At 41.5% G+C, this 71,552-nt stretch overlaps 4 protein-coding genes across 6 annotated transcripts; 1 reads left to right on the top strand and 3 right to left on the bottom strand.

Annotated features, from left to right (window-relative positions):
• Positions 1-14,196: 14,196 nt before the first annotated feature.
• Positions 14,197-20,478, bottom strand: mrpl46 (mitochondrial ribosomal protein L46). 2 transcript variants are annotated; one of them, XM_069173396.1, is made up of 4 exons: positions 20,213-20,478; positions 18,224-18,422; positions 17,799-17,969; positions 14,197-15,226 (listed from the first exon to the last, which is right to left on the bottom strand). In XM_069173396.1, exons 1-4 carry the CDS (start codon positions 20,471-20,473, stop codon positions 14,982-14,984), a joined length of 876 nt encoding a protein of 291 aa, XP_069029497.1. In that variant the 5' UTR covers positions 20,474-20,478; the 3' UTR covers positions 14,197-14,981. The 2 variants fall into 2 exon arrangements, with proteins under 2 accessions (XP_069029497.1, XP_069029496.1); XM_069173395.1 differs by having other exon boundaries at positions 14,197-15,229; positions 20,213-20,477.
• Positions 20,479-20,976: 498 nt separating this feature from the next.
• mrps11 (mitochondrial ribosomal protein S11) lies at positions 20,977-24,563 on the top strand. Its single transcript, XM_069173397.1, has 6 exons — positions 20,977-21,163; positions 21,340-21,426; positions 22,139-22,237; positions 22,744-22,873; positions 23,731-23,796; positions 24,388-24,563. Exons 1-6 carry the CDS (start codon positions 21,075-21,077, stop codon positions 24,493-24,495), a joined length of 579 nt encoding a protein of 192 aa, XP_069029498.1. The 5' UTR covers positions 20,977-21,074; the 3' UTR covers positions 24,496-24,563.
• A 2,192-nt stretch (positions 24,564-26,755) lies between these two features.
• Positions 26,756-40,780, bottom strand: pdpr (pyruvate dehydrogenase phosphatase regulatory subunit). The gene is made up of 18 exons (XM_069173394.1): positions 40,674-40,780; positions 39,827-40,097; positions 37,754-37,887; positions 36,953-37,034; positions 36,605-36,768; positions 36,376-36,497; positions 36,032-36,149; positions 35,490-35,639; positions 33,482-33,674; positions 33,187-33,311; positions 32,711-32,866; positions 32,051-32,184; positions 31,688-31,836; positions 31,495-31,607; positions 30,409-30,503; positions 30,226-30,315; positions 28,915-29,097; positions 26,756-28,283 (listed from the first exon to the last, which is right to left on the bottom strand). Exons 2-18 carry the CDS (start codon positions 40,084-40,086, stop codon positions 27,876-27,878), a joined length of 2,676 nt encoding a protein of 891 aa, XP_069029495.1. The 5' UTR covers positions 40,087-40,097; positions 40,674-40,780; the 3' UTR covers positions 26,756-27,875.
• A 2,488-nt stretch (positions 40,781-43,268) lies between these two features.
• On the bottom strand, positions 43,269-60,283 carry pnoca (prepronociceptin a). Of its 2 annotated transcripts, none has more exons than XM_069174347.1 (3): positions 60,184-60,283; positions 46,901-47,034; positions 43,269-44,943 (listed from the first exon to the last, which is right to left on the bottom strand). In XM_069174347.1, the coding sequence occupies exons 2-3, from the start codon at positions 47,018-47,020 to the stop codon at positions 44,326-44,328; spliced, it is 738 nt and encodes a 245-aa protein (XP_069030448.1). In that variant the 5' UTR covers positions 47,021-47,034; positions 60,184-60,283; the 3' UTR covers positions 43,269-44,325. The 2 variants fall into 2 exon arrangements, with proteins under 2 accessions (XP_069030448.1, XP_069030447.1); XM_069174346.1 differs by having other exon boundaries at positions 46,901-47,031.
• Between the last annotated feature and the right edge of the window lie 11,269 nt (positions 60,284-71,552).

Raw genomic sequence — 71,552 nt, 5'->3', positions numbered from 1 at the left:
TTCTCCTCATCGAACAGACTTCATTAACGGTTTAGTTAACCAAACCAGGTGGAGATCAAATGAACTCCCTGAGAAACAAACTAAAATCCGAAGAAGGAAAAAGGCAGGGATCTGTTGCAGGTGACATGAGGAAAACAGGCACAGCAGACAAACAGGACTCACGGCAGACAAACTAACACGACAAACTGACAAAGAGGGGATGAAAACTAGGGCAATATATACTGACGGGTGATTGGGAAGTGAGAACAGCTGGGGCCGATTGGGGAACTGAAAGCAGGTGAGGTCAGAGTACAGAGGACCTCAGGTGAACGTGAAAAGAAACAGGGCAGACAAAGACCTTCAAAATAAAACAGAAAATAAGCCCAAATGTACCAAAAGCAACTTCCAAACTAAAACAGGACTCAAACTGAGATAAAGAGATCAAATCACACAAGATCATGACAGGTGCCTCTTGTCAACTGCTTAACTCATTCAAAAGGGGCGACCAAGGCCTGGAACAGAGAAATTCTTATCAATAGATGTATTGGACATGATTACATCAACAGGTTTCGGCTCTTGCTGAAATATTATGTTTGAGCCAGTATATTGTTTTTTTCCCTGTCAGTCAGAGTCAATTCATCTGTTGGGTCATTGGTGAATAAATTTGATTCACTGATACATGTTGCAACACATGCTTTAAAAAGTAAAATCTAGAACCTTATTGGACCCACGGCTTCTCTACATGGGGGTTGTCGTGGAAATAATCAAATAGTAGAGAGCTCAGTGAATCGGATACTGTATTGTATATTTAATTGAGTGTCACAATCAAGGTGGGAGGTTGAAATGGTTCAGGGAGAGACTTGATTAGAATATTGTATCTGAATGCCGGTGAGACAATTGAGGTTTCCTCGGTCAACACCAGGCAAACTACTTATTTGTCACTGTGTTGCAGCATTTTGGCCAAACTGAAATCCAATTATAGGTTGTTCATGGAACTTGTTGTTGTACTTTTTCTAATAATTAATGGAGCAGCCCATGTCCCAGACTGCAACAGGACATTTAGGGGAAGCACAGAAATAAATAAATAACTTAAAAGACAAAAACAAATCCAGTGTACAGATGGGTCACTGTCTATGTTAATTATATCAAAACTTATTCTACCAATCGGCTTGTTGCTCCCTCGCTGCGAGCTAAACACTCTACAAAATCACGACTGTTTGCTGTCCTGGCTCCTAAATGGTGAATGAGTTCCCCACCGACATCAGGACAGCAGAAACTCTGTACATCTTCCGCCGCAAACTAAAAACACACCTCTTCAGACTTTACCTTGAATAGTAGAACTTTAGTAGCACTTAAAATGGCACTTACTGATAGAACTTTGTAGTTTGGCTTTCTTGAAGAAATTGTATTTTCTTGATCCTTGTTGTTCTGGGTTTTGTACCCTCATGGTTAAAATGCACTTTTTGTAAGTCGCTTTGGATGAAAGCGTCAGCTAAATGAAATGTAATGTAATGTGTTAAGATATCTAACCTTGAAAATGCTGCCCTTCACCTGGTAAATCATTGCCATAATATAATCAGAGCCTACACTATGATTATATAGTGCACATGTGATCACAGATCTTTCCCCTGACTAGTTCTGCTGGGCACGTGTGAATAAATAGGCGTCAGGTCTCTTGTCTAGATGACGCACCGCACACACGAGGCATGACTCGTCCAAAATGCTCGTAACTCCGGTGCTGATTTTGATAAAACGACGTAACTTGGAATACTGACACGCGAACGTTAAAGCCTCCACCTGCTCCAAACAATCACTGTGCTGCGCTTCGTTTGCACGCAACAGGAGCAGTCTGACCTTTTTAATTCACACTCATAGAAAACCACTGTTAAGTGATGATTGGGTTAGTTTCAGAGAGAGATACTGTTTTACAATGCAGCGTCATTATGGTTAATAGCAGATTAATATATATTTTCTAAACACAGCTTAATTAGTTATTACATATTTGATGTTTTCTGTGATACAATTTAAATACACACCTGCCAGGAAGTCAGAAAATAACTTTTCTCATTTTTGCAGAGATTCCTTTTTTTAACTCTATGTTGTGTTTATCGGCTCGTCCTATTTTGGTACAGAATCGTCTTGCTCTATTTTTTATATCACCCTGTGTCTGTATTCTCTTGGACGATCTTTTACACCACGTCCTCTTCTTCTAGTAACACCCTCCTCTTCCTCTCAGCAGATACAGGTTGAAAGATGAAGGCTGCGTGACAGACTGCAACTTTCCCTCCCTTTCAATTATTCTTGTACCTGTTGACCTTGTTGAGATCTTTAAAACAACCCAAAACTTCCACAAACCTCAGTTTGGTCAGCCACAACCAGCGACCCAAGACATGAAAGCTGCCGGTCAGCCAAATTGATTCGTCCCTCCTCCTCCTCCTCCTCATCCTCATCCTCACCACCACCAGTGCTGAGCTGTGGACTTGTGACCTGTAAAGAGGTTTGGGTGCAAACAAACAGCCCATTTAGTAGCATCTCTCTTCCATTTAGGCCGTCATTATGGCCCTCAAGGCCCTGGCTCAGCACTGAATTATGAATTAAGTTGTCAGTAGAGCCTCTGCTTATGAGCTGAGGGGGTCATTTAAATTTAATTTGAAAAGGGATTCTGTTAGGAATGTATGCTCAGCAACCTCCAGTGGAACTTCTCCATCAGAGTGAAGAGGGGGGAGCTCTGACACGGGTAAATGAAATTAGACTGTCTGGAAGAGCTTCGACTGGTTATAATAATACACGGGCCGTGATGGGGTGAAAGCGACAAAGACACCGACGTCACCACAAACGGGATCTGAAATCATTATCAAAGAGCAGACTAAATGCCTGGAGTGGATTGTTTTTTTTGGTTGGTTTCTTTTGCCATTTATTTGCTGGCAGACGTCTTGCATGAGGTTTTGCTTTACCTCGGAGCAGTAAAAGTTCTGCTGATCTGAAATTAACTTTGCAGTCCCTCCAGGATCTCAAATAGGTGTTTTTGTGATTATGTGGCTGTTAAAATATTGTATCTATAATGGTATATCCCGACTGCAGTTGGTGCAGAACGCTCCAGCGAGGCTTCTGACTGGCGCACGTCAGCGTGAGCATGTTTTATCTTGGAGACATTGGCTACCTGTACAGAATAGGATTCATTTTACAATTTTATTGTTTGCCTAAGTGCTTAAATGGAGCAGCCCTTGCATATCTATATCCCATGTCACTGAGGTATTTTGCCCAGCAGCTCAGTTGTTCTATACTGACTGCATCCTCCTCCACATCAACCTCTATACCCGTGTTCAAGACGCATTTAGTTTTTATTGCTTATTTCTTCATATGATTAATTTTAATTATTTTTGATTGTGTGCAGCACCTTGGTCAACCTCTGTTGTATTTAAATGTACTATATACATAAATCTGACTTGACATGACATGTATATAAATATAAAAAGATATAGATATAAAGATACTTAAGATTCAGTCAGTTCAGATACAAAGCTGGAGGTAAAGAAGAAACTAAATGTTTTCCACTACAGTTTAAAGATTGATTGATTTTGTCTTTATTTATTTTATTTATTGGGTTTTCAAAGGCTTCTGATTTAAACTATTTTCATGGTATTCACTAGCCTGGCTCCGCCCTCCTACTGCTCACTGCTTAAGTTTTCTCTGTGATAATAGTCTGGAAATCCTGTTTGCATTTTGGTTTGCTGCGCCACTCTGACGAGCGGACCAATCGGTGACCAGTGGGAGTGTGTCCAGACCTGCATATTCATGCAAGGAATCTGGGTCAGGTACCAGGCTCACTTAAATTCATGCAAAAAACAAATTAAACACTGACACCAAGTCTAAGAGGGTTCAATGCACTACATCTTTAGATGTAGGGGTTTTTTTAAATGAAGAAAACTTCTTTTGCCGCTATGACAGAATATAAGATTAACCAAATTTAGCCACATGACAAAACCAAACATGATAATTACAGAAAATTATTAATTAATTTCCTTTGGTCTTGGACAGTGATGTTATGCCCGTCTTGAAACGCGACTGTTCCTCGAAACATCTCGCCCTGCTCACTGCTTCATTGCTGTTGACTTTCTGAAGCATTCCAACAGACTCTGCGCATATTTCCTGAGTTTGACACAAATGTGTGCGCTCTCTGCTCAGGTCCATCGTGAAATCACAAAGTACAGCACCAGTAGTCACACAAACATGTGTAACACAGGTGTTGATATTAATGAAGCAATGTAACTTGAAATACTAACTCACAAAAGGAGCTTCCCCCTTCTTTACGCACATCACAGTGCTGCAATCTGTTTGTTCGTGCGTTTGGTTTCTCTCTACAAACATACATTTGATTTGGAAAATTACAGTAATTTGGAGAAACAGCGAGATCCTGGCAAACATCACAGGGACACATTGAATTAGCGTTCATGCTAATCAAAAATCCTCCAGAGACTGACTCACAAGCAGCGACAGCATCTCTCTCAACTATCAAGTGTATAATAAAAGTCCTCTTTCATCGCCATCGCACATCTCATTCACAGCAAATCACACCTCTCTTCTCGTGACTCTGATGACTGTTCTGTGACCTTTTCGCCTCAGATGGCATCTCAAAGACGCAGACAGCTCGTGAAGGTTAAAAGACGTGAATGCAAACAAAATGTTCTTCCTGATTGCTCTTGGGAAAGAGGCTGAGCTGCAGCAGCTGAAGTGCAGCAGACAAAGCAGTTAAAAAATGGGTCTTGTACATCGGCAGCCACTATGCATGCACTATGCAACACAGTCTAACATAGTCCCCGAGGCCTTCCTATCAAAACTGCTGTGTCTTTCATCATCGCAGAGATGTTCAGCAGCACTTTGAAGGAAAGATACAGATGAGTCCTCCGTCTGGGGAGCAGTGTGCCGTGCTGTTTGCAGTCTCTGTTAACAATAACAGCTCCATCTTACATGATCCTGTGTGCCACCGTCTCTCCTAACAACCTTCCGGACAAGACTTTGACTTTCCTACCTTTACTCCGCCAGATGTTTGGTCCTGCCGCAACAGCTGCTGTCCCTCCGATCCCGGAGGACCCGGGGACGGGAGCTGCTGCCAAAGCTGAGCTGTTGAGAAATCCCTCAGGGACCATTGATCGTCATCAGAAAGGTCTTTGGAAGGGGACTCGCCCCTCCACAGGCCGCTGCCAACTAAATATCCACACTAATCAATGGGCACAGTCCATGTCAGAGTATATGTGAGAGGTTTCATTTTTTATATTCAAACTTTCTAAAGACCACTTATGTGATTGGACTTCATTTGATTGTGCTGTTGTACAGTTGTCGAGTCGCTCAAACACCTCCATCTCCTCTCAATGCGCTATTATACAGCTCTGAACCAGTAAACTTGTTCCAGCCCTCCTTCCATATGCTACCAGTGACCTGGAGGTGTGATGACGCTCACGTCCAGCTGGTGTTTGGTGGTGAACTGCTAACCCCAGCAGCCAATCATACGGCCCCGCAGCCTGGGAGAAGAGGGGAAGGAGGGGTGCTGTTGGGGTTTGGGGGGGTTAGGGAGGTGATGGTGATGGAGGAAGTCGGTGTCAGCGCAGGGGTCGTCCGCCCCGCCACGATGCCATCTTAACGCACAGCGGGATGTGACCTTAAACCCCCTGCTGTCCATTCACACTCACTTTTTTTTCTGACAAACACCCTGTTTGTCATCCGTCCATCCTCCGCCTCCACCCCAAAAACACACCAGACCCACTCAACAGTCTGTTTTGGATTGACAGCTCCCAGGGAAAGGAGGTGGCAGATCCAGAGAGTCGGAGGAGGAGGAGAGGAGGGCTCGCCCCGCAGGCCGGAGGTCTGCCTGCCAGACACAGTATGATCGGATGAGGAAGACAGGGAGGAGGAGGGGGAGGAGGAAGAAGAAATAACAGAAGGAAGAAAAAGACGAGAACATTTTACGCAAATGCAGCTATCCTATGTAGCAGTTGTTCAAATGTATAAAGGAACAAACATACACCAAAAGATAAATGACATGACATATGCAGGGTTTATCAAAATCAGAGCAGAAGAAATAACATTTGCTGATGACTGACGGAGACACAGCTTTGGATAGAGAGATGGGAAGGAGGAGGGCGAGAAGGGAGGAGAGACGGAGGTGTGGAGGAGTAAAGCTTCCTCCTGCAGAGACGAGACCGGGAAGGAGGGGGTCTGCCATCTCCAACTGTTCCTTCCCAACAGCGTCGCACACGATCTCTCGCTCCCTGCTAATACATGCAAAACTCACTCGAGTTGGACTCGCACAAAGCAGGAACAGCCTGAAGTGAAATGTGAAATGTTTGATTTGATGAATTAATGCATTTCTTCAGCTAAAGACACGGTGTCACAGTGAACCCACTCATATCAACCATCTCTTATGCTTAGACATTTGAACAGAATGTGCACCTTATAGGTTGACAAATATGTTCAGGAAAATACCCCATTCATGAATGATCTGATTGACGTGAAGTCAATGTAGAAGATCTGTACATTTGCACCATGGTTTAATTCCAACTCTGTGAATGAATCCTCCTGTGTTATCTTGCGGTCTCTTCCTCTTTCCCACGCTGTCAAATCATTCATTCTTGGTCTTGTCGTGACCATATTTGGCCAATGACTTCTCTGCCCACGCTTTTGAGCCAATCAGTTTCTCATCCTGTTCTTCAATTATCATCATAATTCTGTTGCTCTGCCTTTCAGACCTCCTGATGCTCATCTCTCCTCCTCCTCCCCATCACCACCTGGTAAATCTGGTTTTCCTGGGAATTGCCACCGGAGTTCCAATCAGTCATGTCTGATCTCCGCTCTCCCGAACCGGTCGAGGCAGAGGACTGCTCACCTCTGAGGTTTCTTTCTGTTAAAAGGACGTTTTTTCCTTCCAGCTGTGTTTGGGTTCCTGTCTAAATTGCCCTGAGATGTCTTCTGTTGTTATTTATCGTCGCAGTCTAACAAAAACAAAATGTATAAGTCAAACTGTCCTTACTTCAATAAATTGTTTTCCACTGTAAATAAACTCTCATTATTGAAATGTCAAGTTACATAGCATCTAGCCAGGTTTGATAACATTAGCCAACATAGAGTATTTGGACTAATTCAAATAAACTTTTCTCTCCTGTTTGTGAGCCAGAATTTGATTTTAAAATATGTTATACACTGCATCCTCTTCATAGCAAGATACAGTAATCCACTATCTAACAATGGTACTAGTTATGTCTGAAAATGCTATTCTAAAGTATATTAAATGAGATATAATTTACAAAGAATAACAAAGCAGACAGGGCTTCAGGGCTTTATTTAAATACTCGTGACCAGCCTCAAACATTTCCCGCCAATCGACGCCACACATTTTCCACCCAGAAAAATTAACTCTGCTTTGACCGTCTGCGTACGACTGGAGATGAAGATGTTTTCCCAGCCAGCGGACGGAGAGAAATCACACCTCTGTGACAGGATAGACCCAGGCGAGAGCAATGGGTCGCTTATTGCAAAATACATGTTTTTGTTTATGTCTGTTTGCCTGGCCCTGTTGGTGTCTGCGGCGTGATGGATGGTAGACTAAAGGTTCAGATGGCGCACACAAAACCTCCCACTCACTCACAGATCCCAGCCATCACACCATGCAACAGCTCTTCTTCCACCTCCTCCTCCTCATCCAGTCTGCCGCCCCGGCTCTTGGAGAACCCTCAGCGATGCAGCAGGTACTGCATTTGTTGCATTTTACTCCATGCAGAGCCGCAGTTGCAATTCATGAAAGTCTGTGTCATTTTGGTGAAACGCCTTTCTTCAGATATTCCTGCTTTTTATCAAGGTTGTCAAAGACTTGTCTCTAGTCCTGATTACAGGCCACATTCATACATAGTTTTAAATAAGCTTATTATAAGTAATGATATGACAAAACTAGAACAGCTTTTGATTTTTCCTACTGGCCGTGAGACTGAGCATAAGGTGGTGTCATCATGTATTTCTCTGTGCCAATCAGTATTCAATAATCGCTGTCAATCAAGTGATCAAGCCACACCCACACAGCCCCCCCAAAAAACATTTAATCTCATATTGCTAAAGAAATTAATTTGTTTCAATTTGGATTGGAATATTTTATGTGATCAATAAACTCATATAATGTAATATGAAGTTTTTAAAGGGTTTTGATTCCTAAAAGATTTATTTTCCAGCACATTTCTGTGGACTTTCTGAAATTGTATTGCTTACATTTATGTTTTATTGCAAGGTTTAAGGTCACATTGTTTTGCGGTGGCCACAGTTTTATGCTGTCTTCAAGAAATGTGATCAGGTCATTTTTCTTGCCGCCTGGTAGATTTTTATTCCGATTTCTGTAGATAAATGCCGTGCTTGTTTGTGGTAAAAAAAAAAAAAAAACATTGTTCACAGTGTGGTGTCTGCTGGCTGCACTGGAGTAGTTTCCTGTAGATCTGTACGTTTAATTATATTTATGTCACTGTACACATTGTTTGCACTAACCGGCTGTGGTGTGTGTGAATGTGCTTTAATAGTGGTTGACAAAAAGGAAAAAAAAGTAAGCAGACATCTGCTTCAGAGTGTATAGCTGCAGAAACGCAAAGCAGGATGGGGCTGAAAGTGTGCGTGCTTAGCTGACTGTCACTGAATGATTAAGGGGTAAGAAATACAGTGCAGTGCTGGTAGAAGTGCATGCTGGGAGAGGGGAACTAAGGAGGGCGGTGGTTAAGGCGCTTAAGGTGGTCCGGCTCAGTCGGGATCCGGAGTCGCACTCCTTTACCTTCATGTTTCTGTGCCTTTCTTGTGAGTTACATAGTGAGTCTTAATACGCTTCTTTATCAAATGTTTTGGTAAGCTGCTGTGAATGAGTGGCCTGCTTACATCCCACTCACTCAGAAGAGATTTGCATAAAGTAAAAAAAAAAAAAAAAAAAAAAAAAGCTGCAGTGTAAATACAGTCGGGGGTTTTCTGTGTGAGATTTGGAGCTTTCCTTTATTCTCACTAAGTCAGGTTGACTCCAGAGCTGCCCCCTTTTTTCCCTACAGATGGTTGCTGTCTTCCACAGCCAGGCGTTGTTTATAACTTCAGATGACACTGACAAGTCGGAGTGGAGAAGTTTGACTGTGTGCTCTTTTGCTCCGAGCCCATTTTTGCTGCCCTGCCAAACTGCTGCCATATAACATTTTATCTGCGCACAAGTTTTTTCACGAGACCTGTGAAAGAACATAAGAACTGTTGTGCAATATTTAAGCAGAGTTGCCTCCGATTCACCACGGGTGTCACTGAAGAGGAGATACAGCATATTATTAGCTGTAGGCTTTTATCTCCGATAGTGCTTGACAGTGCCACAACTGAGTGCACTATTATTAGAACGGGTCACCCCGATGGAGCTGAGCCCCTCAGCCCAGCACCGCCTCGGTCTGTGCATTGAACTTCAAAGGTCCACAAGAATAAGGTTAAAAAATTCAGTGGCTGCTTCAAAATCAGTTTGAAATCCCCAGCGAGAATGAGGCCAGTGTGAAAGTGACAGAGAAGCGGCAGCAGCGACATCCTAAGCTCTGAGTGGAAGTGTTTCCAACGCTGCGGTGGGGGGTTAAAAAACAGCCACATCCAAGAGGCGCTCCTCATCCTCGGCATTTGTCGTGTCTCTTTTACCCTTTTCCACTGGCCAAAAAACTGCAAGACCTTTCCTTTGATATTTTTTATTTCGGTGCCATCCTGCCATCTAATTGGATGAAGAGGTAGACTGTGGGCCAGCCTCTGGCAGGAAGACGTCTTTACCGGAGTGAAGCCGTGATCTGCTACCTCTGCCTGCTTCTACCTGTCCAGATGTTTTGGCATCTGTCTACACTTACGTGTCATCATATAAAGTGGAAACCAAAGACCAATTTCAAAAGAAACAGCTGTATAATGTCCTCTGTGGCTCTGGAGGGGGTTTTCAAGTAACCTCTGATGATATCATCTGGGTTATTAGGTTGGGCTCCGTGGATCCAAATTACAAAAAAAAAATGGAAGACATATGCAGTAGTTTGAAATCTGCGGCATGCCCCTTTCATGGACTCTAAAGGTGGGGCGCTCACAAGAGACAGATGTGAAAAGGAATGATCAAAATCGAAGGAGCAGAGAGCAGGAAATATCCTGACTTATAGTCTTACACTTCCTGTAATGCAACTGGAGGACACCTTTCATGGGTAGTTTTCAGAGATTTGATAATGCTCACTCAAAGCCACTGAAGTAATGACACAACTGTTTCCAGAAGCTTTGTAGCACCTCCACGTGGATGGCACATTACATTAAGTGTGATGGATAAAATTGGTGGCGTGGCCCTTTAATCTTGATCTAGTTTGGATTCAGAGAGTTCAATCCCGCCATTAGCGGCCCACTAACTCGTCTTCTGTTGTTGGACAGTTGGAGGTTCAGCACTTCACTCAAGGGCACCTTGACATTGGTTTTTCCACGGAGGGTAAAGACTCATTCGGTCACTCACGGCTCCATCAGGCTGACAACCTTTGGAGCTACAGCCGGTTTCTCTAAAGTCCACATCCCGTTCACTACAAACGGGCTAAAGATGCTTTCATCAGACTCCCTCTGGAGATGAAAGCAGCAACTGTGACTCTTTTTGTACCTGTGATTACCTTGATTTGACATCAGGTATCACAACTCCGCGGAGAGCAGCAGTTGGCTATTGTCAGCGAGTCAGAACAGTATGGTCTGTTTCTGTGTACAAACCAAATTGTCCGAACCGTTAGAAATTGCTGTTGTTAGCTCGCCCTAACCTTCGCATCTCACATCTCCACTGACAGAGACCGGCTGTATTGCACTCAACCAATCTCACAAACAGCTCGGGCCGCTGGCTTTCAACAAACCCCGAAAGTAAAGATGGAAAAATGTTATGTCAATGTCTCCAACATTAATAATTCCCTGTTATTGCGCACACAAATAGAAAGAACAGGTTGATTCCAGGCAGAGAACGGGTCGCGGACATCAGAAGGCTCTTACCTAAGACAAATTATTGTTCCTGTTCCACGGGAACATTAGCCTGATTTGATGGATATTTTCTGTATGTGTAAGAGGAAGCCAAGCCGATCAGAAAAACTCTCTGCAGTCCCCCTCTGAGGTCACTACACAGGCCTCGTCACACTGCTTCTCACAGAGCCTGTCTGTGGATGGTGTGCAAACACTGCCATCTACTGTTGGACAGTGAGGACCAGGCTGCTGGTGAGGATCAACAGCTCCAGCACAAAAGCCTGCAGGCCGAGACAGCTCGGCTTCCAATGCTATCAGGATGTTATCAATGTTTAAGATAATGATGGAAACATCCAATGTCAATGATAGCTGATCATGACCAAGAAAAAGATCTTAAACTCAACTCGAGCAACTTTTAGCAGAATCTAAATGTGACTATGTGCAGACTGTTGGACTGCAATATATAAAAACATCCTCAATCAAGCACGGATGCTGCCTTTTATTCAGCCCGAGAGGTCGAACATATCTGGCCTCCTTCTGCCCACGTCTTTCATCAACCCAAATTTATTGAGAAGCAGATTCTCTGACATCACTCGATACTGCAGCATTGCGGAGGCTTTACTAGAAATGGTCATATCTGAAATATGTATGGCATTTTGTGTTTGGCGTATCACTTATTTATCATCTTCCGTTACGTTGATGCATCAAATCAGCCTCTGCTGACGTTGCAAAAATTCATAGGCTCCCGGTCGATTGCTAACATCCGGGGTCGTGTCCTGTCGAGTGCTTTGTGCTCAGAATTTGGGATGTTTACTCCTCGGAGTTGAATCAAACGCAGCACGAGTCAGCCTGCAGCAGGCCTCTTGGGGCGTCACGTCACGGCTGCGTCACATCTTCGTGCACATCTCGTCATGATTAAGGCTACCCATCATATGCATTGTATCCCGAGGTCTCCCAATGCAGTTAGGAATCAGCAGCAGCACACTTCCATATTTTGTATCTAAAATCTAAGTTAATTCAATTAAACAGGATCAAAAAGATAAACTATCTGACTTCTTTTGGAATGAAACTGCAAAAATGCAACCCAGGCTCTCTTGTTGTTTGGCCCTAAAATGCAGGTACACATTACTACATGTCACTACGGCTGATAAAAAGCTGAGGAGAACATAAAAAGTGAAGGGAAACTCGGAGAGGACAGACCTCCACCAAGGCCAATAGTCCAGTCTTCTATGATATACAAGCGTGTAACGGAAACCACCATATACTATATATCAGGATATATTTACAACTGTGGTGATGTTTCAATTATAGCAGTTCTCCCTTTTCAAACCACTGTCTCCCGGTCCTGCTTCATTGGGTCGGTGGTCTGTCACAAAATCTATTCTGTTTTTACAGGCCCTGTCTGTCTCTTTACTGGCGGTCTCTGTGTGCCTGTCATTCAAGGTGTGCATGACGCCACGGCCAAAATCCAAACTTGGGGCTTCATAAGGGCCGTTCACAAACCAACGACTTCACTGTTGGTTGCCGCTTGGTTCTTCCTTGGCCCGTGTTACACCCTTCCACCAAGTTTCATGAAGATCGGGCCGGTAGTTTTTCTGTAATCCTGCTGACAAACAGACAAACAAACTGCACTGAAAACATGACCTCCTTGGTGGAAGTACATTTACAGACTCAGGGCCTGATTTACTAAGATCTCAAATAAAGGGTACTAAATTGTGTGTTTTTTCCAAAAGTTTGCCTTGGATCTGACATATTTTACACCCGTTTTGCAGGTGAGCTACTAAGAGTAATTGCGTCATTGAAATCAGGTGCATATGGCTGTATTTAAATGAGGTGTTTGGTGTGTTAAAGTGATTCCAGCAATGGAAAACAGGAGTTCTGACCCCATTGAAATTAAGAAATATAAAAATAACAAGAACAAAACGCTTTTTAGGAGATTATCCACAAGGAAGTCAAAGCCGTGGGAAAAACAAAAAGGTGAAAAAAAAACCCGATTTGATAATAAAACGTCGGCAAATAAAAGAGGAGGGATGGTGGATGAGATCCTCTGACAAACACCGATCAGCAGGTCCAGATCTTTCTGTTGAGCAGATGACTTTTCATTCAGTGTCTCGCGACTGCTCGGGGACATTATGTACCCGTGAATTCTGCGGGACACATTGAGGACCTGGCAGCACACCTAGATAACGGGACTGGGTAGAATATATGAGTCGTAATAAGTTTTATAATTTCTGGTATTACATGGCTCCTCCTTGTTGTTGGCTGTCAATCAGCATTCAGTTCATTCAATAACTCAGAAATGTCATCGCTGGACAAACCATATGTCTAAATATTATAACGGCCTGGGTGACATGTTAGGTTATCGTGTTCATTCTTGTTGTTGCTGTATTTAGGTAAGTTGTGAGACCTGTCAGTCATCCCTGTACCTATGACGGTGAACAGGGTGGGACAGCCAGCCGCCTGTGATTGGCCAAGAGCCAATTATTTATTTTTTTTCAGTCGTACTAAAATACACAACAATTATTTCTCCTATTTCTCCTTTCAGGTTTAGTAAATATCATTGCGGGAGCTAGATGTATGTATTTGCATGTTCCCTCCCAGTATTTTACACGTTGGAGTAGAAAAGCCCAATAGTACATATGCATGCAGGCAAACGCGCAATATGGACAACGTGTGTTAAATTGCACATTTGAAAGACGCAGTCCTCACTGCACCTCGTTAGTACATCTGCTTGGACATTTTTTTGGCGGGTGATCTCACACACACAAATCAGTTCTTCAGAGAGCGAACCTGTCCGACGGCAGCCTGGAGTCTCACTGTGAGCTACGAGGAGATCAGACAGACTTCACTCGGCGCCGCGAATATTTTGAAATAGAGACCAACGTCGAGCTTCAGGCGTGTTTGAATCCACACTGATGGGAATGACCGTATGTCATGACCACGATAAGCATTATCAAGTTTCACGGCCACCGCTCCAGCCTGCGTAAATACCATCCTTTAAATAAACTCGCCGAGCTTAAATGGCAGGAGTCCGAAGGTTGAACGCGCTCTGTCGCAGCAGGAGGGAGATATGCGGTCTCCGGTGTCCTGGCCACCAGCCCCGCGGCAGGCTGTTTTGGACATGTAATACTTAAAGAGTGGGTATCTACGTGTTGCAGAAAGCTGGTGAACATTTCAAATGTTCACAACGTCAGGACAAACAACATCACTTTTGTTATTCATGCGAGTTGGGCCTTCGGTTTCACACATCCACAATTTTATTTTTTGAACTTTATTCTGTAACTTTGTTGTACAAAACTCCCTTTTAACATAATCACAAGTCAGTTGTTACTAGTCTTAATTATCTTTGTCAAATATCCAAAATGAAAAAAGGATCCCAAAAATATGTAACGTAGTTTTAAATATTAAGAAAATACACAGGCAGAAATGTCCTTTCGGATATCTGCTGAAAGGTACATCTGGTGCCAATTTAACAGAAAGGCTCCATTGATTGTATTTAGGATATAAACTTTACAGTATTTCTGAGTCAACATGAAAGATATCCAAATTATATTTGAAAATATCTGCAACTTTTTTTTTTTGCAGTCAAAATAATGTTTTTATTATTTATTTTCTATCTCTCATATGTGTGTATTTGTAGATATCTGAAATGCCAATTTTACTTGGCCCAATATATTTTTTACGTTCAAAATGTTTTACATTTTGGATATGTGACATTAAGAGTTTCTAACTAGCAACAAATCATATTTTTTTAGGAAGTTTTTTTGTTGTTGTTGTTCATACGTTAATCATTCTTAACACCATTAATTGTGTTTTACGCTCACTGATGTTCATTCCTTTGTCATGTTAGATACAGGTCAGATCGGAGGTTTGGGTTTAAGACACGTGGAAAAACTGTATTTATATAATGAAACATACATTTTACTGAAAGACAGGACATTTTATGGTAGAAGACGACAGAGGTAACTTCTTGGGCCTCATAAAGACTCTTCTGTAAGTCCGCGTCCCCGGTCTGAGTTTCACAGGCCGATGATGAAGCGCTCCACCTTCATCATGTACGCTGGTTTCAGGTACTTTTGCAGTTCGCTTTTTTTCAGCCACAGATGGGAGGCGTCCGGGGCTGCGGGGGCGGCGCCGTGCGACACAACGGCTTTGAAGAAGAACACCTTGGTTCCCACTGAGCTGTCGGTCCGAGCGGCTTTGGGCAGTTTGTACTTGTAGACTCCGCAGGGGGCGTTGCCAAGGAAAGTCGCCTTGAAAGCAGCTGCTGCAAGTAAGAGAACAAGCTGTGAGTTCACACAGGTGGAGACGAAAGGCGAGACAAAGTTCAGATGTTCTGAACTTGAATGCAGCATCCATCACTTCCTGATGCTGCAGCTGCCTTGTGGTGCATTCCTCTGGATCATCAGCATCTGACTGCTCTAATTAAACTGTTGTGTCACCCTCGAGGTCTGTTTCTCGTTCTCTGCTGCGACAACAACAAACTTTTTAATCTCATCTCATGTCATGTAAATCCCAGTTGGCGCGACATGCAGAGTGAGTCACCGACGCGGCCGTGTTGGAGATTCAACTCCCTCCGAGTCTTGGTACATCAAAGATGGATCAACTCCTGCTTCTGTCGCACACTGTGAATAAAACCCTCCACGTTAACGTCAAGTGGAAAAGTCTTAATGGGAAGCGATTGATGGAGTTATTAGTTCATGAGCAACGTCGTGAAATGCTCTAACAAAGTCAGTCGTTTGTGTTTTATTTAAGCTGCATTCAAAGAGTCTGACAGCTTTACAGTGAATATCTGGAATGTGGCTCGCTGGAAAAATGTGCAGCTTTGACCTCTGACCCGTAACTCTCGTCCAATCATCTGCTCATTATCTCCAGTCAGTAAGATGGAGCCTAATCCTCAGCGTCTCCTTTCTCAGTGGAGGTCTGAGTGGAGACGACAGCTCGGAGGCTGGAACATGACTGCAGTGTGTGGCAGGACGTTGTGTTGGTGGTTGAAGAGTGTGCGTCACCCTCTTGTTGTGGATAATACAGACGACTACCTTAAGCACCGCACTGTTATTTTGGATAAAATCCCACCAAACTTGAATGATCCTTGACCACACTGGGCCTTAATAAAAAACAGAGATGAGGACATAGATACAGTGAGATGAAGCATGTTGACAATAATACAACCTGAAACAAGTTGATACTTAGAATATGAATAATACCTCAAAACCTGTCCTGACTGGTGGGTTTAAGATTTATTCAAATGTGTTCTACTCAGTTAAATCTCCTTTAACAACATTTTCTTATCGAGCTGCCAAAATCCTTCATACGAGAAGTCCAGAGTCGATAAAAATGATTTACAAACAGCAGCAATTGTTTTTTTTTCCCCTCTCCGGCTGCATAAGCCCGTCTCAAAACCCACACTTGTAGTCTTGAGCGCTTGCATGTACGTTCATGCGCGGCAGGAAGTAGACATGTCCCACACCCGTCCAGCTGTTATAGTCTCTTATCTGCTTTTGTGGTCGACAATAATCAACAGACATGCAGATTTTATGGCGTGTTTGATTCAGAATCAATATGATTTATGTCCAAACACTGTAACGTCATGCCAGACTGCCACGTCTACCATCTCCAGCTGCCACAGCTGTTTCCTGTGTAGCGAGGGACTGATGGTCACATGTACGTTGGACGCTCTGCCCTCTGAATGTCTCGGTCTCTCTCATGCTCTGCTTTTAACCGTTTCATTAATGGCACAAAGAGTACTATGAATATCAAAAGATGCTGCTCTGCACTGAACCTGTAACCAGCGGCAGCGCCGCCATGTTACTATGACAACACACCTAATAACCACACCTCTGTTTCACTGTGTCAGGGTTCACTGTAACAGTAAAACATCACTACTGCCGCCACCAGGCAAAACTGCAAATCGCAGCACTGCACTGTATAACTTTACTGTTATACCGTAAAGACAGATGTTAGAATTTAACACAAACTGAATTTAAAGGCAGTAAAGATGAAAATAAAGTGTTATCCATCGTGAAGCATCAAATATCCGAGCAACTGTGAATTTCTGTTTACAAGAATCGATCACATGTAACACATCCAACTTCATAACTGCAAAGTCTCTCTGCCTGAACACGGAGTTGAAGTCCTGACTCTTAGAGGTGATTCTCTGATCAGTGTTTACACTCTAGAGATAATGTAAGAATAAGTGGTAGCGTATGTGGATGTTGATAGAAGCTCTCTGTTTAGTTAAATACACTTAATATTAGGGTTTGCGTTGGCTACTGTCTTTATGATACAGCTATCTTTAACATTCATAAACTGCATTTAGAAAAATCGGTTTCTTTACACATCAATGTGATGCTTTTGTTAAAGCCTCGACTGTGAATACTGAACAGGAGCAATTTGAAATTTATAAATATAACTATGACATTCAAAACATAATAGATTAATGAACAGACAGAAAAGTGACTGGAATCTATTTCAGTTTTTTTTTAGTCGTTCTTTAACTACAACTGACATCATCGGCTGTGTCCAACTTCCTAAATGTGGAAATATGATGTTTTTCTTCACTATAATTATAGTAAACTGAATTCAAACCATTTGCACACATCATCTCAGGAAAGGTTTTGCCATATTACTGGCATCTCACAGACAAAACAATCAGTTGAATGAGAAAATAACTGGCAGATAAATCAACAAACGCATCAGTGGTGAGTTGTGAAGGAGACGACAACGCTGGCGGCACGGCAGAGAGAGTTTATGTCTCTCGGCCTTAAAATACTATTAAAATACTAAATTAGTTTAATGAACTGCAGCTCTGTAGGAGAGTCATGAAGTCGTGTTACCTGGGAGGGAGGCGAGCGCTCTCTCGGCCGTCTGTCGCAGCGTCTCTCCCTCCTGCCACCGAGTCTGAGGCAGCAGCCACAACTTCCCTCCGCACACCTGCTGCTCGGACAAAAGCACCAGCGAGTCGGCCAGGCAGCGCTCCGACGACGTCAAGGTCTGATCGACGTCGGCTGTACGGGAGACAAGAGACAGGAGACGGGAGGCGGGAGACAGGAGACGAAAGACAAGAGATGAGGGATGAGACCGTCAGCTGCTTCTGTGTCTGTCAGATTTACACTAAACTTTTGACATATTGCAGAACGTAAAGTGCAAATTTAGAGTTCTGGAGAAAACGTCCTTCACTGATCATTTCATTTAAATCCAGACTAACGCTCGAGTACATTTTCATATCGTGTATATTTCGGTTCGCTCCTTCTCAGCTGACCTCTGACCCTCGCCGCCGGCTGGAAGCGCTTCAGCTTCAGCTCCCAGGTGTCCTCCATGTCCTGCGCCAACATGATCTCCTGCTCGCCGGCGTCCTCTTCGTCCGAGTCGTAGTCGTGTGCCTGCTTGCGGCTCATCCTCTCCGCGTCCTCCAGCAGACGCAGCTCGTGGTCCGACAGCAGGCTTTTCTCCAGCTCCATCTGAAACGAGTCCAGAGCGGCTCTCAGACTCCAGGACAGCTTTCAATCTGGAAATTGCTGCATGTGGGTTTTGTGATTATAATAAGAGTAACGTGGCCGACAGCAACTCCTTATTCTCTTTTCTCCCCGAAACCAGGACGAACATTTGGCTAGAACTGATGTCACAAGTACAGAAAGCATTTCAACAATACTTGATTTCATCGGACAATAGAACTGTTTTGACAGGAGCAGCAATCATCATCACATTGTTTTGATTCATTTCTTACTTATTGCGAATAATAAATAAATAATTGATTTCTGATTGTGTTTTAATGAATGTATTTCCGTTTTATGAAAAATAAATCTTTTCATAATGAGACTTACCGATTAAATAAAGTTTAAATGCTTCAATATTAATATAGTTTAAATCTTGAGAGATGAATCAAGGAGACCTTATACATCTCAGACCACCAGTCTAATAAACCACTGATGACTCTAAATGTTCAAAACCTTCAGATATTTATCATCATCGATGAACCTGACACGAGATCTTTGAACAAACTCTTGAAGCTCACACATTTCTGTGGATCACCAAAATGAGTTACATTTTTCCTCTAAATATAATAAGGCGTATCTTTATATATCTTTACATATATTTACATATCTTTATCTATGTTTATATATATTTATATATCTTTACATATATTTACATATCTTTATATATGTTTATATATATTTATATATGTTTATATATCTTTACATATCTTTATATATGTTTATATATGTTTATATATCTTTACATATCTTTACATATATTTATATATGTTTATATATCTTTACATATGTTTATATAAGTTTATTTATGTTTACATATATTTACATATCTTTATATATGTAAATATATCTTTACATAGATTTCCATATCTTTATGTATATTTACATATGTTTATATACGTTTATATATGTTTACATATATTTACATGTTTATATATCTTTACATGTTTATATATATATATATATATATATATTTACATATCTTTATATATGTTTACATATATTTACATATCTTTATATATGTTTATATATATTTATATATGTTTATATATCTTTACATATCTTTATATATGTTTATATATGTTTATATATATAAATATATCTTTACATATATTTATATGTTTATATATCTTTACATATGTTTATATAAGTTTATTTATGTTTACATATATTTACATATCTTTATATATGTTTATATATCTTTACATAGATTTACATATCTTTATATATCTTTACATATTTACATATCTTTATGTATATTTACATATGTTTATATACGTTTACATATATTTACATGTTTATATATCTTTACATGTTTTTATATATATATATTTACATATCTTTATATATGTTTAGATATATTTACATATATGTTTATAGATCATTACATATATTTACATATGTTTATATATATTTACATATATGTTTACATATATTTACATATATTTATATATCATTACATATATTTACATATTTATATGTTTATATATATTTATATGTTTGTATATCTTTATATATGTTTATATATATTTATATGTTTATATATCTTTATATATATATCTTTATATATGTTTATATATATGTTTATATATATTTACATATGTTTATATATATCTTTATATATCTTTATATATATATCTATGTTTATATATCTTTATATATGTTTATATATATGTTTATATATCTTTATATATATATATGTTTATATATCTTTATATATGTTTATATATATGTTTCGCCCCCCCCCCCCCACTCACCTGGTGCATCATCTGCTCGACCCGCTGCTCCACCGGGCTGCAGTCCGCCGAGATCACCGGCAGCCTCTGCAGACACACCGCCGCCATCAGCGTCCACGGAGACCGGACTCTCTCCGTCACAATCTGGGTCTGCCGAGCCGCCCGACAAACACAAGTGCGGGAAAACTGCCGGGACGTCGTCCCGCTAAAACATGACAAAATCTGGAGGAGAGGCCGACTCGCGGTCCTTCCACAGGGCACAGCCATCTTTGTCTGCTGCATTCAACGTGCGCGCAAGAAAATCGTCACGCTGGAAACCGCTCATGAAAATAAGCTGGTGAGGTTTTCAGTGTCGTTCATTTGGCGATACTACGACGCAAAACATAAACCTTGCCGCTAGTGCTTTATATAAAATGTTCTCTGTTCATTTCTATAGAGCAGGAAGTAGATTAGTTATTACTCGAGGGCCTCAAGACAGCGTTCAATACGGAGTTGTCACACTTTCGAGGATTTTTACATCACGTGAAGGCAACATTCGCTGACGTTTACCCACAATTCTGTGCAGAAAAACGAACAGTCTATTCTGTCTAAACGGGGGGGGGGACAACGTTAATGGACTTAAAGAAAAACATATATATATATATATATATCACTATACGCACAACGTAAATAAAAATAACTTGTAATACTTAAAACGTCACGTTTCTTATCTATTTCACACGTGGTACTTGTACATGGTTTAGCAGTAATAGCGTGTAAATGGTCATACCACCCCTCAAAATAATACTGGTCTGGTCTGGTCTGGGTCAGCAGCATCTTCAATGTCACGTTTGTTACGTGTTAAGTTGTTCACCGTCTGACGGCGGACGTGTTCTCGTTAAAGATGTTTAAACTCGGTTGTGTGTTCGTGAGCTCAGTGAGCACCACGTGCAGACAGCTGACTGCCTCCCTGAGCGCCAACGGAGCCTCTCTGTAAGTGTTTTAAGGCTGTGCGTCACCAGCATGCTCGTTAGCCAACGGCTAGTTCTGATGACGTCAAGTTTGTTGTCGCGTGCGTTTCAGTGTACGCATGACGTCACGCTCAAACTAAGAACTACCGTCCTGCTGGTAGACGGTCGACCGGTGCTGATGACGTAGTGTGTTTACAGATGTGGACGCAGCGGGCTGCAGCGGACGGTATGTAGCAGCGCTGTTGGACATCTGGAGTCCGCGGCAGACTCCAGGAAAGACTTCAGGTTGGACATCTCTCCTCCGTCTGTCCTCCACCTCTCCTCCATCTCTCCTGTCTGTCCTCCGTCTCTCCTCCATCTCTCCTGTCTCTCCTCCGTCTCTCCTGTCTCTCCTCCTTCTGTCCTCCGTCTCTCCTGTCTCTCCTCCGTCTGTCCTCCGTCTCTCCTCCATCTCTCCTGTCTCTCCTGTCTCTCCTCCGTCTGTCCTCCGTTTCTCCTCCATCTCCCCTCCTCCGTCTCTCTTCCATCTCCTCCCTCTCCTCCGTCTCTCCTCCGTCTCTCCTCCATCTCTCCTGTCTCTCCTCCGTCTCTCCTGTCTGTCCTCTGTCTCTCCTCCATCTCCTCCCTCTCCTCTGTCTCTCCTCCATCGCCTCCCCCTCCTCCATCTCTCCTCCTCCATCTCTCCTCCATCTCTCCTCCTCCGTCTCTCCTCCTCCGTCTCCTCCCTCTCCTCCGTCTCTCCTCCGTCTCCTCCGTCTCTCCTCCATCTCTCCTCCTCCGTCTCTCCTCCATCTCCTGTCTCTCCTCCATCTCTCCTCCGTCTCTCCTGTCTCTCCTCCATCTCCTCCGTCTCTCCTCCTCCGTCTCTCCTCCTCCGTCTCTCCTCTTTTCTCTCGTGGTTCCCTTTAACTCTGTACAGTTTGTTCAATGTAAAGAAGCACAACTAACTGCAGTATTATAATTACTGAGGTCTCCATCTTAAATGTGAATCCTTCAGCCACTTCCCTCCGCTGCCCGGTCAGGACAGTCCACTGAAGTGGGCTGGGAAGAAGTTTGAGGAGCTGCCGATCCTTCACATTAAAGCCACATACAACAAGTAAGTGGAAACAAACTCCAACATCTGGCTGTTAACATCTTTTTCTGACGACATCAAACGTGTCAGTGTTTCTCAGTTACCTTTTATTCCTCAATGTCTTTTGAGAAAAATGTCTTTTTAAAATATGTTCAAGATCCAATCAATCTCCTCGTATGACTGATTTCCCTGTTCTTGGTATAATATCAGACGTGTGCCATAATGTTGTGGTTTTATTAAACCTGCTTTCAGAGCAGATTCAGCCTGTTAAAATTACAAAGGTAATCAGACGGAGGACAGACTGTGAAATCTCTTTCCTGCCATGATTTGTAACCATGGAAACATAATTAGCTGCAGATAAAAGCCACATTAACGTCTTTTCAAATTCAGAAATTTGCCCGATGAAGTTTTTTTTAGGTGTAAAGTTGGACAACACCTCACTGAGCTTCTTCGTTTCACCACACTGTGTAATTTGGCCCGAGTGTGACGGTGTTGAGAATGACCCGGTAAACTGTCCTGTCCGGCTCCAGCACACACATCCAGCTAACGGACAGCGAGGGACAGTCTCTGGTGAGGACGTCCTGCGGCACAGAGGGTTTCAAGAACATCAAGAAGTCGACGCCCATCGCCGCTCAGACCGCCGGCATCTCCGCTGCCGTCGTGAGTTTTCTACAACAGCGCCGATTACCGGAGGACTCGTCAGAATTGGACAGCGTCTCCAAGCATTCGGGCCGCCACTTCATTATCTCTGCTGAATGTTTGTTGCAATTAAGTTCAAATTACTCAAGTCTCTACAGCGTCTGCTGCTTCTCCAGCACTTCATTCAAGAAAATGAAATGTTTGTTGTAAATATTTTGCCTTCTCGAAGGACTTTGACCGAGCGGAGCGGTCAGCATTAAAAAGCTCATTTGGCCTTCGTGTCGGTCCGATTTATAAAAGCTGCCGGCCGACAGATTTGAGGTCACACAGCTTTTTACTTTGCAGTAAACACGGTAGAGAAATGAAGTTTTAGCAACGTGCTTCCACAGTGTTGTTTACAGGACAGATTCTCACCTCTGATCTGCTTTCAGATGTTGTAGTTTTTACTGCAGCTGAACATGTGAAGGTGGTAACAACATCGAAACCTGTTTTGTTTGTTGCTGAAAGCTGGAAAATGAAGTCTTTGTCAATTCTTTTTTTATTCACTACGGACAAATTAAATACGGCTGTTATTTTCATTATCTCGGAATCTGCGGCTTGTTTTCTCTTTAATTTACTGCTTGGCTGAGAAATGATCATGATGTAAAAGACCCGTCACAATTTTTCTAAAGTGTCCTGAGAAGGAGGAACATTAATTGGACTGAGTGTCACGTCAGCTGAAACACTTCAAAAACTTCAAAATACAGTGTGTTACTGTGAAGAGTGACAGATCGGCCCGGCATGTCACTGGTTAAAAGGTGGACTCTGTTGGACGACTCTGTTGGACTCTGCTGATGTAAACTTTAATATGGTGTGTCCCGCCTGTGTGTCCTGAACAGAAAGCCACAGCGAAGGGAGTCACGTTTGTTCGTGTTATGGTCAAAGGTCTCGGTCCCGGACGTCTGGTGAGTAGCTGGTGTGAAGTATTGATGTTATTCAACCTTTTCAAATCTTTGATGTTGTCGCTGTTACAACCAGAGTTTATTTTTTAATATGTTTATCTTTTCTTTTTGTAGCTACTTGTTTAATCTAAAAGATGCACCTCATGTTGTCATCGTGTCTAAAATCCAAAAACATTCCATTAACAAAGATGCAAGTCGGATTAAAACAGCACATTTGTAAATTAGGGACTAATGAATTCTTACTTTGGCTCAATAAATGAATTTAGCAAAGATTGTTTAGTAATAAATCACCTGAGTTTTTGAGATCTATTTTAAATGCCTGAATATTGATGACATCAGTTTTCCTTTTCTTGATGTTTCATTTGCTAAATTGGTTTTATATTCCAGTAAGTCAGGCCTATGAAAGCGGTCCACTCGGCTTGTTCTGTATTCATCCGAGTGGGCGTCCAGCACCAGTAAACCCGTCACCGCGTGGAGAAACAGCCAGTTCATTTCAGACTTTTCATAATGAGGATCATTTAAGGAGCTGCAGACGTCGTGGTCCGTCCTCATGAGCTTCTTTAACGAATGAACGTGTTTTTGTCTGTCGTGCAGTCTGCGATCAAAGGCTTGACGATGGGAGGCCTGGAGGTGGTGTCGATCACCGACAACACCCCCGTGCCACACAACGGATGCCGCCCACGCAAAGCCAGGAGGACGTGATGGCGCACCGCTGCGACAGGACGAAGCCGTTGTGTTGTAATATGCTAATAAAGTGTTTAGTCGTGTAACTTTCCCGTCTCCGAGTTGCCTCTGACGTAATGCGGTTTAGGGAAATAACTGCAGACGGGGTTATTGGTGAGCGGAGAACAGGTGTCGGTCCTCCGCTGTCACCGCTGACGCACGAACAGACCTCGAGCGTGACTGCAGGCGTCCCGACGCTCATCAGCAGACGCAGCAGCTCCATGGTTTCCCACAGAAAGAGCTGCACGCGGTGCGTCGCCACGGCGATCGGACCGCCTTCATCCTGGTCTTCAACGCAGGAAATATCTGGAGTGAACACGTGAAGCAAAGTCAACCCTCTCCTACGAGCAAAGTTTTATTCATATTTTGTTTTTACATTTCAACACGACAGCCAAACATCTATTTGAAACGGTGTCATTTACACGAGCGTGAAGCTGCAGAGAAACGTGGAGGTTACAGATCAGTCCAGTAGGACAAGTGTTCAAATGGAAACGAGGCACGCATACACCAAACCATTACCCACCTCATTTAGTCGGTTTCAGCACCGGCTGATCTCTCGTTTTACATTCTCTAACTTTCTGAATGTTAAATTTGGACCCTCCGGGTTTTATTTTTTTTACTTTTTTGACACAGGGAATTTCAGATTTGCGTAGAAACCACGTGACCCTGTAAGAATGTTTTACGCAGCAGCAGGCTGCCAAATGTTTGCGACCACTTCCCTTTTCACCACAAATACTCAGCGGACAGTTCAGAACAATAAGTTCCAGCCGCTGCAGCGACTAACAGGTCGTGTGATTATGTTTTCAGTCCTCACACACAGAATCCAAAGCTTTTAGTTAAACCGTTATCGAAGCTTGAACTGTACAATCGAATGGGGCACATTTATATAGTGCCGATTGTACCAAGACTGAACATAATTTGTATAAAATAATACATTTAAAAAGCGTTTCATTCTTGTTCAACCCCAAACATTTGTCACCAGTTTGGTACGACAGCACAGAAACAGACTGAATCCAGACTCCAAATGATTCACTGCTGTCTCTCTCACGCAAATGCTCCGTTTAATATAATGACTTGTTTTTGTGTTTTTTTACAAACATTAAACACGTGAAGAAAGTCAGCCCTTTACGACCAACATCCGAGTCCCTGCTGCAGCTCGAGCCTCGGCGCAGCATCCGCTCTGAACAACACAGCAGCAGCCGTGTTGTCAGACGTGGAACAGAACTGCACTTTAATCGTCCTGCTGTCGGGACCGGCTCCTGCCAAGAGTCGACCGCACAGGAACTCATTCACGCCATCTGTACACTAAACTTTTTATGCATCCGTCCTCGCGTGGCGCGTCGCACGAGCCCGAGATGTTGGCAAAAATCAGGAGAAAACGTGTCTGAAGAGCTGATGAGGTTTTTATATTTTCTTCTTACGTCAACGCAGCGGCAACACATCCCAACTGAAAAGTCGGTCCGTTTACCGCTCGGAGGTCAAAGTGCTTCAGACAGCCGGCAAATAAATGAACCTGCTGCTGCTCCTGAGTTCAAGAGGATTTCGGAAAAACATGATAAATGCATCTCGTAATTAAACTGAGCAAATATTTAAAAAAGGACCCATCTGTAGTTTTCTACCCACAAATACTCCAGAAAAAGTTATGAACACATTAAACAGTTATGACACATTTACCAGCAACCAAACTTAAATCACTCAACATTTTTAATTGCTGTAAATAAAACTGAGTGAAGCCATCTGTGGCCGCGTATTATAGGAAATTAGACTCCGACAGCCCTAATAGAAAATGTACCATCACTCGGAGTCATCCTCTTGTACATTCCTGTGCACCTTCTGTGAGGCCGTCTGTAAGGTGTCGTGTGATTGGCTCGGTGGATTCAGCGTTCAGTTGCTTCTTACCTTAGCTTTACCTTCACAGCAGCACCGCTGCTGAACGGAGTGGCCGTGTTAAATCCCTACCAGCTCCAGACCTGCTGCTCTGCCTGACCTTTGACCTCTGAAGGGGGGCAAGAGGAAAAAAAAAAAACACCAAATTACTTTCAGAAGTGTTGAAATGCACGTGTAGGACAACTGTTGCCGATACCACGATAGAAGAAAGCATTTGACATGACGCGCAATCAGCAGGACATCTGCAAGAATGAACTGATAATTATGATTTTTGCAGGTGATAGAAGCTCGAAACTGATGGAGCAAAAATAAAAAGTGCAGTACTGAAAATAGAGATTTTAAACACACGAGCTATACAAAAATACATCGTTTTATTTCAAATCGCACTCACGTCCTCCCTTTACACAAACATCTAGACTGTGGATCAACACAAAACTGCATGATATGATAAACTCCAAACAACGACACGTCTGGGTTACAGCTCCTCTCCCTTCCCTCGTCTACAGTCCACTGAACAGCAGACACATATTCAACACATCATCAGCGAAGCTAACCCTGTGCATCGAAAAGTGCAACGATGCATCACAAAGACCACAAAACATAAATAACAGGTCGGGTTATATTACGGTAAATGATACATAACCACGAGATCCACACGGCAAGACGACTGGAGAGCAGCTCACAGCTGATGATAAAGATGTTGTACAGGGGAAAAGAAGCCGCTTAGATTTACTTAAGGAAGCTTTTTCAACAGGACCGGAAGAGGAGAAATGAGCGACACACACAACACTGGTTCACTAATGATTAGCCAGGCTGCTTCTTGGAGGGTAACCTCCTTCCTTGTCAGGTGTGATGTAGCGGGACAGGCGGCAGTGGAAAGTATAAAGTATCAGAGTTAGGCTTTTTACATCGCATCGATCGTCTTCCTTAAAGCAGCAAATTTACAGTTTAAGATATGACGACAGTGTCGACCGCTCCGTCGACTGTGTGCGCAGGCATCTGCAGATCAGCACTGACGTTTGCTTTCAACTCATCCAGACTGAAGTGTGGAAGCTTCGAACGCTACTGGAGGAGATCGTCGGTGAGAATCCCTTCAGGAGTGAACAGAGTCACAAAGTCCTGAACAGCGATGTTGATCTTGCCTTGACAAGGCACTTAACCATGGGCTGTCAGTGAAGCAGCCATGAGACTGTGTGGACTGTCTTCGAGTGTGAAGCAGGCTGGAGCTGGAAAACAAGATGGCAGGAGCTCTGTATTTGAGACAGCTCAAGCATTTGGTGCCTCTTAAATATTGCACTTTGAAAGAAGGAGATGCAACGCGGAAACTAAACATATGCAGGACAGAAAGTGACGGTGCATACAGCCCTGTTATGAGGAGCTATAAAAGGGAAGAAATGTACCCGGCACCCGCGAGGTCACAGCAGGAGTGGATCAGGTGAAGTGAAAGAGGAAAGAGTTACTACTCCTCGGCATCACTTCCCCTGCAGGTTGCTGAGCTCCATGTCTTCCTTGCGGCGTTTCTGTTGGGTGAAGAGGGAGCTGAAGGGGTAGAGTTTGGCTTTGGCCGGATAGCGCTGGCCGGCTATGTCCACCTCGTAGTCCCCTCGGTTGATGAAGTCGGGGGTGATGGGCGTGGGGAGCCCCTCGGGGCCCGGCGGCGGCGACACGAAGCCCAGGCAGACGTGGCGCTCCAGGGTGTAGCTGAAGGCGCTGCTGGTGGTCGTCCCGGCCAGCTGGCCGTTACGGTAGATGGGCTCGCCCCACCACGGCCACAGGTCCAGCTCGGTGTCGTGGTCCTCCAGAACCAGCATGATGAACCGCCGAGTTGCACCGTCCTGACGCTGCTGCAGCAACGCCTCACGGCCGAGGAAGTCCGTGTCCTGATGGAGGAAGACGGGGGAGGGAGAGAGAAGAAGTTGGTGAAGGGCGCAGGGTCGGGGGGGGATTTAAAAAGGTCCAAGAGAGGAAGTAGCAGCAGTGGAGGAAGTTACGGCGAGAGAAAGTTTTGCACAGTTTTGGAGCCTGTTAGGATGCATACAGAAGCAACACAAAACCACTGCCTCTAAATTTCTAATGTTTTTAAAAGACCACCGTCAACTCATCTGAAAACAGTCTGTGAAACCAGCTTTAAACTGTGAGCTGCTCCCATCAATACTGTGCTGACAGCAGAGAGCATCCCTGATGTTCCACTGTTTTCACCACGAGATTGATGGTAAACTTTACCCCCGCTGCTTCACGGTGCCACCTGTCGCGCCTGCAGGTGCAGCCTGGTGACAGATTGTCCTCCACATGCTGGCAAAGACTACAACTCAAGACGTCGACAGGTTTTAGCGAAGCAGATGACGAGGCGCCGTTTATTATTCTGCTCTCCCTCTCTCAGGCTAATAACAAACATACTAAATCTCTGCTTTATCAAAATCCCTTTGCTAAGAAGAAGACGCTTTGAAAACATATTGCCATTTAAAAGTCTCCACACAGACTGAGATCAGATGGTCACACAGCTGAACAGACCGTGTCAAACTTGACCCTGAACTCCCGTCCACACTCCAGCGGGGTGGTGAAGGTGTCCAGGTCCTGACCCCAGAAGGCGAAGAACTTCTCTATGCGAAGGCTGCGCAGCGCGTAGTAGCCCGAGTTACGGATGCCGTACTTCTGGCCCACGGACATCACCTCGTTGTACACATGCAGCGCGTACTGCAGAGAGCAGAGGGACATACCAACGTTACACTTGATGCGGTATACAGGACAGCGCTTTATTAACCCTCCAATGACATTTTTCTAACACTATTACATTACTCAGATTTCTGAGCAGAAGTTAGTATATGATAGAATGATATGGCTTGTAACCTTTAACAATAACCCCCTCAACAAATATGGTTTTGTCAATATTTATAGATGTGAAAAAAGGTTTTTTCTCAAAGTGTTTGAGACGTATTTCATGCACCCCACCTGCTTACAGAGTGAATCCTAACAAAGCCAAATCAGTCATCAGAGAAAGTAATTATTGCACAAAGCACTGATCCGTCTGTGGTGCAGTAGAGCGTTGGTATGCAGATGGATCATGTCCAGTGCGTTTGTGGGAGTTTTTCCAGTTACAGCAGGTCTGATTCCAGACAAACTAAAACACTTTCACATCATCCATCAGCTTTTGGAAGTGGTGGCACATCTTCCCAGCCGTCACTAATGCAGCTGGATGCAGGCATTTTCCACATCTTCTGGTTTCCCAAGTTGACAATTTGTCCTGAAAAACTGCTTGTGTGTTTATAGCATCTTGGCCGAGGCAGAACCACATGAGATTCCCTCATCCGTCTTTAACTTCTCTTGGAATGATTTTTAGATTATTTTGACCATTGTGCCATGAATGGGTCAGCCATTCTCAGGCTGTGCTTTTGAATGATCTGAATCACAATTGACACAAAAACAAATTCCTTGCCATCAACTTTCTAAAAGGTGCACAATCATTTGAATGGCTGTTGACATCGAAACCCGCCGCTATCAAAGAAAATGCTGCGCTGAACTCAGCCTGTATGTTGCTGAACCTCCATCATGTTAATAAACCACAGAGACAAGGAGTTCTGCATCGTAGTGTCTGGGTTTAGGTATCTTAAAAGTAAGACAACACAATGACAAAACACTGTTTAACACAAATAGTTTGAGGAATACCAGGTAGTTGAGAGCTTAAATTTAAAAAAAAAAAAGGATGAATCCCACTGCATGCAACACAGTCCCGGGTTGTTTAAGACCTGAGGTATGCATCTGACGGTTACTTTAACAACCAGCCTGTCAAATGGCGACTAGATGATGTTAGTGTGAGTGTTGCACCTCTATGGGGATGTAGAGCATGAAACCTGGTTCTCCGGTGTGAGTCATGCTCATCACTCTGATCCCATTGGCGTAGCCCACACTCATCTCCTGTAAACACACACAAACATGGTCAGTTCCTGCTCCCGGTAATGTGAGGAGACGGACAGAAAAACAACTGCTTATGAAAACGAGCCATCCTACCTTACAGAACATGGAGGGAAAGTGGTCGGGTGTCATAGAAACGTACGACAGCTCAGCCAGAACATCCATTGCACGCGGTCCAATCAGATTTAAAGCTGCGAGTAAATCAAATCAAAATGTATTTGTGTAGCACATTTTAAAACACAACAAAGGTTGCCCAAACTGCTGCACATAGACCGACAGTCATACATTCGAGAAGACTGGATTAATAAAAATAAGTAACGTTAAAATCAAGACAAACTAACACAAATCACACAAAAGTGCCAAGTTAAGATCAAAGTGGGTAGGCCAGGGAAAATAAATAGATTTTTAAACAGCTTTTAAACATTGGTAAAGTGGATGACAACCTAATATGAGGGGAAGGTTGTTCCAGAGCTTGGGGGCAGCAACGGAAAAGGCACGGTCGGCCCGGGTCGTCATTTTTGTTCAAGGAACAACTGAAAACTGTTGGTCGAGAGACCTGAGTGAGCGCGGTGGGGTATCGGGCTGCAGCAGGTCGGACAGATAGACTGGGGCAGCTCCATTTAGACACTTAAAAACAAACATTACAATTTTAAAATGAATTCTGTACTGGACTGGTAGCCAATGAAGGGATTTTAAGATCGGTGAAATGTGTTCATGCCTGCGTGTACCGGTTAAAAGTCTCGCTGCAGAGTTCTGCACCAACTGAAGGCGTGATAAAAGAATGTTGCCGATTCCAGCATACAAATAATTACAATAGTCCAACCTAGAGGAGATAAAAGCATGAGCAACTTTCTCCAGGTCTTTCGAGGAGAGAAAGGATTTGACCTTAGCTAAAGTTCTCAGCTGAAAGAACACGACTTCGACAACGGACGTAACTTGGAGATCCAGTGTAAAAGATGAGTCCAAAATCACACCCAGATTCTGACATGGAAATTACAGTGGGTTGCCATGGGGCCAAGACACAATGAGGGACTGTCCAGTATAGCAGCTGAAAGGTGAGAGGGATTGATTGGCAGGATCTCTGTTTTAACTTCGTTGAGGCATAGAAAATTGCATGCATAGCTTTCACCCTTGAATATAGCGTGGGCACGACATGGTGACATCCCTGCAGAGCCCAACTACCTGTGTACTTCCAGCTGACATCCTCCAGGTGGAGTTGTGGGTCATTGGGCATGTGTTTCTTTATCCAGGACCAACAGTGGACCTGCTGGTCTGTCGGAGACACGATGAAGAAGCTGGAGAGCGAACAGAAATGAGAGTTAATTCAAATGTCCATCGTTAATATCTAAACTATTATAGCACAGATGATTCCGACCTGTTCTTGCTGAGGCGGACCACGCTGCAGTCGTTCTCGTAGCCCCCCCTCTCGTTCAGCATGCCGGTGTGGACGATGTGTCCGACAGGGACATCCAGGTCATTGGCACACAGATGTTGCAGCAGCTCCAGAGCCTGGTCCCCCGTCGACTGACACATCAGGACAAAGCAGAGAGTTCCACTTAAATTACTTTAACACAGTGGACTCGTCAGCTGAAATTCATTCGTTTAAAAAGAGAAAATACTTTGCTGCTGCATCAGTAGCTCCCAGTTAACCAAAGAATTGCAAAATGTTGAAAAAAACATTATGTTTTTCACAGATATTCATAAGATTTGAAGTTGTCCATAGTGTATTATGACTCACAGTCAGTTCGAACTTGGTGAAGGAGGACATGTCGATGACACACACGGCCTCTTTGCAGCATTTCACCTCTGCACCAACAATGTCAAACCAGTCGGGCTTGTAGAAAGTCTTACTCTGGTCCAGAGACAGCAGATCTACGATGACAAACAAACAGATCACATCAGGTGTTTTCATTCATTACAAAGTTCCCCATTTCCTGCTGTAAGATGTAAAAGCTGCTCTTTAAATCCCTTAAAAACCTTTGGGCATCCTTTTAAACTTTAAAATGCTGATGTCCAACAACAACCAAACAGAGCACAGCATTTTAGTGAAATCACCTGCTTTACAAAGGACAGATAACCCAGTTTAATTATACAAATTTTACCAAATCAGCTGTATGCAAATGATTTTTTTTATCATGTAACATCAGTGCCAAAACATCTACAAGTTTTTAACCAAGTAACATCTGATTTCACTGATAAGTAGACTTGCTGCGAGAGGAGGGAACTGATCATAAGAGTGTAATAACATACTGTCTTTTTGTTTTTTTCTATTATGAAAACCTGGTTTCTCTTAACCCATGATGGAAAATGACGTAAAAAAACATATCGTAATAAAATATTCTGGATTCTTCAGGCTCAATGAAGACAACGCTGTGTGTCGCTGCTCAGTGATCTGTACCTTTCCCCGGAGGAACGAAGTATTTGGGTCTTTCAAAGCCGTGTTTCTCCATCCAGCGAGCTCCCTGGGTGTCCAGACGGTCATACAGAGGACTGGTCCTCAGCTGACGCCCAGTCTGAAAGTCCCACCGAGGAACCTTCAGGTCATACAGCAGCGCTGGACACACACGGACACACACGGACGGACACACACGGACGGACACACACACACAATTTAGAAGCATAGGTACCAGAGTACGATTAAAACACACCAGGGTAAAACTAAAACCCACTACACATCATTACGAACACTTGTCACCTGTAGTGTACAGGAGAGGTGAACAACAGTTCTTCTCCACTTTGCAGCAGCATTTTTCTTTCCAATATGAATGCATATTTAAACTGTACACTCAGGCCCAGATGACTGTAGCACATTTGTCTGGTTCAAATCATGAACTGAACACTCATCATATAATCTGGAAAGACTTCACGACTCACGCATGACTTCCATCACTCTGTGTCGCAGGAACGTCCGGCTGCTCTGCAGGTTCCCAAAGCGTTTGATGTCCAGCGGCCAGACGTTGGCAGTGGGGTAGTCGTAGGTCATCCACTCTGCCAGGTACCTGGAAACCACACGGCAGGTAATCAAAGCAGGTGCACATCACAAACTGATCACTGAAATTAATGAGCTCAGTTGACCTTCTAACTATTGTAAAATACTAGTTCCCAAAACCATTTGTTAATATTTGTCCTCTCATTCACTGTAGGCAAATACACTTATACTCATTCTTACTTTCCAGCCCCTCCAGCTAAGGCCAGGCCCGAGGAGTTCATCCCAGCCAGCACATAGTAGCCATGAAGGCCCGGCGTCTCCCCCATCAGACAACGCATATCAGGTGTGAAGGACTCAGGACAGTTGACCAGTTGATGGATCTCGGCTGACTCGAGACTCGGCAGCCTCCTCAGCAGCGCACTGAGCATCGGCTCTGAAGGTGGAAGACAACAGGAGCGTACAATCTCTCAACAGACGGCATCTCCACACCACCAAAGTGCTTTTTTTTTCTTTTAAATCAGTGATGCATCTATATGCAGTAATCAACATAAACATGGTCAGCCTCAATTTTCCCAACATTTACAACCCCAGAGCTTCCTGCCACATCATCGAGGCTGCGACTTGTTTTCTCTCCTCTTCCAGCCCTAAAATAAAATCACCTCTTGCCAAACCACCACAAAACAATACTGGAGGAGCTTCAACTCCTGCTGTACAGCAACAACTGCACCCTTTCCTCATGTTGCTCTATCAACAGTTCAGCATGTTAGTCCAACAAAAAAACAACCCAGTGGCAACAACGTAAAAATTTGGGAGAGATGCGATGGACTCACTCACATCACTTACCGATATCACAATGCAACACATACGAGGTTTAACTTGCTTTCTTCATTTAATTACTTACTTGTGATGTAACATAATAAAAGCGCAAACTCTTGAGACTTCCAGAGGGCTGCAACTAACTATTTTCATTATTGAACAAACTGCAGACTATTTTCTTGATTACACGATTCATCACTTTGTCTATAAATGTTCAATACACAGTAAAAAAAAAAAAAAAAAAAAAAAAGCTCATCAAAGTGACGTGTTCAAATGTGTGAACAAAACTTTAAAATCTAAGAAATATTAACTTTACAATCACATAAATTAAGAACAGCAGCAAATCCTTAAATGTGAGAAGCTGTAACCAGGAGATTTTGGCCAATCAAGCCTAAATCGTGACTTTAATAAAAGGTGACTAAGAAAATAGTTGCTTATTTTTCTGTCAGTTGACAGATGGTTTAAGTGACTAATCGCTGCAGCTTTAAAAAGGTGAACTAGGGTTCAGTCTAATTTTTCTTTCATATACATTAATGAGACTCACTATTTTCGAGTCCTACTTTTAAAAGATAATATTGGACATGTATAAGTAACTGGAAGTGCAGAGCAGCCTGTAGAAGATCAGCTTGGCCATGTGTGTTGCTGCAGTTCAAGGTCGGCTGGTGATAAAGGTCCAGTGACATGACAGCCTGTCAGGCCGGATGAGGAATCTCAGATTACTTGCATGAGGCCAAGGCCAAGGGACAGGTGTGTGTGTGTGTGTGTGTGTGTGTGTGTGTGTGTGTGTGTGTGTGTGTGAGGGTCAAAAACATTGAAGAGAGCATAAACAGAGTATCTAAAAATAGAGATGCTCTGTGTTACTATAAAACCGAGATATTTTAAGGTGATACATTGAAACTGCTGCTGCATGTTTGTCCAGGTCAACATAATGTTATTTAATAAACTATAATTTCTGCAATCATCTCCAACCACTAAAACACTGCCTGTATTGTGTGTAGCTCCGTGTTGACTGATTGGGATGCAACTGCAAATGTGTTGTCAATAATAAATGACTTCACTCACATCCATAAAGTACATTTGAGATGCTGTAGTGTATACTTTGCTTCTGTGCAGCATCCATCACAGCTGAGGGGATCAATTGATCCATTTGCTTTTTCTACAATTCATTTGTCTCTGCAGCTGAAAATAAGTTAAAAATGTACACAGAATATTGCTGACGACACCAGGACCTCATTCAAAATCACTTCTTATGATCACATATTTCCTTTTTACTGTGTATTTGGTCAATTATAAACAATATGAAAATCAATATGCCATATATATATATATGTATATATATATATATATACACATACACACACACACACACACACGTACATATATTAATTTAAGGCAACGTCCCCTCCCTGTTTTCCATCCCAGCCTCCATTACCGAAGTGATCCCAGTCCTCCTGCATGTTCTGGATCTCCAGCTGGTTGCGGCCCTCGGTGAAGATGGGTTTGGGGTTCTTCTCAAAGCCTCCTGACAGAATGCCTCCCTGCCACGGCCGCATGTATATCCTGCCGTCCATATCGAGCACCACTGGAGACGAGACGCACACAGTTAGTTAGACCACCTCCTCTGCGCTTGTTTGAAGCCTCATGTAACGTGAAGAAAAAAAAATGAATATTAACAGTAAATGAAATAAAATGTTCCTGTTTAGCATATTATCGCTATCAATGAGGAGGATCTGTTCCTCGGTGCTTTCTGAAAGAAAAGGTTGTTTTTTTTCTTAAGGGAAAAGGCTGGGAGATGCTTGCTGCAGTCAAACAGTCTGTAATAAATTATTCAAACAGACATTATGCCAAGAAACAAATCAGAATCTTTTTTACAGACATAATTTTAGCTGGCGAAAGTAAAAGCGAGTTGAAGTTTAAAATCTTAACATTTCAAGCTAAAGCAGTGAATTTTGGTGAGTGTTTGACGTGGGAGACCTGGTGTGCTCGGTGACAGCGGCTCCTGGAGAGGTTTGGTGAGGAGGTAGAAGTGTTCGCAGCCGTGGAGGGGAACCGACACCTTCATCTCACTTGCCTGACCCAGCTCGTACGCCCACTGGAGCAGAAACAGGTGGAGTGAACATGTCTACCTGCTGAACATGGGCTATTGACTATAGTGAACCGCATTAAACTGACAGCTGCTTATGCTAGCGTTACACACGCTGATTTCTTTGCAGGAAAACACTGCAGCTCACTGACTAATCAGCTCACTTATCTAAGCCGTCACTGGGGCTTGATGATGCGTCGTCATTTGCATCACATAATCCCACGCGGAGGTTTACCTGTCCAGCACAGTTGACAAAGTAGTCGCACTCAATGGAGCCCCGGTCGGTCTCCACAGCTGTCACATGACCCTTCTCCACCAGAACCTGCTGAACACTGGTCCGCTCCAGGATCTGGACCCCTGGATAGGGTAAGAAACACAAGAGGATGAAGGAGGAGGAAAAAAAAAAAAAAAGGAGAAAAGGGAAGACGAGCCACAGTAAAAGCCAAGTTGTGATTTTAAGTTACCTTGTCCAGCAGCAGCCACAGCCAGGGCGTGGTTAACTTCAGGTGGAGACACCACAGAATCTGCAGGGAGGTGGAGCGCCCCGACCAGGTCATGAATGTTAACAAGAGGGTGGAGTTTGGCCACTTCTTTTGGTTTAATGATGTTACAGCTGATCCCCATTACCCTGAGAAAAGGGTGAAAGGGTTCAGGCTTTTAAATCAGCAGATAACTCAGCTGGCAGCCAGACATGAAGTTTTACAACATTTGTGTCTCTCCATGTGCAAAGCAGATGCAATCTTATTCACACACACTCAAGGCTGTAGACACTGCCAAAAGTATTTCTAAGAAATATTAACTCGAGGTCTTACTTGAGTCTTGATGCCAAGCGCTTCAGAGAAATGAAGCGATCCTGATTTTGTGCCAGACACAAAGACCCCGTCTTCACATAACCTGCAATATACACACACACACACACACACGTTAAAATACAGCAGGGGAATTTAGCATTGGGCAAACAGTTAGTTTTATGCCAAATAGGGCTGCAAATAACGGTTATTTTCACTATTTATTAATCTATCGATAATTGATTCATCAACTAGCAGTTTGGTCTTTTAAATGTTTACAAATTTCAACCCAAATGTTTTCCAAATCACAAGGTGCAGCCTAAAATGTCTTATTTTCTCCTGACCAAAAAATAATCACATTAATGAAGCTTGACTCAAAGAAATTGAGCTATTTTCAATTCAAATTTACTTCAAATTATAAGCAGATAATCAAAATAGTTGGTTAATAATGTTCTGTTAATCAAGTAATCGTTGCAGCTTAAGGCAATAATTCGAATGTTTCCTTGGAGTTAAGTAGAAAATGTCTGGAAGTGTATGCCACATGTACATGTTTCAGCTGCATCATTGTAAAAACTACTGTACTGAGATATCGTGTCATGAGTGAACTGTAACTGATTGCTTCATTGTATGTTTTAAACTCATCATATTAACTATGCCTTAATAAAAGTGCATATGGTATAAAAGTAGATATAAAATAAAGAACACATGTTGATATGCATCTGGTTACTGCTCAGATTAATTTATTTGCACTAATTATTATTATTAGTGATATAGTCCACCTTTCTCTTCATGATTAGTACCAAAGCAAATCATGTCGTGTCTGACCTGTTTTAACTCCCGTCTCCTCCTCCAGCCGCTGGTAAAGGCTACTGGAGTAGCTTGCCATTTGACACTCAATGGAAATAGGCTTGGCCATGCTGACAATACCAGCACACAGTCTTGTTGTTCCTGCACCAAGTCTGCCAATAAAGCATTATCAGAACAATATCAAAGCCACCGTTGTGTTTACAGATCCAGTATAACTTCATATACAGAGCATCCGGAAAGTATTCACAGCGCTTCACTTTTTCCACATTTTGTTCTGTTACAGACTCCAAGATGGATTAAATTAACTTTTTTCCTCAACATTCTACACACAATACCCCATAATGACAACATGAAATAATTTTTTTTTGAAATTTTTGCAAATCTATTAAAAATCAAAAATGAAAAAAATCGGAGGACCTTCCTTTGCTACGTAGTACACAAGTATTCACAGCCTTTGCCATGACACTCAAAATTGAGCTCAGGTGCATCCTGTTTCCACTGATCATCCTGGAGATGTTTCTACAACTTGATTGGAGTCCACCTGGTAAATTCAGTTGATTGGACATGATTTGGAAAGACACACACCGTCTATATAAGGTCCCACAGTTGACAGTGCATGTCAGAGCACAAACCAAGACATGAAGTCCAAAGAATTGTCTGTAGACCTCCGAGACAGGATTATGTCGAGGCACAGATCTGGGGAAGGGTACAGAAAAATGTCTGCAGCATTGAAGGTCCCAATGAGCACAGTGGCCTCCATCATCCATAAATGGAAGAAGTTTGGAACCACCAGGACTCTTCCTAGAGTCGGCCGCCCAGCCAAACTGAGCGATCGGGGGAGAAGGGCCTCAGTCAGGGAGGTGACCAAGAACCTGATGGTCACTCTGACAGAGCTCCAACGTTGCTCTGTAAAGAGAGGAGAACCGTCCAGAAGGACAACCATCTCTGCAGCACTCCACCAAGCAGGCCTGTATGGTAGAGTGGCCAGACGGAAGACACTCCTCAGTAAAAGGCTCATGACAGCCCACCTGGAGTTTACCAAAAGGCACCTGAAGGACTGTCAGACCAGGAGAAACTAAATTCTCTGGTCTGATGAAACAAAGATTGAACTCTTTGGCCTGAATGCCAAGCGTCATGTTTGGAGGAAACCAGGCACCGCTCATCACCTGGCCAATACCATCTCTATGGTGAAGCATGGTGGTGGCAGCATCATGCTGTGGGGATGTTTTTCAGCGGCAGGAACTGGGAGACTAGTCGGGATGGAGGGAAAGATGAATGCAGCAATGTACAGAGACATCCTTGATGAAAACCTTCTCCAGAGCGCTCTGGACCTCAGACTGGGGCAAAAGTTCATCTTCCAACAGGACAACGACCCGAAGCACACAGCCAAGATAACAAAGGAGTGTCTTCGGGACAACTCTGTGAATGTCTTTGAGAGGCCCAGCAGAGCCCAGACTTGAACAAGATTGAACATCTCTGGAGAGATCTGAAAATGTCTGTGCACCGACGCTCCCCATCCAACCTGATGGAGCTTGAGAGGTCCTGCAAAGAAGAACGGGAGAAACTGCCCAAAAATAGGTGCCAAGCTTATAGCATCATACTCAAAAAGACTTGAGGCTGTAATTTCTGCCAAAGGTGCTTCAACAAAGTATTGAGCAAAGGCTGTGAATACTTGTGTACGTGTTATATTTTCGTTCTTTATTTTTAATAGATTTGCAAAAATGTTAAACAAACTATTTTCACTTTGTCATTATGGGATATTGTGTGTAGAACTTTGAGGGAAACAATTAATTGAATCCATTTTGGAATAAAACTGTAACATAACAAAATGTGTAAAAAGTGAAGCGCTGTGAATACTTTCTGGATGCACTGTAGTTCAAACTCTCTCTTTTCCCTCCACCTGCTCCACCCAGTAACAATGTCGGGTTCAGGCTGATGACATTAGAGACGATTGACCTCGAGGGAACTTAGTGTTTGTCTCCAGGCCGACTTAACCCGCCAACACGAGGCCCAACCGCAGCTTATTACCCTGAAAGGCCACCTGACGCTTTGTAACACCCTGAATGGGAGCTGATGGGACATTGATCTCACCTGCCCTGCTCGAGGAGCACGATATCGGTCCATCCCAGTTTGGCCAGGTGGTAGGCCACCGATGTCCCCACTATGCCACCTCCACAGATCACAACCCGCGCCTTGCCGGGCAGTGGGAGCTGCGAGTCTCTGCTGACGGCCAACCAGCGGGGGGAGGCGTGGAGGGCCCTGCCGGACAGCCTGTACCCCGTCCGAGGGAGCAGCAGCCTGGGGTGCAGGACGGGGGACAGAGCCCTGGAGCTCCGTACACAGCTGCACATGGCTGTGCTTCCTGCAACCGCGGACACACACACACACACACACACACCGAGACACACCGGCCAAGTGTTACACAGTTAAAGCTCACAACGAGGGGACGTCACGCGTCACTGATGTCTGACGTCACGTGATCCACAGCTGTTCGATAGCAGATGACTAGAAACTATGAACGTCATTGATCAAGTAAACTGAAGCAGGCTGACATGAAACACACTGAACACAGTGTTCAACCCTCTGTGGGCCTTCAGGACTCCGCGAGCTGAACCACACTTCTTCAACACCCTTTAGCTGCACAGCTAGCTCGAGCTAACGGCGTGTCAGTAACTCCGTAAATGATCATGAAACTGTCTCAAAGGGCGGAAAGCTTTCGGTTGACCGGCGTATCTCCAACGTTACGCGGAGAGTTCACCGACATGTTGTGTGTTTGTGTTGTTGTTTTGTTTTCTGAAGGTGGAGTTAAAGTTAGCGGGAGCTCGAGCTGTCGGAAAGCTAGCTCGAGCTGATAACTTCGCCAACTCACGAGCTGAACGTCAAACATGTCGACGACGACCTTCTCCGGTGTTTTATTCTTTATCTACATCCGACTCACCTGATCAGCCGAGTCCTGTCGTGGTGATGTTTTAATGACAGGAGTGAGTACCGGTGACAGAAAGTCTTGTTCGGGCGAAGCAGTCGGTAACATCAATAACAAGCGGCACTTCCGGTCTGGACCTTCAAAATTAAACCCGTCGGGTTGTTTGAGGTTGTTTTTTGTTTTTTTAAATCCAGTAATATTATTTTATTGATTGCCTGCTATTTATAAGAACGAGATCAAACGTATTCAAATGTGTATATAAAGTTTAAAAAAAAAAAAAATCGTTTTTCTGATGTTTTTTCCTTAAATCCTTAAAAGGAGATCTATTAAATTCCAATGTTTGAATATGCAAATTTATTTGGTTGAATTGCTGGGCGCAAGACGTGTTTCCTACATCACTGTCAACTATGTCCACTGGACACGGATCGGCTTCCAAACAATATCTGATATCACAAATCATTCTCTTAGGCCTGCCCTTCAAAATCCTATTTTCAATGAGCACAGAGAAATGTCCCCCCTTCAGCATATGATTGAGAAAACAGCCTTCCAGTTTGAAGCTATTCTACACAGTGGAGCTCAAACATTCAACTGTAGGAGCAAGAAAAAAACAAAAAACATTTCTGAGCGATTTAAGAATCTGGGTTTGGGTACTTAGGATTTAAGAAGATGGTAAACTGCTTCACTGGTGTTGTACTTTTTGGCCTCTGTGTTACACTGTACCATTAAATCATCTCAGTTGTCTTCTTTATACTTTATGTCCAGTTTGCCAAAATTCATCTTGAAGCATTCGGCATCTTTAAAAACTTGGGAACCCCGTTTAACTCTATAAATTGCTGATGTATCCACTGAGCAAGCACCGGGTTGAGGTTCGGTTATTGGTACCATTTAGTAACAACCAAACTGACCCAAAAGTCTCAGTGTTTTCTACAACATCCTCCAATAATCAGTTCAGCTTCGTCCAATCTTAAAACGGTGGTATTTAGATGATGAAATGAGTTGCTGTCTGTCACTCTAACTGCTCAAACTCTTGTCGAGAAATATCTGAATAAGGGAATAAGACATTTTTACTTATGAACGTCATTTCACATTTTTAGATAATGTCTTTAACATTAGCATGGCCCAAGTGAAGTAGGCTTCATCAGATAGCTAAAAGTGTTTTGATAGTCTTCGTATGGTCTGCACTGATGTTCAAACAGTAATTACGTCATGTCTCGGTTTACAGATGTGACATAAGATGTGTTATCAAGGTATTCGGTGCAAGCACAAATTTGCCTGAGAAGCACAGATCATTTCTTTATGTTAACTGCCCAAACAGTGAAATATTAACACAACCATGTATCAGCAGTGATGGTGATGACACTACTCACAGGGTCAGCAACATCTGAGCACAATAACATTTGATTTCATTTGCAGCTAAGTATGTACAGGATAGACCACTGAGGGGCGCCACAACCTTTCTGGGGGACTTTACATTGCCTGCATGCTTCTGTTGCTGCTGCAGTGTCATACATATATTTATATATGTTCAAGAAACAGATCAGACTTTTCTCTAATCACTGTCACAAAATTATTTCTGCAAAACCCCAGATAATTATAAATTCCACTAACAAAACTGTTATGTTTAGAAAACATCTGTGCACGGCAAGTATACTACTGTGAGGCATGTTAAAAGTTCTAAAAGTATGGGAAGAATAGATTTTCCACTGTGAAGATCTTTTCCTTTTTTCGCTGCTCATCCATCAAACCAAGCTTTGCTTTTCTATGTCATGGCACAGTGACGGACCGTCCAATTTTTAAGTAGAATTTGAATAAAATTATAATTATTATTACTTGAATTTAATTGATATGGTTCAGTAGACACCGACAGTATCAACTAAAGTATCTCCAGTTACTTATAAGTCTAATAAGTTTTGTTTTCATCAGCTCTGTGTCTTCAGGAAAGTCACTATTGCAATTTGTATAACATTTCAACAGTAAAACTGAAAACTCTGTAATAATAATCGTTGTAATAATCCACTTGAAATGTCAGAAAAAGGTAACGTGATTCTCTGGAGAAAACAACATTTAAGCTTTTACTAAAAGTAAAATGTTGTGGCAGCTCTGATGGTTCTGATTCATCCTGAGCACGACCGCTTTGTTCTCAATAATTTAACAGTAGAAATTGCCAATCAGCTCATCTGTTTACGGTGCAGAAAACATTTAAATGAGACTTCAAAAGATTTTAATTATTGAAGTTACTTACTGCTATACTACTTGTGTGAAATTGGGCCCTGACCTTCTTCCATGTAATGGATCAGAATAAGAAACCATTGTGAAGGATACTTCAACATCATCTGTAAATGGGATGGCTTATTAGAAAGTTAAAAACCCCATGAGCATTCATTAATAAATTACTCATATTTATATTTACTTTATAACTTCATATAAGGACAAACACCAGCCAAACTAATTTTACACAATCTGGCAACCCTTGTTTCATCCTTATCAGCATCTTCAGGTCGACAAAGATATTGCCGTAGCATAAAATCTTTAAAAAACGTTCCGTAAAAAGAATCCATTTCTATTTCAGGCTGTACTGATACTAAGAACAAAACACCTCCAGACACAGAATCAGTTGCTGCATGACAAGCCACGAAGGAAATAGTAAACTATATTTATTGACATGTTGAAATTCAGCTATTTACAAGTTCTCATAGTGGCCACCAAAAACATTTCACACCAGTCCAGACCCAAAACTGTTTGTACAGACAGGAATCTGGTCGTAGATGATGCTCACTTGTACATAACATCAGTTTGTCAGACGGATCAGTAGTATATATGCAGGACTGTTGAGTCCTTATCTGAATGGTCCTCAGTCACCCTTGTCTCAGGCGTTTTTTGGCACAGTGATAAATCAACAACTTTTATTTACCACAAATCACACACAGTATACTTTACATTACAGCTGACATTACCCTATAACCATAAGGCCAAAAATAAATAATATAACACCCACTGGTATTATCCTTGAACAGAGACCGAGTTATGTATTCTGCTATAAGATGGTGGTCCAATAAAGAGAGAGGACCTTATGCATTTTCAACAGCATGGAGCCCCCAAAGAAAGAGGAAGAAGATTTTCAAACATACCTTAATACCTGAAATAATTTGATACAGTGGACCAAACAAGTAATAGTAATGATGACTTTAATTGTTAATTTATGTGGCCGATTGCATTAAACAGTAAAATATATCCTTCATTTTACTGCAAATCACAGCAGGTCTACCAATAATTCCTGAAGTTCCTTTAAAGGTTATGATGATGAGGGATCGGGCATCTCATCAAATGAAACTGGTGCATCCTAGAAGGAGCATGCACCAGAACAAGTCAGGGTGTCCGGAGCTGGACAGGAGGCCTGGAAGACACCGCAGGTTCAGCAGGGCAAAGAGGGTTTGATAGTTAACTTAAAAAAAATGGGATGAAAAACAGAACCATTTTTATGTCCTGGGACAACGAGGACTCCAATGAGAGTCTTAGATTAGGGGCTTCATTTTTGGTAAATAACTTGGTTTCGATAGGCTAACTTTGATGACAGCAGTTAAACATGTTGGTGATCGGAATACAAAACAAGGTCAGTGAAAACACATCAGGAAACTGTTTTATGGCAGTGGCTTAAAGGGGCACTCAGCTAAACTTCATTCTGTTGGGTGAGGTCCTCTGACACGCTGTTGAACTCAGTGGCCCGAGCGCTCATCCCCAGATACTGCTTCAGGAACTCGCTGAAACGTTTCTGGTTGTTCCACTTGCGGGCCGACTTCCGAATCCCGATGAAGCCGCCATACCTCTTCTGGTACGACCTTCCCGGAGCCATGAATTTCCTGTAGCCGTGCCTCCCTTTGATGAAGCCGCCGAACCTCTTGGAGACGCTCAGCCCTGCATCACTTTTTCCTCTTGCTGCTACATCAGCGTCTCCTGCTTCCTGCCCTGCCTCGTCTTCATACTCATCCTCAAGGGGCGGGGCATTCTGTGAATTGTAGGCGGTGCCCAGCGTGCCGCCCTTTCCTCGGAGATCCCTCTCGTCCATCCCGAGTGCCCTGGTCACATGATCGAACCTCTGCAACGCCATGGGCAGCAACAGACCTCCATCCATCTGCTGCTCCTCCTCAGGAAACAGCGCCTCCACCTCCTCCTGAGATCTTTTCCTCACGGGAGCACCGAGGGAGGAAATGGGCGACGACAGCGCATTACGACAGAAGTCCCAGGTGAAGGACGGGGAAACCTTGCCTTCACACTCAATGAGACACACCTGCGGAGATGAAGAGAAGAGAGCTTCCTCATTTTCTTTCTCAACTCGGTTCAAATGGGTTAATTCGTACCATACATTTATTTTGTAATTACGTAATCGGTTACATGTAACTAGTTACTCCATGACTCTGGACATTAGTTAGACTTAGGTGTACTTTGTGATTAATGCTAATTAGCAGATGTTAGCATGCCTACACGCTCAACTAAGATGATGAACATTATACCTGCTAACAGTAGAGTGTTAACAATTTCAGTATGAGCATGTTAGCATGTTCATGTTTTGCTTAAAGCACAGAGTTGTTATTGTAGCACAAAGTTGTACCAATACACAAAGTCTGTAGAAAACCTCCAGTTGCGGTAGTTTTTTTTATGCTTTGGGGACCACAAAGGAAATTATATTGGCAAACAGAATTGATAAGTAAACTTAATATGTAGTGTGATTTAGGTAAACTGAATCACATCGTTTTCTTTTCACACCCGGAAATTCGACTTTCAAACATGCTGTATCAATCAGTATGTTATGCTTTATTACTGAAAGCATGTGATTTGTAAAGGTTGTTTGAGGGGAAAGTCCTCAACTCATCCTTTACTTTATCTTCCACCTCAATGGTTCAGTGCACGTGTGTGTGTGTGTGTGTGTGTGCGTGTGTGTGTGTGTGTGTGTGTGTGTGCGTGTGCGTTCAGGCATGCATTTATATGTCTGTGGACAACGTGCCTCTGTCACCTCAGAGGTCTTTACTTGTATTTTAACCCAACCTTAGCTACTACTTGCCAAACCCAAACCCTTTAATATACAGATTTATGTAACACCATGAGTAATACCTGTTTGCACATGTATATTATTGCATGTGAAGGGAAAAGTATCAGTCCAGAGTAAGACTGAGGGTTGTTACAATGCATGAAATACCAGCAGCTGCTGCGTCCGTGACGCAGCTTAATCATGGAAACTGTGGTACCTTATTGATTTACAAGTAAAAACCTTTTCAGCTGGGAAGAAGAGATAAAAAAAAAAAGAGGAGAAAATTAAAATAAGCAAAGGAGGGCTGTATTTAAAGCATTCAAATGCCCCATTCTCTTGAGGTCCACTGTGACCTGAGTGCCCAACACTAACAGCTCAAAGTATGATGTTTTTAGCGTTTTGCACTTAGATATCTTTTAATGTGCTCCCTGCAATCATGTCTGTGAAGCAGACATGTCATTAACAGAGAGAAACCACCACAAGGCATGAGCACGCAGCGGAGAAACACACATATATCCCCAGGAATCAATTAGCCACAACAAATTAAAACTCATATGCCAAAAGGGTAATTTGTTGAGTCAGCGACAGTGAGGGAGCTGTTTATAGGATGGGATGGATAGGAGAAGGTGGGGTGAGGGGTTTCCACTTATTCTAGTTCCAAATTAAAAGAGTCCCAAAGGAGAGATTGTGTTTTATGTGTTTGTTTATTCATGTGAGCGCAGTCCAGTTTCATCTGGATGAAATGTCTGCTGATATTTCATAGCAGGATTTGTTTTTCACAAATTTACATTTGTTACACGTTCCCAAATGAGATTATAACTGCACAACAAAAACAGTCACTTTTCATAGAGCACATTTGGAGTTTTTGAAACCCCAAAAGCACATTTGTTACCAATAACACCAATAAAGGCTCTGTTGTTTCCGCAGTCTCACAGTAGGCATTAGTAGATACCTTCATAAAGAATACTACAAACCTGAAACCGAAGCAGATGAATGGAATTCAGCCGTCTTTAGGAGTAGTTTTATTATATACACATACAAGAACAGCATCTAGATTTTATTGGATGTCATTTTTGCCTCTATTGCAGCCCACTTTTGTGACATTCACTGTGTGTGTGTGTGTGTGTGTATGTGTGTGTGTGTGTGTGTGTGTGTGTGTGTGTGTGTGTGTGTGTGTGTGTGTGTGTGTGTGTGTGTGTGTGTGCATCTGACTCCTCACCATGGTGTTGAAACTGAGCTGTTTGGGCAGGATGTTGCTGCAGGACAGGCAGTCTGTCTGGCAGTCACTACGTCCAGGATCACACAGACAGAGCAACAGCAGAGCCACCACAGTCTTCATGGTCCCACCGTCTGCTGAACACAGGACATGTTCAGTCCAAGTATTGGATACACATCTTCAAGTATTTGACACTGCGAGTCTGTGAATGTTTGCTGAAGTTAAGGTGTATGACACTGAAACCAAATTAAATTAAAATGAACAAGGCAAAATATTTGTAAAATGTTGTATATTATTATCTATGAGGGTACAAAAGGGTGAGGTTCATTAATGAGGACAGTCTTTGGTAGGTGCAGCATGTGGTGTTTTTGTCACAGTCAGTTCAGTGTTACACCACAATGTCATTTTCTATTAGCAGAGTGTGGAGACAGCAGAAACAAGTTGTAATCACGGCACTGAGCAGTCATCACCTTTAAGATGATGTGACGAACTTGTTGCAGAGATTTTGTCGTAGCAGTTACAGAGACAGAAACAGGCAGTTTCTGGCCACCCGGCAAACGTAAGTCGAATATTCCCTTCTGTTCTGTTTTAGGTGTCCACTGTCTTCTTTACCAACTCGTGAGGGAATAATCTGGCTCTTAAATGTACCACGACTCTCCCCTGCTAACTGTGTCCGTGTGCTGCTAAGGTAGTGGGAAGTGTGTTTCTCTAGAAAACCGCCTTTTCTCTGAATGAGAAAATTAAATTTTAAGAAATTACTGAAGTGAACCAAAACAGTACATTTGTGTAATTTTTAAATTCTATATATCACATTTCATTTGTTTTAAGTTACATTTTGTTTTTATTTTCAAAATATATTTTAGCTGAACCTCGAAAGGCTGTTTCTCTGTGCTAAATCTTAATCCTAAACTAAAGACACTACAGGTGTCCTATAGCTACAACAAAACTATACCAACTTAAATTTGATTTTACTTTGGCGACAAAACAAACAAAAGTATTTCCACAAAATACCATAGTATTCCCTCAAAGTTTGTTTCAGTGGTGGAAATGAGTCAAACTTACTGCTAGTCAACCACAAGCAAATTATTTACCATTAATGACAGAAAAGCAGAACTCAGAACATTAAAGATACACAGAAGTGAAGGTCACAATTAACTAATATAAAATTATCGCTATTACTGTTATTAAGAAGTTTAACTAGTCAGTCATTAATATGTCAAACAATATATAAGTTAAATGGTTAATAATGTTATAACATTGCACAGATTCTTTGAGGAGTTTGTTCATTCTTGTTCATAATTTTATTTTCATATGAATGCAAATGCACCTAAAAGAGTTTAGACATGGACAAAGACTTTTGCATTCTCATTATGTGTATGTTGTGAGTCAACGACCAAGCTGTAAATGTGGTAACACCATAGACTGTATTTAAAAGTGGACGTAGCTTCCGGGTTTGAAAAATGAGGCCGATGCAGAAGTCCCTTAAGCTGCAATACCTTAACCGGGTTTAAAAAATAAAATTCTCCATGAATTATTTCGGTTTTGTTAGCTAAAGTCGCTCCTTCTTATTAGTTTTCTGGTTGTCCATCCCAAAAATAATCACGTCATTAATTAGAAAATAAGCCTCTAAAAGCTGTGTTTTTGCTGGCTAGTCTGTTTGATTGACAGGCCTGTGGTGCAGTCTATTGATCGGCGGGACTTAGTATCGTCAAGTTTCCAATCACCTCAAATCTCAAATTCCAAACTCGAGGCTTCACAACGACCGTTCACAAACCAACGGGGGACATCACTGCTGGTTGCTGCTTGGGTAACATGCGTGTTTCTATATTAGTATCATTCATTTCTACATAGCTACATGTTCAAGGACAGCGACGTGACCTCACTATCTGTCCATTATCAAGTGAGACAAAGGAAAGGATGAAGCTACAGTGAGCATAGCAAATCCAAACAGTGACAAAAATAGAGGGAAATAAAACTGTATGACCTTATTCTGGTAGCATGAGCACAGTCTGGTGAGTGGGATGTCAGAAGCACAACCAGAGTTTTCATCTCATTAAACAAACTCATTAACTCCTTTAATTGATGCCTCAATTAGCGCCTCTGGCTTCAAACTGAGTCATTGTTTCTTGCTCAACAAACACACACAATCATATACACAAAACACGCACAACTCTCATACACACACACACACACACACACACACACACACTTAGACAGCAAACAAACATACTTATAAATACATTTTCACACAAACCTAATGTCCACACTGTGTAGGCGGTACAATGTGTTGAAACGCACTCGACTAAACCGTTCTTTCAGCTGCAGGTCGTCATTATCTATTAAAGTGACGTGGCAGAAAGTAAAACTAATTTGTCTTCAGTCAAACACTTTTATAACGTCTCAGAAATATGGAATTTTTTCAGTGTAATTAAAAACTGATAAAAGTGTAATTGCCCTGCAGTTCATTCCAGTCTCCAACTACTCATGAAAAAAGAAAAGTCTGAAAAATGAATCAGTCTTGTGTGGAAACAATAAAAGTGTGTGTCAATTATTCTTCATTTTTCTTCAATCTAACAGGAAAGAGGATGGGTCTGTCACTGAAGGACAAAAGAGCAACATTGCTGTTTTAGGTGGGAATATAAAGGTGGGACGCGATTGGCAGATGGCGGTGGATTCAGACAAACAGCTTGGGTGCGTTCATTCATTTGGCCGTAATGCATCTCATTCTCCATCCTCCTGTCATTGACTCTGCTGACTCGGCTTGCAAGAACAGGAGGATAAAGCATGATGGAGCCGTCACATCTTCTCTGTTCTGTGCTGAGGTGTGGCCAGGGGACGCAAACACAGGTGTGCAATGTATTTTTAGTTTAGCTGTGAGTGAGGATAATTAAAGGGAAATACATTATAAACTCAATTATGGAATTATGCAGAGTTATTGAGAGGAAAATAAATCTTGACTGCAAATTGTGAGGCTGTCCTTCGACCCTATAGATCATTTGTAACAGCTTGTTATGACCCTTAGATATGTTTTATTGATAGCACCCTCTTATTGTTTTAGTAATTAGCACGGGACTAAAGGAGGAAGTGAGGAGGTGGGGTGATGGATGGGTCAACAACATTTTTTACTTTGAATGCATCTCATTTGCTTTGCATTTCAAACCATGTCTATTACTGTACATACATCAACAAAGGACTGCTGTTCATGTCTTGCCTGATGTGAACCAGAACCCAATTTCACTCTGTGAATATGAGATCGGCGATGCTGCATAGAGAATTGTTTGCAGACGTTCCTTCCTACTGGGTCTATACCTCGGGTCAATTTGAACCAATCAGCACGCGCTGAAACTGGACGATACTCTGCCACTGCTGCACCTACCCACCGTATCCACCAAAGGTTTTTTTTTTGCTGAGCACAGCGTGTTTTAAAAGTTGATTTTAATGGACGCCAACAGCGTGACGAGGTGTTTATTCTGCGCGGAGCGTTCAGTGATTTTTCCGGTCACCGAGAGTTGCCCTCGTCACTGTCACCAGCCGTCCAAACACAGTGAAGGAGGGGCGGGACAAACACGGTTAACCACCGATACCGGTCGCTAATTGGTCCGCCCTTCAGAGTGGCTGTGCAAACGCTAATACGGGCCGAGTACCCAGACAGTTATCACAGCGAAGAATACTGAAGCTGTAAGCAACAGTCAGTACAACCATGTTCATGTCCTGTTTTGAACCAAATATCAACATGTCGTTTAACGATGACTCATGTTATCATTATTGTAACCGTGACAACGGTGGGCTGCTGTTTATTTCCCATTCTAACCATTAAAAACTGTTTATTGGCTTTGTTTTCAGCTGGTAGAGACAAAGTACCTACACAGTCATTCTTGTTGAATGTTGTGGAGACATTTCATTCAAATTCACAAATGTCAACCTCAAAGTGGAGTCATTAAATCACCCAAGCCTGTTTGAGTCATCCTCAAGTAACCATAAATGTGTGTCAAAATGTCCCAGCTGTTGAGATATTGTCCTCAGGACACCGAGTCAAAAATGTCTGCTTTTAAAAAAGGTTTGTAGGTTTAAAAGCTTAGGCTCTTTGTTAAATGTCACATATAGTAGATGTTAATATCAAAGGTTCAGGTAAGGCAGGACAACTCTCTACCCAGATCTTAACTCTGTGAGAAATGATTCAAAATTAACCACAGAATATGTTTTGACAGCTGTCATTGTTGGTTTAAGGAGCAGTCTCAGTGCTACACTGGAACCATAGTTTGTATACAAAGGTAGCTGTAGCTTGTAGTATGAAAAATGAAGCCAAAGATTAAGTGCCTTTAAGCACAATACCAATGAGGGCCACTAGGGGCTGGCTCCGAGTAAAACTTTGGCTCCAATAGAATCCAATTTAAAAGGCTTCTCATAAAATACAATATTAACATGTTTTTTCTGCAAGTCTTAATGATGTCATCAGCTAAAGTTCTTCCTTCTAATCTGTGCTTTTGGTCTTTCTGAAAAATAATTCTATAATTATTTCGATATTAGGCCTCAAAGAGAGCTATGTTTGGGGGCATACCTGATTTGATAGACTTTAGGTGGGTGGGCATTTTGTCCTCGAGTTCTTAGTCAAATCAATGGCTGCGTCTGAGTTTGTGTACTTCCACCTAGTCTTTCGATTTGTCTTTCGCCCCTACACCCAGGTTGGACAACCGATTTGCACGTCAGGACCACTGCGGGCCTCCACCAGAGTTTCCTCTGGCTTCGCCCTGCCCAGGCATAGTTCACCATCTTTCGGGTCCTATCGCATGCGCTCAAGCTCCACCTCCTTGACGGAGCGGGCAAGACAGACCCTACATGTTAGTATACTTGCATAGTATGTGAATTTTGACACTGTAAAGCTGTCTCAAATCACACATGGCTTTTGTGCACTGAACAGAAAGGACAACAAACATTTAAATGCACCATCTGCCAGCTTTCTTATGTCATTTTACATTTCTTGCTTTCTATTCTTATGGCTTCGACCCCAAAAACACGAAGTTGGTGGTCCCTTTGGCTACGCAGTTAAGATGGTGACCTCTGAAGGTGAAAAGTGTCCAGCGTTTTTCTAATTTTTGACCAGTATGAGTCCACCAACTGAGTATTCAACATTACCATATTTGTCAGTGTGAGGTCACATAGGCACTCAAAAATTGAGACACAGCCTATTAGGCAGATCCACCCCTCCTTTCTCCCCAGCTCCACCTTTTTATCCAAATATGGTCACTTCTGGCCTCAACAAACCAAGATGGCGACGGCAAAAATACCAGACTTAAGACACCAATTGGTGACATCACAGTGGGTTGTCAAGTGGGAAGTCCCTAACGTAACTGATTTCCAATGCAGAATATACTAACAGTCACTCAGGCCTCACTCATGTTGTTACAGATGTGTGCACACACAGGAAGGCACTGTTAAATGGTTTTATCTGTTTTTCTTTCCTCTTGTCTAGAAAGGACGTTGTTAAAACATCTGTAAAATAAAATGGACTCTCAACAGCTGGTCTTTCCTGTGCTCTTATATTCCAGTCTGCCTGGTTCCCCTGAGAGCCTCAAAACACAATTATTCTGCTTTTAATTAACTGATTAACCACTAAATAAACCAGCTAATTAAGTCATTACTGAAGGGAGCTGTACTGTGGCACTGCTGAATGAGGTCTTAGAGTCCAGGATGATGATGAGTAAACCATCTTTCAGATAAAAGGAAACCCCTTCCTCTCAACCTGTTAGGTGAACACCAGAAACAACACCAACACCCACAAGTTATAGTTTGTAGTGTCATCTATGTTCTCTCACACATACACAATGATAAATAAGTGACTTGGGAGCTTCACTTTAGAGTTTATATTTTGTCTTTAAACGTAGATTCAGCTTTTGGGAATGGAAACAAATCTGTAAACATCATGGCCATGTTCAGGTTGTTGATTAAAAAGTAGTCAACCACGAATAAGGACTGTTAAAGTTGAAGAAATGCTTAACAGTAAGTTCCCGTGTGATTCGTGGTGTTGTCACCCAACAACACACAACTGATTCAAAACACATCCCTCAGAGGTTCTCAGACGCTCTCACACCGTGTTATCAACTGTTTCCACAACAATTTTCCTCCATTATTGCAGTTTTCTCATCAAGAACAGGAAATATAAAATAAATTACTCCTGGCCCGAAGCACGACTTAAAGCCGGATTATTCACGCGTGGTTGAGCTGAGGAGCAGCGTGTTAGGTTTTTACTTTTAAAAGCTGAACTGAAGATTATTGCATCATTTATGGAATAGCCACAGTATGACTGTGTGATAATGACTAGCCCTCAGTGTATTACAGGGACCTTGTTGGGGCTGTAAAATTTTGCAGCTTCATACTCCATGGCATTTGAATGGATGGGGGGGAAAAAGTTCTCGGAAAGAACTGCTAACATCTGGAACATTTTGTCGAGACAGTAAATGCAAAACTAACTGTTCAAGCTCTCCTTGTCTCTCTAGGATCTAATATCTCATCTTTGCCTCATTTGCATACTTGCATTTCTCCTTTTTATAGTTTCAATTCACTTAAATATGCTTTGCCACCCAATGGTAGTTTTGATTTGATCGATTCAGCACAAGTGCCATGTTATTTCTCCAACTTATTGATGGACATTGCTTCATTTACACAACTGGTTTGTCATCTCTGATCGTTTAATTATTTTAAAATGTCTTCTATTTAGATTTGCATGTACTCTATACAATGATGGTGCACTCCCACATATGTGTATAGCATATTCAGATTGTTGTAACTATGTTGTGTAGTAAACAGCTGTGTGCAGCAGCTATTACAAATTTCTCCTCAGAGATAATAAAGTATATCTTGAAAATAGTAACTGATATAATAATTTAGGTCAAAGCTGGTTTATATTTATTCTGGATGTGCATGCTAACATGTGTTGCCATTACATCCTCCTGAGTATAGTTCAACATTTTATAATCACCTAGTTAAGTGTAGATTTTAATGTGTTAACTTTGATTTAAATAGAAGAACAATGGTTTCCTGTCCTTAAAGCAGAGAGGACCAGCATATTAAAGAAAACAGTAGAATACTGCACAATGACAGCGTATTCATGATGGAGGTATTGTTAGTTGATGAGCCAGTTTGACAGGTAACTAAACATCATTTAGTCTTCTGCCTGCAGACAGAGTGCTTCATCTGTCAGAGGAGTCACTTTAACTGACAACTTGTCCAGGGCCCACTCATAATACATTGTGCTCTTTGTTGTAATATTGATGTTTAACTGGCAAAATGGCAGAGTGGTAATTGATTTGACACATTTTAGGACAGCAAATCTATGTTACCAACCAGGTTGATTAAATGTCTAATTTATACATGAATCTTCTTTAACTCCATACATTATCTACCTACTCATTTATCTGACAGCACCTCTCCTTTTGTCAAAGACAAACAATTTCTCAGGCTTTTCTTTCTCCTTTTTTTCTTTTCTGTCATACATTAACACTATCACTCTTTGTCTTTCACGTCAAAGCAAAACAAAACATCATAATACATAATTAATACAACATAATTGTGCCCTAAAATTGTGAAGGAATACCTGTTCATGTCCTGAAAGCTGAGCACAAAATTAACCAATCAAAAAAAAAAAGAAGCAGCTCCACACCATTTATTTTCATCTTTGGTACCAGAGAAGCATCTGTCTTATTTATAGAAACTGTAGAACAGTAGCTTTGAAGGGTAAACCATATTAAATAATTTCCGTGAAAACATCAATATCACTTTTATCAATATCACAAAAGTACTTTTTTGTTTGTGATGAATACAAAATTAATTATTGTAAAAAAACAACAGCATTAAAAATACGGCCATATAGTAAATATTAAAGTAAACTGTATTACTTTTAGCAAAACACATTATTTCTTTCGATCCTGCTCGATGTTTCGTGGTCAGAGGTCGTGTCAGCCGCTCAGATGCTCACAGTCGTGTCTGCAGAGTGGGCGTTGTGACGGATCTCAGGTCAGAAGGAACATTTAAAAGAAACCTTTAGCTTTTTAACATGATGTTCCCTGTCAATCAGACTGTGTGTGATGTGGCAGCTGAAGCCATTACAGGCAGACACGCTAAGCTAAATCAATTTCCTTTCTCAATGCATCTAATCACCTAAGGTCGATTGATGGTTAAGTGGTGGCTAACACATACTTACGTCACACCAAACTCATATGGATTTCATATATTGATAGATTTTTTTTTTTTTTTTTTTTTTTTTTTTTTTTTTTTTTTTTAATGCTTTGAGATGAGGTGGTGTGCTGTAATTTCTTATTTTTGAGGTCACCTCTAAAAATTTGACCTTTGTTTGTTCTCTTTTTTTCCACGTTGTGTTTCTATAAAATGCGTAGTTATGAAAACTAACAAGTTACAAACATTTTTATCTCTTTGTCGAGACGTTGTGAGATGTTGAAGATTGGTTGTCGTCCACTATAATACCATACGCAGGATAAAACTGTCATATTTAATTATTATTTCCTTCCCGATAACTTACACCTTTCTGGTAAAGGTATTAGCGTGCCGAACTTGTGTAGTCTGAACTCGGTTTTATTTGTAAAATCTGGAAACGTTGTTTCACATTGCTGTGGAGTACGGAAGAATATTTAAGACGTGTTTTGAGTCAACAGTTAGAAGACACTGAAGCTACTTCTTGTTATATGATGGTACAACTTTGAACAATGAAAGAGTCTCATAAAAGCCGAGATGTGGATGTAAAACCATGAAAGATTATTAGAATTTGATACGGCATTTGGAGGAAAGTGAATGAGTTTAAAGCCTTCCTATGTCAATGGGGAAATGTTTTTGAGGCATGTTTTTGAATGTTTCGGCACAAAGGTTGGCAGCTTTTTATTCTTTTATGCTTAGATGTAATGTTGATTCAGGACTTCAGTGAACAGCATTGCACCCATCAGGAGGTGGTTGCAGTGGATGCCGACCATAGAAAGTGTATTTTTACGTCACAGCATGCTGGCATCCCAAAGATACACACAAAGTGCCTCAGGTATAGGCACCAAAAATCATGTGGTCTGGTTTAGGAAGAGATCAATTTGTGCCTTTAAAACACCCCAGACTTCCTCCGTTTGTGGGCCTGTTTCTCTTTCTACTCCATCACATCACCTCCCTCTTCGACTCAGGTGGTCATGGTGCAGATGCCATGCGCCAACTTGTGCGTGTCATTTTGAGGCCTACAGCTTTGACAAAACGGCCCTATTTGACACCGTAGGTATGAGAACGGGCCGGTCTTTCTCTGTCCTATGCAAAATGTTGTCAGTACCTAAACATCACTATGAGAAAATCAATGTTTTCATCCCTACATTGTACTGGTATTGTACTGCAAGGTTAGATGTTTAGGCAGAAAAAAAAATCAGCTGTCAGTATACATATTAGTGATACGGTGACTTGCCCAATACAGGGGTTTCTCATTACGTTAATAGAAAACACAAGCCAGTTGCAATTATGTTTCCTTTACAATATATTTGATCTAAAAGCTGAATTTCTAGGAAGCAGGGTTGTGGTTGGCCACTGCTGCTGCAAAGCACCATATCCTGCTCTCTTTATACATCCTTCTGTCAAACATGAAGAGGATACTTTACCTAAATGAAAACGTCCAGTTTGGCCTCCGTATACATATTCTTCTGTTTCTGGATCACCAAGATTACCAGCCAACAAATGATGGAGCCTAAAGAAAGGTCAGGAACACCGGGGGGAGACACGAAGACGTATCTGTGAAATCCTCCCAGCATAAAAGGATGGATGGGGTGCTGCGTTGGGAACATTGTGTCCTTGGATTAACTCCACACGTCCACAGCCAGTTCAGTGCAGCCATTAGAGATGTGGGCACCAGCACTGTGACGTGGAAACCTGTGATTCACCACTCTCTGTCCTCCCTCCATTTTCTCCATCTGCCCTTTGAAAGAGAGCGGTTTACCAGGGTCAAGGAAGTTTATCCACAGAGCTAATGAGGTGTGCTGCGTTGTGGAGGGGAACCAACAAATTCAGTGATACTGAACAGAAGATGGATTAAAGAGAGTTTTTAGGCCATGAGAGTCATGAGGCATCGACTGTTGAAAAGGGGCTGTAACTTAGCAAAGGATTGCTCATGCTTGGTGTTTTCAGGTTGGGTTTTTTGGTGTTATTTTTAAGCTAAAGGATAATAGAGAGGGTAACACAACATACTTTTGATTTGTCTTTTTTCTTGGAATTTGTAACTTCTTTTCGGTGGAGTTTGGGTTTTAATTGGTTTCACCTCACAGTTCTGATCAATTTATCACAAACAAACCCAATTATAGCTAACAGAATAATAGCAAGTGAGTGGAGTTTTGATACATTTTGATGCTTTTGGCCATTTTAAGTGAGTAGGTTGACAAAGATTGCATTTGGGATATTTTAAATCTATAGAACCAGAGAAATTGCTCTGTTGTCTTTCCTCAAATCACTGCTTGTGTTATCATGTTGCTTTTTAAAGCTTTCTGATACATTTTTCAAGTCCGATAGTGAAATAAAACACAGACTGCTGTTTGTCTCTGAGGAACTTGCACCAAATGTCATTGTCACATCTTCAATGTTTGTCCAGACACCTGCAGGGACACAATGATATTGTCTCTACAAGCAACAACATTGAATGCTCATCACTAGAAGATAACGTGTTTCAGGATGGTACATCACAACAAAAAAATAGCATTTTGAATACATCACTATCTCTGATTATTAATGTGTAATTACCTAATATCAGATACATACCAAAGCTTCAATTTATTCTGGAATTATTCCTCTCAAGTTTTAAACATTAAACAGCATATACATTGAGATTGAAGCTGTTGTTTTTTTTACCCTGGGTTGTAACAGTCTCACTGAAGATGTTACTTCCTTCATTTTATACAGCCAATACAAAAATATAAAGCCATTTAAAGGCAAATTTCACACCTAGATCTGTGGCAGTCAAAGAAGAGAAAGCAGCCTCTACAGCTTCAGTATGAGCACTACCAGCAGATCTATACCTGCTTCTCTCTGAAGACATGCAACAAACTCAGATATATATTTTTTTTTTATTTGATTTGATACACTTTATTAATCCCTGAGGGGAAATTTCTTCACTACAGCATTTGCTGTAAGGTGACAGTGCTAACCACTGCACCACCGTGCCGCCCTAAGCTGGTATATATATAAGGTGGTAGCTGGACTTTCAACACCATGTATCATTAACAGTTGTAGAATTTTTTTTTTTAAAAGAAGTTTACTTAAAAATAATCTGGCAGTGCTTTTGTTTATGGAGTTTATTTCAAGGTCGAATGAAAAGTGAGCCTGAGGCCAAATAAACACGTTGTTAATTAATCAATGTAAAAAAAAAAAGTGAGACCTCATCTTAAAGTTTGTTATTGACTTCATAAAGGTTTCCTGACATCTTAAAAAAGAACACACACTTTTTAGTAATGAGTTTTACACACAGGTGCCTGAAGGCATAATATTAGAGAACAATGTTAATAGAAGTACCTCAGAAGTAGACTGCTATTGCTACTCACACTATTTCAACAAGTACATTTACTACTATTCATGATTTTTTTTTATAATCTTCAAATTCTAATGGTAAATTGATTATTTGGAGAAAAACATTCAAACAAAAAGACAGTTAATAAACAAGTCACAGAAAAATCATTAAATGAAATGTTCAGTGCAAAGTTGCTTAATAGAAGTGACCTCTGTCTTTTTAGTAATGGTTTACATTTATCTATTAACTATAATACATAACAAATGATTCATCAATATAAATAGGTTTGATAAAACATCTGACCACTGGAATCAATCACATTTCGCCTGGTTCATTACTCCAAAACATCAGGCTTATAAAGAGCGTAGGGCAGCAAAAACAACGAGCCAGATGTGGCCAGATGCTTTTTGTGATCAATAAAATCCATTTATATTACTACTTTTAACCTTTTAGCTCCCTTCATGTACTGGGTATTGGTTTTTTTTTCAGTCTGTGTGTCACGTTGTGAATATCAACAACAAATCCAACCTGAGATTTATTTACTTTTATTTCCCCTCAATTTCACCACCACCACCACATTTAAAAGTAGGTTTCATTTTAAATTACATCAGTAAGTCAAAACAAATTGCTGTACAACTGTATAATATATTTATATGTTTAATATAATTAACCTTAACATTTTTCCTACTAAATTATTTGATTTGGAATTGTTGTTAAAACAAAGTAACCTGCAGACAAATGTGTCTGAACATCTAAAAATTAATCCTCTGATGAATTGAGTTCTGCAAAATCTTACCTTGGGCAAGCAACCTGCACTCCCCTAAATTACCTGTCATTACTGTGTGTCTTGAGCTACTGTGTAAAAGCAAACCGTACTTTTTGTGCAAATATTCCCCTTTCACTCATGAGAGCGCAGCAGTAAATCAGGCCTTAATGATTAATAACTAATCAAGACCAGCGATTTATGACCTTTCCTTCCCTCTTTACCAAATACCAAAGCACCTACAAAACAAACTGCATGTGTCGTGCCCTGACGCAGCATCGTCACCTCGTGCCCTCTGTTGTCTACGTCCTAACTGCCTTTCAACCCACTCAGAGAGGTTGTGTTTAACCACGAGCTTTATGAGACATCGTGGTCTGTGGCTTCTGCTTTAGAAGTACTTCTATTTACTATAATTTAATGTTAACTCATTTTACGTCATTAAGCCACCTGTCTGTCAGTGAGATCAACAACAGGTTAAGCTTACATTCTTTGATCGTTACCAGCGGTCAGTCAAGAGGCGCTCAAAGGTCAGAGGGTCACAGCACCGCGACAACAGCTGTAGCGTTTAGCCCGGGACACTCCAGCAGGTGTGGATGATGGAGAAGTCAAGGAGACACGCTGATTAGAGATAATAAAGCGTTTCTCTCCACACCGTTGGTAAACGCGACATGTTTCTGCTTTCCTTTTTCCTCCTTTTGTTTCTGCTAAATTTAGATTATTATCCTCTAAATCTGACTGACACTGCATCAGCACCAACATGGAACTGTTAAGGAGGCAAAGAGATGTGAAATGACATCTTTCTTTCTACAAAGTGTGACTCCAACAGGGTTTTTTTTTGTACAAGAAACATATGTAACAGCATTTCAATGATTATTTATAAAATACACATATGCAAAGGTTCAAAAATTCTGTATCAAAGGTCAGAGGTCAAGTATTTTCTACTACTACCACCCCACCCCCCCACCCCCAATCCTCCTTCTCCCACAGATTTCTTCTTACCTGTTTTGGGGGTCGAGATTGTGGGTGCCAGTAGTGGGTTCCTCGGGTGCAGGTTGCGGCTCGTCAGCGTACGTTTCCCTCCCTTCAGTCTCAGCGTGGTTTTTCTGGCGACGTGGAGGCTGGTGGCAGCTGCTCTTATAGGGACCCACCCCTCCACTTCAACCCCCCTCCTCTCATCCTCACTCACTCTGTCTCCCTCTCCTTCAAAAGTTCCTCTTCATTAGAGAGAGGGATGGAAAACAGAGAGAAGGAGGGAGGAGGAGGAGGAGGAGGAGGAAGATGGGGAGGGGGTGAGGGGGTAGGAGGGAGAGAAGGAGGGCAGCAAGGAAGCGGGAAAGATAGGAGGATAAGAAGAAACATAAATGGAGAAAGGAGATGGGGGGAAATGAACGTGGGAGAAGAGAGAGAACAGCAGACAGGAAAAAGGTGGAGGAAAAGATTGGATGAAGGAAGATATTTATCTTTGGAGTTGTGCTTTGCAAAATATTCTAAAATTTGACTTCTTTGGTGAAAACAACAGTCATAAAAGTAAAAAAAAATACAAATGAAATACATAAATTTCAGACATTAAAGAATGGTGATTTGTTTCCATCAACCCTTCAGAAATGTTTTAAGACAGTGGTACTCAACTGGTGGGTTGCAACCTAAAAGTAGGACACCGAGACATTTGAAGTGGATCGCAAATCTTTGCATGAAAAAAAAAAGCTGAGGAAAGAAAATAATCAAACTGACGTGAGCAGTAGCTATTTGTTGGCAAGTGTTGTCATGACAGCCACAACTAAAGCTAATGTCGTCACATTAGTATTTAGCTGTTTAGCTCTCATACGAGACTCATAAACAGATTTACAATGAGATGATTTGATATTTTTATGAAATAGTTTAATGTAGATTCTTGAAACTTGATGACCATCACTAGTTTAAATGTTATTTAAACGGTAAGTCTGCCCGTTTATTTTACTAGGTTTTAGCCCTAATTGCACTTTTTTTGTTTATTTCATGTTTTTAAAAGTGCATGTTAGGCATGGTGTATTACCGCTCCATTTTTTGTGAAATAACTTTGAGGGGGTCAAAAAATCTTTAAAAATATGTGTCGTGACTTACTGACTATGAAAAAAATGTGGGTTCTGAAGACCAGTGTTTTAAAACCTAAAAATACTTTGCTATGATTGACAAATTGTGGGAACATGCTTTTTAGAAAAAAGTTCAATGACTTTGTTAAAAATTCGTAAAAATGATGTCTCAAGCTTCACAGAAAGGTCTATTGCCCGTGTAAGTGAAGTAGTTGCAGACCTCAAATGACTGTCAAAATCAAAACAAGTCATGCATGCACATATAGAAGTCAGATTTAAGCTCAGCAGCCTTACAATGTTAAACTTTGCACATACAGTATACCATTCTGCAGAGTCAAGTGTTGCTGAGATATTTAGATGCTGTCAATGATTTGGTGTTGCACAAGTTTTAGTGCACAGAGTGCAGGGCACACAATATGCTGGTATTGAGTAGATGTGTAACAATATTCTCCATTATCCTCCCATAACATTAAGTTGTATAGGCCACATAAACCTAATAAAATATGAAACCATGAAATGTTGTCAATGAAATCATTGAGATGACCTGTGTTGATGAGGGGTGAGAAGGCAGGAGCAAGAATTTAAAGTGTGAGGATATGGCTATTTCCTGGAGGCAGAACATCCAAGTTTAAACATCAGAAACACCAGTTCAGTACAGTCAAGTAACAATCAGCACAGCACATTTTCGAGTGAAGGGAGACTTTCAAGTTTTGTAGACAAAATAAGATATTCCTGTTTGAACTATTGCTGTATATCGTCTCTACATAAAGATTTGATTTAACCTTATTCCCGGACTGGTTGAAAACACCTGTAAAGTGTTTGGGCAGGGTACCTGTAAGTCCTGTACCAATATGCACAGTGAGTACACAGTCCTCAATGATGAAAGTATTATTTTAATGCCTATTAATATATGTGAAAAGTCTCAACCTTGTTTGCCGTAGACAGATTTTATTCACTAAGCTAAAAAAAAAAAAAACAATTGGGAAAAAAATGCAAAAAAATAAAAGCTGACTAAATGTTTGATTTCTCCGCTTTAAGCTATTTCTACCTAACTATACTTCCAGGTCTGACTGCCCATACCAATACACTAATACAGTACACCATGTACTTTTACCTCCTTAGAAGAATGTAAAATGTGTCATATGTAGAGATGTTTTGAGGAGAGGTTGGAGGACATCTGACTGTCACTCCTCCACCATGTTGTGGGAGTGACAGTCATGTGTCCTCCAACCTCTCCTCAGGCAGTGGCAGGACTGTATTACTGTCAGTCTCTGCTCACACACGAAAATCAGAGCTGGAAACAAAAGAATCACAACAAGCACGCATTCCACGGTTTCTTATTATGTGTCCGTCTGGCCTTCATTATCGGGAGGATGCATCCTGTTTGCCTCTGATTGAGGTTACTTCACTTCGGCCATGCGTTTGCCTGTTGACGCAGGATGAAACCAAATTAAACACAATAAACTAGGACAAAAGGAGATACAAAGTATACTGAAAGTAAGGACTTTCATATGTATGGCTATAATATACTTGATCAATTATACATAGCAGTGTGGCATCTCTTTCCAATACTAATACTGTAATTTAGGAGACACACACATACTGAATACAAATACATACAATATTATTATCATGCACCATAATCTGAGAGGCGTGTGTTCTTTTTCTGATGTGCCGTGCACCTTCGATCACAAATACACCAGTAATGCTGCTTCCCTTTGCTCAGGGATGGGGACCAGATCGTGAAGGGGGGTCTGAGGAGGCTGGGGGTGATAGCATTGGAGAGGGCTGGGGTACAGGGGCAAAAGTCTCAGGGGTCAGGGCACGGTCAAGGACAAAGGTGGCAGCTTTGTTCTAGTATACTGTATGACGACTAACATTTGTTTACTTTTGTTAGTACACTTACTTGTGTAGTACTTGAATTTGGACAGGTAGAATTGTCTCAAATCCCACACTAACGTTCTGCACTTACCGTAAATAACCGTAACATTTGAATGCATCACCTGCCAACATACCTGCTGGTTTTGCTTGGTTATTTTACCCAGAAATGAACGTGTTTCTTTGCTCTCTGTTTCATGCAACAGTAAACATACTGATGGCTTCCATCCAACAGCAGTAAAGTGATACTTAGTGAAAAATAAAAAATGTTGTGGGGACATGTACAACTTGTATTTGTAAAGTGAAGCCACTGCAGTTTGAGTGGAGGTTGGTGGTATGTAGGGTTGAGGATGATGAGTGGGATGAGTCTACCATCATGTTTGCATGTTAGGGTGATACACCTTATGCACTCAAAATCTCAAATGTATGTATGCCTGTATGGGATTTGAGACACAACCTAAGACTTTATATACTAAAAGGGGACGATTGTCAGGTGGTTGCAGGCGAGGCAGATTGTGTAACTGGGAGCAGGTGAGGTGGGTGTGGCAGCGCAGGACACTGGCCAATAAGAGAAAGACAAAGGACTTGCAGTGGGTGGAGGCAGCAACCAAATAACAGAAGGGGCAAAACAATTCAAAACCATGACAGTTCTTGCAAAGCTTTGAGGTGAATTTGAACTCTTTAAAGATGCAAACCAGATGGGTGGAGCATGTCTCTGACAACAGGGTGCTACTTTCTCCTTGGACATGGTGGAGTTGATTCAGTGTAGGTGTCCGGAGTAGCAAGACACCCAGAGACAGGAATATTTCCACCAACATGTTTCACTGTGGGTTTGATACACTGTGGTAGCATCTTCTCTTCTAAGACTTGCCACCATGTCTTAGAAGCCCCAGTAGGCCAGTAGTTTGGCCTTATTTCCCCTCGTGGTTTAAAGCTACTCCTCGTCCTCTGACAGCACCACTAGACATCCTTCTCTAGACAGTACTTTGCTGATTTGAAGCACATGTTCTTCATTTAGCAAATTCTGTGGCTTTTCTATCTCTCAGTAAACAAAGCTTAATGTATTGAACGTCTGATGGTGTGGTCACTCTCGGTGTGCGTGATCGTGCTTTTGATACAACTGATCCAGTTTCTGCAGTGTTTTAGAGTACCCTGCGCTGCCCCCTTTAGAAACCTCCAATCTAGCCGTGATTTGACACAGAGAGAGAAATACATCTTTGCTTAGATCAGCAATGTGACTTCTGACACATTCACTTAGCGCTGATGCCATGTCCCTCATTATCACAATGCTACTTGGGCAACAATGTTCTACTGGAAACTTGAGACACAGCCACATGTGTGAACAATGGCTATGAGTTCATTTACTTGTGAGATGTACTTATTTTCTTTGCCTGTGGCTCAAGAATGTTCCTAGTGTCTCATTTACGATATCATTTACGGCGTCTAATTTACGACGTCCATATGTCCTTATCTTGTGATCTACAACTGAACTCATTATTAACTACAAAAGCAGATGCAAAGGGAATGGGGGTGACTGTCAACTGTTTGTCACACTGTATAAAAGCTGCCCTACAGAGGAGTAGGGCAGCAATGCTGGGCATCCTTCTTTGAGTGTATATGTATTTGCTCCTTCTTGCAAGAATAAATGTCCGATATGTTTGATTTTGAATACAGCCTCTGAGTAATGTTTCTAACAACTTGAAGAGTTCTTTGATACGTAGATCAAATGATCTGTCACCTGAACAGGAACGAAGGGATACAACTCAGGAAAATCAGACCTTTTGTTTCAAGCCGTTAGTATTGTCAATGGCACTCATCTGTCTTAAAATCTCACTCGATCCTTAAACTTTCTAATTATTGACAGGTTTACAAATATAACAAATTATTAATGTATTGTCAGACTTTTGGACCCCATTAAGACCGGATCCATTGGTAAGGTATTCATCTGACTCAGCGTCAGATCTTAAATAAAAACTAAAATACAAATACAGAAGCATTTTTTTCTTTAATAAAGTTAAAACCGACACCTTTTACAAGACAATTTATACGGTATGAGCAATTAATACAACTTGTTAAGCCATTAGAGCAAAGAAAAGCCAACATCACTGGTAGATTTAAATTCTGTCAATATCAAGGGACAAGGAGGTTGTGTTTCTGTGACTTTCACTTAAAATACTGACTTAATAAGACATTAAAGGTAGAATGAGATCAGTGAAGATACAAATACAATCATTTGTGATCTATTATAATATGAATGTTAGTGGTCTTTAACAATTCATTTTCATGGGGGTAAATACTCTATGTTGTTGTTGTTGTTTCTGATTATATTATACAAATATAAGAAAGATGATTTTCTGCAACTGTGACATTAAAAGTAAAGGTAACTATTATCAAGGTGAAAACAAAACCAGCTTCTTGCAGACTTTTCCTGAAACATTTGTTCTGTTTTTGTTTGCTGGTCTTTAATTTTTAGAGTTTTATAAGAAGATGCACCGTGTCCTGTGAGCACGCAGAAAGGAACCCCGATCAGCTTTTAAACACACACTCATTGATCAACAGGATTACTGCAGAGGAAGCTGGGACTGAAGATCAGGCAACAGTAACCTTCATCTACCTCAATTTAAAATAAATAGTACACATTGTAGTCTGTTCAGCTTCTTGGGTGTTTCTGCTCAATGGTAGTATACAGCTTGGGCACACATGAGGACAGAGCAACATAAAGTGTCTTAGTAAGTCTTTTTCTACCACAAACCTCCAGAAAAGCTTTATTCTTCATTTTAATAGATTCTCTATTAGTTATTTCCGTGTCTTGCTCAACATTCAGACTATCCCATGTGGGATTAGACATCACTATTTATCAGACATCCAAAAATATAACTGTACAACATCTTCAACATCTTCAAATTAAAAAAAAAACCGTCCTTGACTGACATTATGTACTATGTAGAGAACATGCCTGCTTATTCTTTGAGTCTGCCCCAGCTGACATTCGGTCAATAACAGGGCTCAGACATAGAGACATACAGGTTCATATTCACACCCTTGGAGTCAACAATCAGCTGCTCATTGTGAAGAACGAACACACACACTAAACTTGAGCAGGTTCACAGATCCTCCTTGATGGGATGCAGCAATGCTCACCATTTTAAAGACATCTAATTACAGATATATATTTCTGTCATCTCAGTTGGGTCGTGTGCAGAGTGACCAGTCACCAAAAGCAGAAGTAATTATTCAGAGGCTAAAATCTATTTTGGAGGAGCTGAAGCGACCTGAAATAGGTTTTGTCAAGTGATCATTCCTCACGAGGATTTCTGTCAACCTAGTTGACTATTTGTGGAACATTTCCTGCCTCAGGTTGTATCCATCATGTTTGTTTTCCTTAAGTAAACACGGGCTCTGTGAGATGGGATCTAAAAACTGCAGAGTCTGCTTCTTCAGTCTATATGAACAAATACACACTCACCAACACAGAGGCTCTGCTTTCTTATTGTTTTTAAAAAGGAACAGTTCTAAATTCTTCAAAATGCATCACTTTCTTGCTAGAATAAAATGAGAAAATCGACATCACGAAGCTGGAGATAGTTAGCTTAGCTTAGCACAAAGAGTGGTAACAGGTGGAAACAGCTGGCCTGGAATTGTCCATATTAAACAAATCTTTAACAGACCTTATAAAGCTCACTAATTGACATGTTATGATGTCAGTGGCTTAATCAATAGCCGACAATGTTACAAAATAAAATTGAGCTGCCATGAGGTCCAACCAGAGGTAACTCCACAAGTCACTGCCCAGCAAGAAATAGTCTATCATAACACCCAAACAAAAACACATTTTGTTGGTTTTACAGTTATTGTGTGGAGTAAACAGATGTTAAATAACCTGTTTATTTATTCAATTCAATTAGTACCATTTTTAGGTGTTGGTATGCGGTTTTTGCTACCTGTAAGCAGAGCCATGCTTGCCGTTTTCCCCTGTTCCCAGTCTTTGTGCTGAGATAACTATTGCTGCGTTACAATGGAACTCGTGAGCTCGTGGTTACAACATGGGAAGTTGTGTACTCGGTGTTCAAGTGGTCAAATCGTAAAAACACAGCTTTTAGGCAACGGCAACAGGCAGGTAATGTAGGAAACACAAAGGCACAGAGGGAAAAGATGAAGCCGGTGGGATGATAAATGTTTTGACTAAAATGACAATATATTAGCTTAACATCCAACAAAAAAATGAACCTCCATGACCTCGGCCGTTTACGTAAACATCAGCCAACACGTCACCATTGTGAAATCGAGGCTTATTGCAAATTTTGAATGCAGACCTTGTGAATACCACGACGGGGGCCATTTATATGGACTTTTCTCATGTACACGGTAAATACAACCCAATTTGAATGCAACATATCTCTTGGCTTCAGCTTCATATTAAACAGACAGACTAGAGAGTGTAATCAATTTTCTCAGTCAACTGAGAAAGAAGGTAAGTCAGAGTGTTTCAGGAAAACGTTCAACTATTTCTTGAGGTCAGTTGTTCGTACTGAGAATGGCTAATAGATGACAAAGGTCACTGATCTGTAATGTAGTCAAAACTGCCACCAAACCAGTAAACTGTTGTTCAGACAAAGGTTGCTGCAGCAGTAAAGACAACCTCCTGGAGGTCAATAGGCCATTATTGTGTTCTCCTCTCCCACTCAGGGGTTCATTAGTAGATAGCCATCAGAGGAGAGACAGCAGCTTGGTCAAATAATCCAAAAGACTGTCCCACAATCAAGACATCACCGGTTCACTGCCCATTCGCCTTCTGTCCAGTCTATTATATTCACATCATATACCAATACACTTCAAAGCACTTTACAAATATTAGTAAAATGTCAGAATCATTTAAACATGAAATTTTCTTTCCATTTATTTCTTAAAGGAAATTAATTTGTTAATGTATTGCAGCATGTGAATTGTGATCACCTTAAGTTCGCTGTGGTTTCGTGACATCACTTAATTGCAAAGTCTATGCTTTTTTATTGCCTTGTCGGTATCCACATAATTACTTATTGAAGTAATCAGAGTGAAGTGAGTGATAAAATGTCCCTAGTTGGTCTTAAAAAAGATGATGAACATAGTTGTAATTAACGCTGACAGGCACTGGTGGTAGGTTGGTTGTCAGAAAAATGCCAGGAAGAATGAAATAATTTGACTTGATTCAACTCAGCCAACCTTACCTCAAATCAAATCATACGGGATGAGCTCTCACACAAATCAAATTAACAGAGAGCCAATAGTATGTAATAATGAGAGCGGAGAGAGTCATCAGATGCACATCTCCTTAAGTTCACAGTTACACTCTCTTCTATCTTCAGAGACCGGCATAAATGGGGGAAGTAAACCTCAGCGGCATCAGGCGGTCACCCACACAGTAATGATGGTCTACAATGCTGACTTATTTGCCTCACCGCATCGAGTGCCCACCCCTGATTACACACTCTGGTGTTTTGGCGATCTGGAAAGAGACACAAAATGCTAAATGAGCAATTAGGTTGTATTGTGGAGCCGACTGCGTGTAGTCGATCTACAATTAAGCCAGACAACGCCACAGAGAAATGTGACACAGGTAACACACGGCTCCACCTTTAACTTGTTAGAAGAACTCCAGAGAGATTTAAGAAATGTAGCAACTGAGACAACGACTGAGAAACAATGAGACGTTGTTGTTACTGATCTCAGTGTCTGATCCATGAAGCAGATTTCCCTCTACCAAATGAATCAATGTCATTAATTAAATACTCGTTAAGACTTTTCCTGTGGGAAATGGCTGATAGCTAAACAGTAAATTAGACAGAACCACAAGAGATGCTAATTTTAGCTGGCTTGAAAACAACAAGAAGAAGGAAACGATATCATTAATGCACCACTGCGACTTACATTTGAGCTAACATGTCTCGCTCTTCCTTGTCGTGTTATTATTGTCCTCTTTTTAGGTCACTGGCATTATTTATTTGATCATACTGGCTTCCCAGAATATGAAACCAGAAACCAGAAATGTCCACTTGCCCAAAATGTCAATATGTGACAGGATACCTTAATGGGGAAGGGGTGGTTAGAGGCCTCTAATCTTTAGGCCATCGCTGCCTTTCATTCAGTGCATTCATGTTTAGTTAGGCCAACACCAATCTGTGAATGTCACTAAAGAGTGGAACCTTGTACTCAGCCAGTGGATAACCTATTGGTTTGTCTTCAACTAGTCTTGTTTGTAGCTTATTTTATACTGTATGCAAGTTTTGTGGATATATTCATTAACTTCTGAAATTGTCATGACAATTATTACAATTTGTCCACAAGTAACTTTAAAAACTGTGCCACTTAGCTGCTGTTTCTTTTGCTTCTAGTCAATCCGGTCCATCACACCAAAGCAACCGGAACCACCTGACTTTACATTATAGAATAGATGAGAATAATGACTTCAACAAAAGGTGACTGGGACTGAAGTTGAGCTGGGGTCCAGTCAATGAGACAATATTGGAGGTGTGTGTTAGAGCATCTTTGACTTTAAAAAACACTTACATATTTTGAGTTTGCAATTCACAAAACATTTGCTAATGTGAAGTATGCGGCACACAAAAGATATCTCGGAAGATTCATCATCATGTTGATTTGCATGAAGCCAGAAAGTTACCTCAAAGCGTTTAGGTATTCATCTGTCCATAACTACAGAAACATCTCTAAAGAGAGATGGTATAGTTCAGTGGCTGCTCTCCCTAGAAGTGGGCGCCGAGCTAAGATGACTCCATAAGCTCAACACAGATTGCTCAATGCAGTGAGAAAGAAGCCCAGACTAACAGCTAAAGGCTTTTTGGAATCATTGCAGCTGGTGAACATCTCTGAGTCTACCATACACATATCATGGTGCATATTGTCCATTAAAAGCCATTTTCCCAGAAGCTTGTGGTGGAAGAGGCATCAGGAACTGAGGCTGTTTTGCTGCTTGCAGGTCTGGACAGGTTGTCATCATTGGAGGAAAATGAATTATCTAGTTTAGCAAAGCATCTTACAGGATAATATCATTGTGGGTGTCATGTTGAGTGAAGCAGCGAGACCTTGACCCATCAAAGTAAATCTACAGGATGACTTCAAACGAAGAAATCAGCCCTTTGGAGTGGACCAGTCACAGCTCGAACCTCAATACAGAGTCACAAAGTCCAGACACTCAAAGCGTCTTTGAGTCTCTTGGAAAGTGCTGTATAAATAAAATGCTACTAGATGCTACTCATCTTCATATCTCATGTTTCTTTAATGGTTAAAGTTGTTAATTTTACAATCAATCTGAACATTGGCATTTCAACCTGTCTGGTCCCCTCTTCTCCAGCATTGAGTCAGTTTGTCACAATATGAATAAAATAAAATGAACATTGATTAATATGGCTGCATTACAATCACCTGTCTGTGGATTGAAGGAGGTTCAACCATGGCCACTGCAAAGACAAACTGCAGGATAAAACAACACATGGCAAAAAAAAAAAAAAAATCAACAAACCTTTTTTTTTTTTTTTTTCTTTCTTTTTTTTTTAAGTAAAAGGGGGGAGTGGAAGTCCACAAAGGACTTCCAGGACTTATCGTAACACTCAATGGCATTGCTGAGTACAAATATAATTCTTTCAAGTTCAATGTTGTTGTGATATTGTTTAAAAGGTACATAAATGTATTCTATTCTTTTATTTTATAATTTCATTACTTAATTCACCCCCCCAATTTTTTTTATTTTTTTATTTTTTTGCCACTTTACCAATTCATGTTCATTTCATGATTATATTTTGCCTTTTTTTTTTTTTTATATACGCTTTGTAATATAACCATTACTTGGTAACTATAAATGCTGATGTAGTTTTTGCTTTTTCACCATCTTCATTCTCTTCTCCACCTTCCTCCGGTCCAGTCGTAGGGAGGACAGAGAGAGGTTGCAGATTTGTCGGAAAGAGATAACAGGTCTTATCTTCTCCCTGCCAGACGCTGAGGGGCCTGATCCAATCGAGACCTGGTTAAAACAATTCATCGACTTTTGGGCCAAAGCCTAAACAAGAAAAACGTTCAGGGGGGACAAAACAAGACGCTAATGGAGGTGTGGGATTTCTTTCTGTTAAATTCCACGTCTTGAAGGAACACTGCACTGATTAAAATGCAATCTTTTTGGCAGAGGGAACAGAGGCATTAACATGAAGTGACCAAAGTTTTGACACGGATTTAAGCCGTTCAAAGTGAGACAACATCAACATGTGATGTGTTTTTGGAGGCAGCACAGGTTCACTCACATTGTTCGATTTAGTAGCTTCTCCTACATTGATGCAAAACCTAAAAAAGCATCAAACAGGAGAAGTACAGTATTGTTGTTTCTGAGTGGCTTCAGGAGGCGAATAACTCCATTCGACATTCTTCGAACCTTTC

The sequence above is a fragment of the Embiotoca jacksoni genome, unplaced genomic scaffold (assembly GCF_022577435.1).
Source record: "Embiotoca jacksoni isolate LCO1_2020_lvr unplaced genomic scaffold, fEmbJac1.0.p SCAF_6, whole genome shotgun sequence".
NCBI classification, from domain to species: Eukaryota; Metazoa; Chordata; class Actinopteri; family Embiotocidae; genus Embiotoca; species Embiotoca jacksoni.
Note: the sequence above shows the minus strand (reverse complement) of the source record. Positions and strands in the feature narration are given on the sequence as shown.

Excerpts from the sequence above, each read along its gene's own strand:
- mrpl46 (XM_069173395.1), bottom strand. The coding sequence starts at position 20,473 with ATGCAGCAGACAAAGATGGCTGTGCCCTGTGGAAGGACCGCGAGTCGG. Across the intron at positions 17,970-18,223 it reads GCCGGCGGCGAGGGTCAGAG|CCGACGTCGATCAGACCTTG; the intron begins GTCAGCTGAGAA and ends TCTCCCGTACAG. Across the intron at positions 15,230-17,798 it reads AGCGCTCGCCTCCCTCCCAG|CAGCTGCTTTCAAGGCGACT; the intron begins GTAACACGACTT and ends TCTTACTTGCAG.
- mrps11 (XM_069173397.1), top strand. The coding sequence starts at position 21,075 with ATGTTTAAACTCGGTTGTGTGTTCGTGAGCTCAGTGAGCACCACGTGC. Across the intron at positions 21,164-21,339 it reads AGCGCCAACGGAGCCTCTCT|ATGTGGACGCAGCGGGCTGC; the intron begins GTAAGTGTTTTA and ends GTGTGTTTACAG. Across the intron at positions 22,874-23,730 it reads CCGGCATCTCCGCTGCCGTC|AAAGCCACAGCGAAGGGAGT; the intron begins GTGAGTTTTCTA and ends TGTCCTGAACAG.
- pdpr (XM_069173394.1), bottom strand. The coding sequence starts at position 40,086 with ATGTGCAGCTGTGTACGGAGCTCCAGGGCTCTGTCCCCCGTCCTGCAC. Across the intron at positions 32,867-33,186 it reads CAGAGTGATGGAAGTCATGC|CGCTGCTGTATGACCTGAAG; the intron begins GTGAGTCGTGAA and ends GTGTGTGTCCAG. Across the intron at positions 28,284-28,914 it reads TCAGGGTCAAGTTTGACACG|GACACGGACTTCCTCGGCCG; the intron begins GTCTGTTCAGCT and ends TTCCTCCATCAG.
- pnoca (XM_069174347.1), bottom strand. The coding sequence starts at position 47,020 with ATGAAGACTGTGGTGGCTCTGCTGTTGCTCTGTCTGTGTGATCCTGGA. Across the intron at positions 44,944-46,900 it reads AGCTCAGTTTCAACACCATG|GTGTGTCTCATTGAGTGTGA; the intron begins GTGAGGAGTCAG and ends TCATCTCCGCAG.